This window comes from Manis pentadactyla, chromosome 11, assembly GCF_030020395.1.
Source record: "Manis pentadactyla isolate mManPen7 chromosome 11, mManPen7.hap1, whole genome shotgun sequence".
Classification (NCBI taxonomy): Eukaryota; Metazoa; Chordata; class Mammalia; order Pholidota; family Manidae; genus Manis; species Manis pentadactyla.
Window position 1 is genome coordinate 79878336 of NC_080029.1, and position 72089 is coordinate 79950424.

General features: G+C 40.9%; 2 protein-coding genes and 3 non-coding genes across 5 annotated transcripts; 4 read left to right on the forward strand and 1 right to left on the reverse strand.

Moving 5' to 3' along the window:
* The first annotated feature begins 3808 nt into the window (after positions 1-3808).
* TRNAT-UGU (transfer RNA threonine (anticodon UGU)) lies at positions 3809-3881 on the forward strand. Its single transcript has one exon. It is a non-coding gene; the product is annotated as a tRNA-Thr (tRNA).
* Positions 3882-4169: 288 nt separating this feature from the next.
* On the forward strand, positions 4170-4241 carry TRNAP-AGG (transfer RNA proline (anticodon AGG)). The gene has a single exon. It is a non-coding gene; the product is annotated as a tRNA-Pro (tRNA).
* A 1913-nt stretch (positions 4242-6154) lies between these two features.
* Positions 6155-6236, reverse strand: TRNAL-AAG (transfer RNA leucine (anticodon AAG)). The gene has a single exon. It is a non-coding gene; the product is annotated as a tRNA-Leu (tRNA).
* Positions 6237-23949: 17713 nt separating this feature from the next.
* On the forward strand, positions 23950-25392 carry RNASE12 (ribonuclease A family member 12 (inactive)). Its single transcript, XM_036880647.2, has one exon. The coding sequence runs from the start codon at positions 24204-24206 to the stop codon at positions 24744-24746; it is 543 nt and encodes a 180-aa protein (XP_036736542.1). The 5' UTR covers positions 23950-24203; the 3' UTR covers positions 24747-25392.
* Positions 25393-26764: 1372 nt separating this feature from the next.
* RNASE11 (ribonuclease A family member 11 (inactive)) lies at positions 26765-29980 on the forward strand. Its single transcript, XM_036880666.2, has 2 exons — positions 26765-26773; positions 29468-29980. The coding sequence occupies exons 1-2, from the start codon at positions 26765-26767 to the stop codon at positions 29978-29980; spliced, it is 522 nt and encodes a 173-aa protein (XP_036736561.2).
* Positions 29981-72089: the final 42109 nt, after the last annotated feature.

Here is a 72089-nt window from a genome sequence, read left to right on the forward strand (position 1 = left end):
GGTTAACATTCAAAATATATAAAAGAACTCACATGCCTCAACATCCAAAAAGCAAGTAACTCAATTAAAAATTGGGTGGAGGATATGAACAGACAATTCTCCAAAGAAGAAATTCAGATAGCCAACAAACACATGAAAAGATGCTCCACATCACTAATTATCAGGGAAATGCAAATAAAAACCACAATGAGATATCACCTCACACCAGTTAGGATGGCCAGGATAGAAAAGACTAAGAACAACAAATGGCTGGTGAGGATGTGGAGAAAGGGTAGCCCTCCTACACTGCTGGTGGAAATGTAAGCTAGTTCAACCATTGTGGAAAGCAATATGGAAGTCCTTAAAAAGCTAAAAATAGAAATACCATTTGACCCAGGAATTCCACTCCTACAAATTTACCCAAAGAATATAATTTCTCAGATTCAAGAAGACATATGCACCCCTATGTTTATTGCAGCACTACTTACAATAGCCAAGATATGGAAGCAACTTAAGTGTTCATCAGTAGATGAATAAGAATAAAGGATAAAGAAGTGGTAGATATACACAATGGAATACTATTCAGCCATAAGAAGAAAACAAATCCTATCGTTTGCAACAACATGGATGGAACTAGAGGGTATTATGCTCAGTGAAATAAGCCAGGCAGAGAACGACAAGTACCAAATGATTTCCCTCATTTGTGGAATATAACAACGAAGTAAAATTAAAGGAACAAAACAGCAACAGACTCACAGAATCAAAGAAGAAATTCAATTGTACATCAGACTCGATCTTTTTAAACCCAAAGCAGCCTGACTATTATATTATTTTGTAGGAACTGAGTGACAGATGGGGAAGGATTGATAACAGCAGATGAACATAAACAAAGAACACAGAATGTCCCATATTCTCCCCTTCTCCATTCCTGCTAACCGTGCGTTAGTATGGGTTTCATTTCTTTTCACCTGAAGCTTGCAGAGGCAATCAGCCCTTTGTCCCACCTCTTCCATAAAGTCAAGTGAACATTGTAAGGAAAAATACAAATTAAAAATAAGGGGTTTAATTCTTCCTGTTGAAAATAAGGGAAGAGAGTTCCCTCCCTTGGTTTTCCTTTGAACATTTATTTTAGAAAACTTGCAAGTACATTATAGTGCTTTGCATTACTGTGACGCTCAATGTGATAAACACGTGAGAACATACAGGAGCTCAATAAATAAGTAGGGGCTCAATAAATGCTGAAAGGACTATCTGATACATTCATCAAAAGGAACATATTATTTACTAATATTTAGTTTTCAGTAAGATTTTTTATTAAGGTATTATTAATATACACTATTATAAAGGTTTCACATGAAAAACAATGTGGTTACTACCTTCATCCATGTTATTGTGTCTCCCCCTTACTCCATTGCAGTCATTGCCCAACAGTATGGTAAGATGCCACAGAGTCACTATTTGCCTTCTCTGTGCTACACTGTCTTCCTCATGAACCCCCACACACACCATGTGTGCCAATCATAATACCCCTCAGTCACCTTCTCTCTCCCTCCCCATGAGCCTTCCCCCACCCCTCCCCTTTGGGAGGGAAAAGGAAGAAATACAAACAAAAAATAATTTAAAATACCCTTAAGGTCCCCGCTGGAGGCCAACTTGTTCCAGAGAAGAATTTCAGAGGGGTCAGAGCATTCTAGAATACGTGCATTTTTGCTCTTGCTTTTTGGGTCTAATGAACTAGTGGAAAGGGCTCTTGGAACCTCCTGAGTCAGACAGGCCAACCAAAGTTGGCTGAGGGCAGTGAGAAACTGGAAGAATGAGAGACTGGTGTAAAGTCCTGGGACAGTCTTCAGGGGTGGGGAAGAGGCTGAATGTAGGAAGGGTCTGTTGGTCAAAGGTTTATTCGTCCTGATAGAGTGCAGCCCCTGCCTCTGAAGCCGCCTCTGTCTGGGAGAGATTAAAAACATCAGGCCCATGGTTGTTGCCCTCTTCTCTTCTTGCAACAGTCCTTTGAGCATGTTAAATTCCTTTTAGGTTCATAACAAGCAGTCTATAGTTAAAAGAGAAGAAATCAGTCCATGTAGGGAAAAGAAGTGAGCTTGCTGTATTGTGACAGGGTGAAGGTGAGGGAATGAATTCTAGGAAAAGATAGCTGGAGCCAAGAATACAACCAGAGAGGAACAAGAGAGGAGGAGAAACACAAGAGGGATGGGATGAGAACGCTTCTGGGGAGACAGTTTCGACTGTTGCCTCAGGCCAGTGTCTCTGGAAATAAAACAATAATAAAGATGATAAAATAATGATGGTAATAATAAACACTCGTTTCCAAAACAAGGACACTGCGATTCTGCAAGGTTAAACCACAAACCCAGGTGTTTTTTAGTCACTAAATGACATATTCAGTGTCTACACACACCAACATAACACATCACCTATTATTCAAAGTTTTTTTTTATTTGATGTTCCTGCCCAGAAAAGAAGTCAGGGCACCCTGCCATTTCCTTAAGAATTATGGTGCCTGTCTTTAGGTCCATCTGATCACCTTAGAGGCTTCCTGGAGTGAAATGCCTTGAGTAGGCAAATGGGGCACTGAGATCTGATTCTTGATTCTTACACACAGAGCGGCCGGTTCAAAGACATGTGGTTCTCTCGGGGCATGAGGATACTGCCTGGAGTGCTGAACACCAGGGGAGGATTGTGGGGAGCAGCTCTTGTCAAGCTGCAGAAGATGCTATTTCCTTCATCACCCTGGGCAGTTGTACAAGTTCATTCACTTGAGGACAATGTTGTGAGGCCTCCTCATGTCTCATCCCTGAACCAAGAATATCTGCCATAAATGCCTTACTTTGCCTATCTAAATAGAGAATTTCTCTTTCTTAAATATGTGTAAGGTCAGTGACACCATATTTTTTTTTTTACATTTTCACAATGAAAATTAAAGGACATAATGAATCATAAGCTTATAGACTTCTTACAAACCTGGTTATCTTAAGACAAATGAAAAAGTGGAAAATACTGGATATGAGAACAGACCTCTGTGCAGAGGGTCTAAATCTAAACAGAATTGGTTCTTCTTGGTGTTGCACAAATCAGTGGGGTTTTTTCCCCAATGATCTCATCTATGATTATATTTACAGTAAGAAATTGGTACAAGGTCTCTCTTAGTTAAGTAAAATCTTAGTTCCTGTTTACTAGCTTACATAAACAAGATTTCTGAAAGGTAAAACACAATACTTAAAATAATTTTTTTTAAATTTTCATACCAAAGATGTGTGTAAATCTGTTCATGTCTTGAAGGAAGAATTAAATTCTTGTTCTCCGGCACCCATTTTTTCCTACTTGCTCCTACCTCTGGACCTTTGAGAAATTAATTCATTAATTCCAAAATACAGACTTAAGGGCTTGGGGCTCTGGATTCAAAATGGACAACCGTGGATCGCTTCTCACCTTCCACCCCGGATTATAAGACCATATTAAGTGAAAGGAGTGCATAGAATCTCCTTTCGCATCAGTCATTCTCTATATGCGCCTCTTATTTCTCTGGTGGATCTCCCGTGTGCCCAAATATCTGAAATTCTTTTATGTGCATCCTTTTTGGTCACCAGAGGCACAGGAGGCAATTTCTCAGCACAGAATCAAAATGAAGGAAGAGAAGACAGTCTGTTAGTGGATCTACTCAAAACAGTCTTTTCGATGGATTGATAAAAAGGCTCAATTTTATAGGAGAATTTCCGGGACTTTTGCTCAGGTGGAAATTGTATTTAATACTTTGTGATGCTAAGCTTATATATGCATCTATAAGGTGAGATATAGGAAGGCACCAGGTAATAAGGGCTCCATAGCTCAGGGGTTAGAGCACTGGTCTTGTAAACCAGGGGTCGCGAGTTCAAATCTCGCTGGGGCCTTGTGTTGACTTTTTTTCGGCCGGACAAGTGTGCCAGCGCTGCTGCACTAGGCGGATCTCTTTTATCCTCAGCATCGTATGAGGCGACATCCAAGCAAAACCTAATACTGCTTCCGCGCTCATCTCCCGGTCTGGATCCACCACAGTAACGGAGAAGTGACTCAGCCGGCGTAAGGCTCTGGCTTTCTGGGTAAACAAACTCTCTTTCCTGCCAACGGCAGGATCTCAAATGCAGCTCTTTACCTGACGTGATGAGCCTCAAGGAAAAACCTAATGTTCTCAGCACAGTGGCTCGTTGGTCTAGGGGTATGATTCTCGCTTAGGGTGCGAGAGGTCCCGGGTTCAAATCCCGGACGAGCCCTTTTTTCCGTCTAATAACTTTAAAAAATATCTTTGCAACCAAAGTCTCCCTAGTGATGTGAAATAGCAGAGACAGGCCGAAGAGTTATCTTTTGAATTCTATCTGACGAAGTGTTTCCCCACTGTTCCTGCCTGGCAGGTGGTCAGGGCAGGCGGGACAGCAGATAATTCCCTGGAGCTCTCAGTGCATCCCCTTGGGAAATGGAGATGGTAACAAGCTCCCCTCCTGCCTCCCACAGTAGCCTTCTAACTCATCTTCCTGCTCCTCTGTACTCCTTACAGAGCAGCCAGAGTTATTCTGTTAAACTATGAGTAAAACAGTATTCCCCTCCATTCAAAAGCATGCAATACTTTCTCACACTTAGAGTAAAATCTGTAATCTTGCTCTTGCATGTTTCTCTCTGATCTCAACTCCTACTCCCTTCTTCTCATTCTGTTCTTACTGTTACTCAAATACATGGACCTTGCTTCTTATTTGGACTTTTCACTTGCTGTTTCCTCTTCCTGGAATATTATTTCCTCAGATAACTGTATAACTTCCTCTCTCACTCCTTGTGTGCTCAACTGCCACCTCTTTAAAGACATCTTCCCTCACCTCCCTTTCCCAAATAGTGCCCTGTTGTCACTACTCCCTACACTACTTTATTTTTCTTCACAGCACTTATAACTACTTGACATTATTATACACATTTATTTGTTTTAAATTCTCTTTCCTCCCATACAGACATAAATTCCAGAAGGCCAAAGATTTTGTTACACTCACTACTATACCCTCAACATGTAGCACTGTATATGATATGAGGCAGGTGATGAATGAATGTATATCAGCATATTCCTGGACACACCTGATAGCCTCCAGAAGTCACAATTAAACAGCATTTCTTCCTGGCTTCTCCAGACTCAGACTGGAATCTTACCAAAGGATAAAAGCCATGGCTATGAGCTTACATCGCAAATAGAAAATCTCAGCTGATTTTTTTCTCTCTACTTTAGCCCAAGTACCCAATTCAGGCTTCTCCTGAACAAGAAACTACCAAACTGCTTATCTGTGGCACCAGAATTACAGGCAGCTGTACTGGTAATAACACTTTCACATTATACACTTTTTTCCTGTAGCTTTCTGTAGACAATATTTGATCTTTCACTATCTAATCTTTAGTGGAATTTCAGCCCAGATGGGAGAAAAGAAAGGGTAGGTCCTGTGGTATAAAATGTGGCAAAATATGAGTTTAAGTAATGAAAATATTTTTGACTGCCAGATTCTGTTCTAAGCACCTTACGTGTATGAACTGATTTTTGTAATACCTCCATGAAATATATGCTATTATTATCTCCATTTTACACATAAGGAAATTGAGGCACAGGGAAGATAAGCAACTTGCCTCAGTCCACCATAGCTAGTAATGTGCGAACTGGAACTCTGGTATTCTAACAGCAGAGCCCGCCAACCAGCCCCTCACCAGCCTCCCCACAAAACTGCAGTGCCTCCCTTATACTTAATTTGTTTTCTGCCAGATGATGTCTTTCAGTGTTTCAGGACCGTTTTGTAATTGTAAGGCTTACTCTTCCAGTTCCGTGAGCTTCCCTGCAGGCAGGCGTCATGTTTTATTCATCTTTTCTGTGCTCCTCAACAGTAGAACAGTGCCAATAACAAGGCAAGTGCTCAAAATACTCTCTTCGGCTGAGTGAAGAAAGGAAAACCAAACCTTACGGGTTTATGGTATTCAAGGCCTAGCACTTTACCTCTGGGAAACAATGGAATTAAACGCATCATTATGATCTTGCTATGGTGCTGTCTTTCAACTAAAAACCTTGAATTATGAAAGACTATGAAATATGAGAAATGGCATAAGCTTGTTGACGTGGTCGCACCAGTGCAAGCCGTGGCTGGCACAAACGATTTCAAAAATGAGATGGCAGCGGTGGGATTCGAACCCACGCCCCCGAAGAGACTGGAGCCTTAATCCAGCGCCTTAGACCGCTCGGCCACGCTACCTGGGCAAGCGGTGCCTCCCAGCATAGTCTTTACTGTGTATTCTCTCCCCCTGACACCCAACACGTTCCCAGTCCCTTCCGCCTTACCCTGCGGTTCATATATTTATAGTTTTATGGAGTATTTCGTATCTCTTTTTTTTCTCTGGTTTTTTTTTTTCTTTCTTCTTTTAAGCCAAGGTACCCAAGGTTAGTAGACAGAACTGTAATACACGTCCTGTCCTGTCCCGGGAGGCAGGACAACCTTTGCTAGGTGTAACGTGTACTCAGCACCCGCCCTGGGCCGGGCACAGCTGGTCCCTGGGAGAGGCGGGGCTCTCTCCTGTTCCAGGGGACCCTCTTCATCCCATGTAGAACGCCACGCGGCGAGAGCTTTCGCTACGCCAAGGATGATGAGCCTGGGATCATTCGGCGAGAGGGCTTCTCGTCGGCCTGGAGGAGACGGGAAGGTTTCCGCGAGGTGTGCTCCATCGAGTCCAAGGCAGGGCCAGGAGACGTACCGGCCTGGCAGAGCGCAGGAACCGTCAGTAAAATGCCGAGGCCAAAAGAAGCCTCCGGCCCAGTCCCTGCTCTCTGCCGGCCGCGGGCAGCGTGGTCAGTCTCCGTTAAGGAGACGCCCTGCCCAGGGAGGCACATCCCCTTCTCTCCCCCGCAGCCACGGATAACTCTTCAGCCCGGGACTGCCCCTGATGCGATTGCCTCCCACATTCCCGCAACCTCTTGGGCACACTCGAAAGCTGAAATGTACAGGGAAGTTTTTCTCGTTGATGTCTGAAATTTTTTCCGAAAAAAAATCAGTGGTCTAGGGGCGAAGGAGTCTGCAGTGATTATATTCATCCATTAGGCGTCACCCCATGCATACGGTTATTAAAAAAAAAACTTTTTTGCCAACTGTGGACGTGGCTAAAATTTCTTTCCTAGCACTTAGAAAAACAAGTGCTCTGGCTGGTGGCTCATTGGTCTAGGGGTATGAGTCTTGCTTAGGGTGCGAGATATCCTGGGTTCAAAATCCCGAATAAGCCCTGTTGTACTTTCATCTGTTGCTTGTCTTCCTCTTACTCCCAATGAAACTTCCAAGGAATTGATGTTAAAAACCATCGTACTAGGCAATCACCTTCTGGAGCGAATATTACAGGTAAAAACCATTTTGTCCTCCATTATTTCAGATTTATGTGATTAATATTTAGACAAATCCTCATGTTATTATTTCATGAGGATAAGTCTCAGCTGTTATTACATATAGTTTGTATAGACTGTATTACACATAATTCATATAATTCCGCAAAATCATTTTTAAAATCATCACTTTTCTTCTGCATTTTCTTGTTATTATTCAGGAACTGTTATTCATTCTGGACTTGGAGAGGGCTATCAAACATAAGGGTGCATATATCCTTTTAAGTGAGAGATTTTGTTTTCTTTGGGTAAATTCCTAGGAGTGGAGTCATATGGTTTTTCTACTTTTACTTTTTTGAAGAACTTCCATACTGCTTTCCACAGTGGCTGCACCAACTGACATTCCCATCAATGTGTAAGAGGGTTCTCTTTTATCCACATCCTCGCCAACACTTGTTATTTCTTGTCTTTTGGATAGTGGCAGTCCTCACTGGTGTGAGGTGATAGCTCATTGTGGTTTTGATTTGCATTTCCCTGATGAGAAAACATAGGCAAAAATCTCTTGAACATAAGTATGAGCAATTTTTCTCTGGACACATATCCCTAGGCAAGGGAAACAAAAGCAAAAATGAAAAATGAACAAGTGGGACTATATCAAACAAAACACTTCTGTACAGCAAAAGACACCATCAACAGAATAAAAAGGCATCCTACACTATGGGAGAATATATTTGTAAATGATTTATCTGAACGGGGTTAACATCCAAAATATATAAAGAACTCTTATGCTTAAACAAACAAAAAAGATAGAGGGGCGGAAGATGGCGGCGTGAGTAGAGCAGCGGAAATCTCCTCCCAAAACAACATATATCTATGAAAATATAACAAAGACAACCCTTCCTAGAATAAAGACCAGAGGACACAGGACAGTATCCAGACCACATCCACACCTGAGAGAACCCAGCGCCTCGCGAAGGGGGTAAGATACAAGCCCCGGCCCCGCGGGAGCCGAGCGCCCCTCCCCCCAGCTCCCGGCGGGAGAAGAATAGGCAGAGCGGGAGGGAGACGGAGCCCAGGACTGCCGAGCATCCAGCCCGCGCCATCCGGGCCAGAGTGCAGGGCCCTCGATACTGGGAAAACAGGGCAGCAAGAACAGTGAGCAGGCACTGGAGGCTGGGCGACAGAGGACATAAGAAAAGCGCGCGACCATTTTTTTTTTTTTTTTTGCTTTTTTGCTGCTTTGTTTTGGCGAGCGCTTTTTGGAAGTCTTAAAGGGACAGGGACCCCAATACTAGGGAAACAGGGCAGAAAGACCGGTGAGCAGAGGCCTGAGGCTGGCACCGGAGAATAAAGAAAAACGAACGACCACCTTTTTTTTTTAATTAAAAAAAATTTTTTTTTTCTTTTTCTTGTTTTTTTTGTGGTCGTTGCTTTGTTTTGGCGGGTGCTTTTTGGAAGTCTTAAAGGGGCAGGGCGGGTCACTTAATCCAGAGGTAGGGAATCCGGGATCTCTGGGCACCCTAACCCCTGGGCTGCAGGGAGCAGGGAGGCCCCTTACGGAGATAAATAGCCTCCCAGCAGCTCCTGCTCCAACGCGACTCCACCATTTTGGAGTAGCTGCCCGAGCCAGGCCACGCCCACAGCAATAGCGGAGATTAACTCCATAGCTGCCGGGCAGGAAGCAGAAACCCTGTCTGCGCGCAGTTGCGCAGCACAAGCCACTAGAGGCCGCTGTTCTCCCAGGAGAGGAGGGCCACAAACCAACAAGAAAGGAAGTCCTTCCAGCCGTCACTCGTCCCAGTTCTGCAGACTATTCCTATCACCATGAAAAGGCAAAGCTACAGGCAGACAAAGATTACAGAGACAACACCAGAGAAGGAGACAGACCTAACCAGTCTTCCTGACAAAGAATTCAAAATAAGAATCATAAACATGCTGACAGAGATGCAGAGAAATACGCAAGAAAAATGGGATGAAGTCCGGAAAGAGATCACAGATGCCAGAAAGGAGATCGCAGAAATGAAACAAACTCTGGAAGGGTTTATAAGCAGAATGGATAGAATGCAAGAGGCCATTGATGGAATTGAAATCAGAGAACAGGAACGCATAGAAGCTGACATAGAGAGAGACAAAAGGATCTCCAGGAATGAAACAATATTAAGAGAACTGTGTGACCAATCTAAAAGGAACAATATCCGTATTATAGGGGTCCCAGAAGAAGAAGAGAGAGGCAAAGAGATGGAAAGTATCTTAGAAGAAATAATTGCTGAAAACTTCCCCACACTGGGGGAGGAAGTAATCAAACAGACCACAGAAATACACAGAACCCCCAACAGAAAGGATCCAAGAAGGGCAACACCAAGACACATAATAATTAAAATGGCAAAGATCAAGGACAAGGAAAGAGTGTTAAAGGCAGCTAGAGAGAAAAAGGTCACCTATAAAGGGAAACCCATCAGGCTAACGTCAGATTTCTCAACAGAAACCCTACAGGCCAGAAGAGAATGGCATGATATATTTAATACAATGAAACAGAAGGGCCTTGAACCAAGGATACTGTATCCAGCACGACTATCATTCAAATATGACGGTGGGATTAAACAATTCCCAGACAAACAAAAGCTGAGGGAATTTGCTTTCCACAAACCACCTCTACAGAACATCTTACAGGGACTGCTCTAGATGGGAGCACTCCTAGAAGGAGCACAGCACAAAACACCCAACATATGAAGAATCAAGGAGGAGGAACAAGAAGGGAGAGAAGAAAAGAATCTCCAGACAGTGTATATAACAGCTCAATAAGCGAGCTAAGTTAGGCAGTAAGATACTAAAGAGGCTAACCTTGAACCTTTGGTAACCACGAATTTAAAGCCTGCAATGGCAATAAGTACATATCTTTCAATAGTCACCCTAAATGTTAATGGGTTGAATGCACCAATCAAAAGACACAGAGTAACAGAATGGATAAAAAAGCAAGACCCATCTATATGCTGCTTACAAGAAACTCACCTCAAACCCAAAGACATGTACAGACTAAAAGTCAAGGGATGGAAAAACATATTTCAAGCAAACAACAGTGAGAAGAAAGCAGGGGTTGCAGTACTAATATCAGACAAAATAGACTTCAAAACAAAGAAAGTAACAAGAGATAAAGAAGGACACTACATAATGATAAAGGGCTCAGTCAAACAAGAGGATATAACCATTCTAAATATATATGCACCCAACACAGGAGCACCAGCATATGTGAAACAAATACTAACAGAACTAAAGGGGGATATAGACTGCAATGAATTCATTCTAGGAGACTTCAACACACCACTCACCCCAAAGGATAGATCCACTGGGCAGAAAATAAGTAAGGACACGGAAGCACTGAACAACACAGTAGAGCAGATGGACCTAATAGACATCTATAGAACTCTACATCCAAAAGCAGCGGGATATACATTCTTCTCAAGTGCACATGGAACATTCTCCAGAATAGACCACATACTAGGCCACAAAAAGAGCCTCAGAAAATTCCAAAAGATTGAAATCCTACCAACCAACTTTTCAGACCACAAAGGCATAAAACTAGAAATAAACTGTACAAAGAAAGCAAAGAGGCTCACAAACACATGGAGGCTTAACAACACGCTCCTAAATAATCAATGGATCAATGACCAAATCAAAATGGAGATCCAGCAATATATGGAAACAAATGACAACAACAACACTAAGCCCCAGCTTCTGTGGGACACAGCAAAAGCAGTCTTAAGAGGAAAGTATATAGCAATCCAAGCATATTTAAAAAAGGAAGAGCAATCCCAAATGAATGGTCTAATGTCACAATTATCGAAATTGGAAAAAGAAGAACAGATGAGGCCTAAGGTCAGCAGAAGGAGGGACATAATAAAGATCAGAGAAGAAATAAATAAAATTGAGAAGAATAAAACAATAGCAAAAATCAATGAAACCAAGAGCTGGTTCTTCGAGAAAATAAACAAAATAGATAAGCCTCTAGCCAGACTTATTAAGAAGAAAAGAGAGTCAACACAAATCAACAGTATCAGAAACGAGAAAGGAAAAATCACGACGGACCCCACGGAAATGCAAAGAATTATTGGAGAATACTATGAAAACCTATATGCTAACAAGCTGGGAAACCTAGGAGAAATGGACAACTTCCTAGAAAAATATAACCTTCCAAGACTGACCCAGGAAGAAACAGAAAATCTAAACAGACCAATTACCAGCAACGAAATTGAAGAGGTAATCAAAAAATTACCAAAGAACAAAACCCCCGGGCCAGATGGATTTACCTCGGAATTTTATCAGATATACAGGGAAGACATAATACCCATTCTCTTTAAAGTTTTCCAAAAAATAGAGGAGGAGGGGATACTCCCAAACTCATTCTATGAAGCTAACATCACCCTAATACCAAAACCAGGCAAAGACCCCACCAAAAAAGAAAACTACAGACCAATATCCCTGATGAACGTAGATGCAAAAATACTCAACAAAATATTAGCAAACCGAATTCAAAAATACATCAAAAGGATCATACACCATGACCAAGTGGGATTCATTCCAGGGATGCAAGGATGGTACAACATTCGAAAGTCCATCAACATCATCCACCACATCAACAAAAAGAAAGACAAAAACCACATGATCATCTCCATAGATGCTGAAAAAGCATTTGACAAAGTTCAACATCCATTCATGTTAAAAACTCTCAGCAAAATGGGAATAGAGGGCAAGTACCTCAACATAATAAAGGCCATCTATGATAAACCCACAGCCAACATTATATTGAACAGCGAGAAGCTGAAAGCATTTCCTCTGAGATCGGGAACTAGACAGGGATGCCCACTCTCTCCACTGTTATTTAACATAGTACTGGAGGTCCTAGCCACGGCAATCAGACAAAATAAAGAAATACAAGGAATCCAGATTGGTAAAGAAGAAGTTAAACTGTCACTATTTGCAGATGACATGATACTGTACATAAAAAACCCTAAAGACTCCACCCCAAAACTACTAGAACTGATATCGGAATACAGCAAAGTTGCAGGATACAAAATCAACACACAGAAATCTGTGGCTTTCCTATATACTAACAATGAACCAACAGAAAGAGATATCAGGAAAACAACTCCATTCACAATTGCATCAAAAAAAATAAAATACCTAGGAATAAACCTAACCAAAGAAGTGAAAGACTTATACACTGAAAACTACAAGTCACTTTTAAGAGAAATTAAAGGGGACACTAACAGATGGAAACTCATCCCATGCTCATGGCTAGGAAGAATTAATATCGTCAAAATGGCCAGCCTGCCCAAAGCAATATACAGATTTGATGCAATCCCTATGAAACTACCAGCAACATTCTTCAATGAACTGGAACAAATAATTCAAAAATTCATATGGAAACACCAAAGACCCCGAATAGCCAAAGTAATCCTGAGAAAGAAGAATAAAGTAGGGGGGATCTCACTCCCCAACTTCAAGCTCTACTATAAAGCCATAGTAATCAAGACAATTTGGTACTGGCACAAGAGCAGAGCCACAGACCAATGGAACAGACTAGAGAATCCAGACATTAACCCAGACATATATGGTCAATTAATATTTGATAAAGGAGCCATGGACATACAATGGCGAAATGACAGTCTCTTCAACAGGTGGTGCTGGCAAAACTGGACAGCTACATGTAGGAGAATGAAACTGGACCATTGTCTAACCCCATATACAAAAGTAAACTCAAAATGGATCAAAGACTTGAATGTAAGTCATGAAACCATTAAACTCTTGGAAGAAAACATAGGCAAAAACCTCTTAGACATAAACATGAGTGACCTCTTCTTGAACATATCTCCCCGGGCAAGGAAAACAACAGCAAAAATGAGTAAGTGGGACTATATTAAGCTGAAAAGCTTCTGTACAGCAAAAGACACCATCAATAGAACAAGAAGGATCCCTACAGTATGGGAGAATATATTTGAAAATGACAAATCCGATAAAGGCTTGACGTCCAGAATATATAAGGAGCTCTCACGCCTCAACAAACAAAAAACAAATAACCCAATTAAAAAATGGGCAGAGGAACTGAACAGACAGTTCTCCAAAAAAGAAATACAGATGGCCAACAGACACATGAAAAGATGCTCCACATCGCTAATTATCAGAGAAATGCAAATTAAAACTACAATGAGGTATCACCTCACACCAGTAAGGATGGCTGCCATCCAAAAGACAAACAACAACAAATGTTGGCGAGGCTGTGGAGAAAGGGGAACCCTCCTACACTGCTGGTGGGAATGTAAGTTAGTTCAACCATTGTGGAAAGCAGTATGGAGGTACATCAAAATGCTCAAAACAGACTTACCATTTGACCCAGGAATTCCACTCCTAGGAATTTACCCTAAGAACGCAGCAATCAAGTTTGAGAAAGACAGATGCACCCCTATGTTTATTGCAGCACTATTTACAATAGCCAAGAATTGGAAGCAACCTAAATGTCCATCAATAGATGAATGGATAAAGAAGATGTGGTACATATACACAATGGAATACTACTCAGCCATAAGAAAAGGGGAAATCCAATCATTTGCAGCAACATGGATGGAGCTGGAGGGTATTTTGCTCAGTGAAACAAGCCAAGCGGAGAAAGAGAAATACCGAATGATTTCACTTATCTGTGGAATATAAGAACAAAGGAAAAACTGAAGGAACAAAACAGCAGCAGAATCACAGAACTCAAGAATGGACTAACAGGTACCAAAGGGAAAGGGACTGGGGAGGATGGGTGGGTAGGGAGGGATAAGGGGGGGAGAAGTAGGGGGGTATTAAGATTAACATGCATGGGGGGGGTAGGAGAAAAGGGAGGGCTGTACAACACAGAGAAGGCAAGTAGTGATTCTACAACATTTTGCTATGCTGATGGACAGTGACTGTAAAGGGGTTTATAGGGGAGACCTGGTATAGGGGAGAGCCTAGTAAGCATAATATTCGTCATGTAAGTGTAGATTAGTGATAGCAAAAAAAAAAAAAAAAAAAAAAAAAAAAAAGGGCAGTTCCTGTGTGGTAACCTCCAACGAGTTCTACACAAGGGTATAAAGGGCATATAAAAGTGTAGGCAAAGGGTCTGTTTGTGTTTATACAGAGGATCAAAGCGTAATTGGGCTACCCCGAAAATGAACTAAGATACGATATGAAAAAGAACTTCCAACATCTGCACTCTCTGGAAGACTCATGCCAGAAGATGATCATCAAAAAACCCCAACAAAGATCCACGCACTGCTACAGCTGTAGATGCACTCATCCCACCAGTTCCTGGACTTGCCATGGGAATGAGGAAGGAGATATCTAAGCTGGCCTGTGCATACAGTAAAACAACAAAATTGGACTGGATCTATACTGTTGGAACTCAACCAAGAATTTGGAGAAGTTCAAATTGTAGCGCTCCAAAGTCTTACAACTACAAACTATTTATTGTTAAAAGAACATATGGCATGTGAACAGTCCCCAGGAATGGGTTGTTTTAATTTGTCTGATTTCTCTCAGACTGTTCAAGTTCATTTGGACAATATCCACCATATCATAGATAAGTTTTCACAAATGCCTAAGGTGCCTAACTGGTTTTCTTGGTTTCACTGCAGATGGCTGGTAATTACAGATATGCTTTGGTTATATAACTATACTCCTATTATGTTAATGTGTGTGTGCAATTTAAGTAGTAGCTTAAAACCTATGCATGCTGAAGTTACTCTACAAGAAGATATATCAAAGAAATAATCAATCTTCCCATGTTTTCTTCCGCCTGCTACTTCTATAGCTTTTCTTCTTCCTTCCTAATTACAACCCTTAAATAGAATTCGTGCCTCATATCAAATTTACCGAGTATCATAATTCTTCCAAGTGGTAAAGATACCTCAAGACAAATGCTGGGCATAGAAGCCACAGGGCATAAATATGCAAAGAAGTAAAAAGCTAACTTTTTCAAACAATAAGGCTTCTCTCTCACTTACCAACTTCACATTTCCCTGTATGGCCCCGGAAGATGACTGGTTAGCCAGAGACGGGTAAGATTCCCCAAGGGAGGAACAACCTAAGACAGGCACAGTCGCAGGGGGGCCATCAGGTGAGAAATTGGGGATCAACAGAGGTGAGGCTTAGATCCTCACCCCCCCGTTCTGAGAGAAATCTTCTGCATACGTGTATGTTTTATTGCCCTGGTCTAGCTTGGATTAACGCATAGTCTACAGGCACACACCTGATCATCTACATGTGCTCTCTTACAACACTAAACTATGTTTTCTACCTTTATCTTGTATCTACCTACCACTTCAGCATTTTATTAAAAATAATAATAATAAATAGAGAAATGTGGTATCCACATATAAATCAAGTATAAAAACCAAATGAATATTCATATTTGAACTGACTGTTTAGAGTTCATAATGCATGAGCAAAACCGAAAGTTTCTGTGATGACTGCCCTTGTACTGTTCACTATGTAACTTATTCATTATGTAAGAATTTGTTCTACATGTAAAAACTTGTTTGTTATGCCTCAGAAGATTGGAGACTGACAAAAATTAGGCTTGGGGTGGAATAATGATTGTGCATTGAGCATTGACTCCCCTATACAGAATTTTATTGTCGTTAACAACCATTTGATCAATAAATATGAGAGATGCCCTCACAAAAAAAAAAAAAAAGGACAGACTTCCAATGGTAAAATAAATTAGTAACCGGGATGTAATGTATAGCATAAGGAATATAGTCAAGATATTGTAACAGCCTGGTAGGGTGATAGCTGGAACCTAGAATTATGTATATAAATGTTCTACCACTGTGTTGTACACTTGAAACTCATGTAATGTAATACTGTGTGTCAACTACCCTTCAATAAAAAATAATTATTAAAAAAACAAACAAACAAACAAACAAACAAAAAACCCACAAATAACACAATTAACAGTCATTTTCCCAAAGAAGAAATACAGATGACCAATGGAGACAAGAAAAGAGGTTCCACATTGCTCCCAGCCACTTATAAAGGAAGTCAGTGAGACCCATGGAATTAAGCCCGGGGGGTATAGAACTAGTTAGCTACAGAGCTGAGGTCAGGACAGGAATCCACCTTCCACGATTCCCAAACCAGTAGCTGGGTGCTTCTGAAAAGGGAGTTATTTGTTGTTGCTGTTGGTGTTGTAGAATACATCTGGATTTCTTAGGGCCTCAGTGATTATTTGGGATCAGGGGACAGTCATTCATCTTCTTTCAAGGACTCTTACTGACTTTCAGAGAGCCTGAAATATGGCAGGGACGACAGCAGAGCCTGGGAGTGGTGTGAAACATCTGGATGTCCTTGGAGGTGCTGTAGGGGAAGGTTGGGTAATGGTCCTTCTTCAGGGAAGATTCAAAGGATATGTTGAGGGCTCAGCCTGGGACACACATGAGAAGCCAGATATGCTATGATCAAAGCATTCTCAGAAGTGGAAAACTGAAAGGACAGAGGCCTACCAAGTAGCTGTTAGTAAGACCTGTTCAGGGCAACCCCCACCTCAGCCTGGCCTCTCCTGAGCTATCACCTGATGGCAGTCATTTCAGAATACATGTAAAGTCACAAAAAAGAAATGGCTTGGTTTGCCCTCAAGGGAGAACAGGCCATCCCATGTTCACAGTCTGGGGCTGTAACTGCAAGAGTGAGATTGATCATCTCAGATCTGATTCTGAACAAACTCCCCGAGGGCAGGAGCAGCTTGTTCTTGGGCATAGGCAAGCTCCAGTCTGTCCACCTTAACTGGGCAAAGAGACAGGGGAGGTAGTGGGAGGGCAGCGGGAAGAGTGCCCAGAGGCTTGTGAAGGTATTGCATGACTGCAGTGAACAGCTTGCTTAGGAAACAACTCTAAGTTGCTAAAGGCAGCCAATGAACCCTTCTGGCAGAGGGATGGTTCATGCCCCATCTCCTTTACAATAGTGCTCTCCATTAGGGAGGTGCCCCTTTGACTGGAATGCCAACTCCTTAGGCCATTTCACAAGGCTATTCCACCACATTCCTGAGTCACAGCCCCACCTCCCTACTTTAGGGCCTGGTACCCAGGGTTCAGCTCCCCTGCTCCCCATTGCTCACCCTGACTCCAGGCCAGGAAGCAGAGACTACGTCCCTATTCCCTGGGTGTGGGGGGAAATAGAAGTGGTAGTCAGAGAATTGTCATCTTAAGGGAATAGCTGTTGGGTCACTTCAATTTAACTCAGAATCTTAGCTCTTAGTGACAACAGAAAGGGACCTTACAGATAGGCAAATTCTTCCTTTATCCTTTTCTACCACATCCATTTTAAAGATGAAGGAACTAGGACTCTGAGATGTGACATGGCTTTCCCCAGACCACATAGCTAGTTAGTGGCAGAAGAGCAAGATAAAGTCTTTTACCCTTTCATCCACTCCACACACGCTTTCTGATCCTCTGGGCAGTGGGCTAGAACAAGTACACTGTTCTGGCTCTCCGGGAGCACACAGCAGGCAGGAGAGAAGGCTCACTATGCCCCTTGCTGCACTACACAGTTGTGGCTAAAGCCAAGTTACATACAGAAAGCATGCAGGAGGGCAGGAGGGCAGGAGGGCTTCTTAAGGAGACTCAAGGAGAAGTGTTAATTTAAAGAAGGATTCCTGGAGGAGCTGATAAAGTCCCATGCTCTTTGCACTGCACTTAGAAATATTTCTTGATACATGGGCTTTCTTTGGCTGCCTAAGAGTTTGTGGGAACTAGCATAGATTTGCTCATGGGCAAGGCCCACTTTCAAGATTAGAAAGGAGCTCAAAATATCATGTGAGTGTTCTCCACAGTCAGGAAGAATGGAATGGGAAGGGAAAATGGTTTGGCAGGGCTCCTCTGAAAACGAACAGGGAAGAAAGAAATCAGATTCCAACTCACAAGTGCTTCCAGCCTTTTAGTCTTGTGAGAGGGGCTAGAAGGTGGCTTGTGAGTGACTGAGAAGTAGAAGAGGGCTAGGAATGGTGTGGGGAGGGAGCACTTTCTGCTTTCAGCAACGTTCCTGAATCCACTCTACTCCACCCCTCACCGCCAGGCATCCCTTGCTTTGGACCCATAGACATGTTTGTGCTTCTCCTGCCCTGCCTGACCCTGGAACCTCTCTCCCTGGTGGCACCCGGACCTCTCCAGCTCATCCCTAGGATTCTCTATGAACTGGTTTCCAGAGTTGCTTCAAGAAAACAGGTAATTGAAGACCATAACTGCAAAATACAGCTCAAGCCCTCTTCCTCCAATGGTGTGTTTGGGAGGCAGGTCCTCCCAGTGTTCAGGGAGGGGCACTCTGAGGAGTCGCTTCAGTCATGCGACGTGAGGTGGGTGTACACCCTCTGCCTGGTGGCAGCTTTGAACCAGGGCTGGTTTCACACTGGGGTATCATCATGTAAAAGTTGCTTTGTTGTAGGGTGGGTGGCAACTCTTGAGGAATTATTCTGCTGTTTATCAGGTTGGGGCTCATTGATCTGGTGGTGATCCTGTGCAGTATAATCACCAGAGATGGGCCACTGATTATAAATGCAGATTCCTGGGCCTCACCTCCAGAGCCTGATTCAACAGTTTTGGGATAAGGCCCCTGTTTCTGTATTTTTAATCAGTAGCCAAGAGACTCTGATAGATTTCACTAAGAGGCCACTTCCCCACCATTTTTTGTTTTTAATCTCTGGGAGCTGGGCAGTAGCCCTTTAAGGAGAGGTTAAGGGCTGGTGGTGAGATTATTAGCCCCACCCCCAGTATACTCTGCACCCTCCTTCCATTCCCATCTTTTGATATGGGCAATCCATGTTTCTTCATTTTATGTAAAGCACTGAGAAGAATCTTCAAGAAGAGAGTCCCAGTCCCCTCTCATAGCATGATCACTGTCTCCTCTGCCCTCCTCCGTAGAAATTCTGAGACCACCACTATAGATAGCCAGGGGGCCCAGGAATTGAAGAAGAGGAGATATAAAGCAGGGGATGGTAAGGGGAAGAAGCAAACCCCATATCACAAGGACCACAGTAAGGGACAGTTCTAAAGGGGATCCCGGTGAAGGGCCTGCTGACGACTGCTGGAAATAGTGGATATGTTAATCAGTGTTAAGAATTTTTTTCTCTTCTGTAATGAAAACTTTTCAGAAAATCTGTTAAACCCTGCATCCTTGTGTTTAGTGTGTATTAGAGAATATGGGGTGGGACCTGTATCTAGGCTTTGGGAGGCAGATGAAGCAGGCCAGGACGTCTGGGGGGTCAGCTTGAGACTGGAGATAAAATTACTTCTCAGGGAGCTTCTAAAACATGTTAGAGAGGGACCTAGCATTCTCAGAGCAGTGAAGAATGGGGCTTGGATTATTGTTACCTGGATATGAAAGGGAGGGCAGTCCCCCAAACCTAAAAACCTGGAGATATTCAAGTTACATCCTAGTTTTTCATCTCTGGCTCCCTGCAGCCTTTCCCAAACTTCTGTTCCACAGAACCCTGCTCCTTAGAATGTTAATAGTGGCACCCCTTGAATGAAGCTCGACACTCAAATCAATTTGTAAAATTCTGAATTAAATGAAATTAGTCAAGCTTCTTTAGTGCTCAGCTTCCCAGAATCTCATGCTTTGTGAATCTTGTGACTCTCCAAGGGAAGGAATATAATTAACAATATTTCTAAAACTTCTAATAATTAAATTTTTTTCTTAAAACACACTCATTAACATTTCCAGAACAATGCTTGCCTGAAGGCAACTAGGAAAAATGCTGCTAGTTGAGCTACAGTGTTTATTCTGCCCTTTCTCCTTAGCAATAGGAAATCAGAATTTTAGCTGGGCACATGCCCACCCAAAGAAACCCCACATTTGCCAGCGTCCCTTGCAGTTTGGATACGACTGTATGGCTAAGTTGTTGCCAGTGAGATGTACATGGAGATGCTTGTGAAGCTTTGGGATGTGTCCTTAAAAGGCAGGGCCATGCCCTATTTTGGACCTTCTTTTCCCTGCTGGCAGGAATGCAGACATGATGGCTCTGGCTGCAGCAGCCGCCTGGGCCATGGCATGGGTGCCACACACTGAGACAGAAGAAATCTAACATCTTGGAGTCCCTCACCAATCCTTAACTTACTACCCCAGGCTTTCTTTTACATGAGAAATAAACTTCCATTTTGTTCAGACTACTGTTACTTTGAGGTTTCTGTTATTAGCAGCCATTTGGGAAATGTGTAATGATAATCTCTTTAGATTTATTTTTCCCCAAACCAGTTGTATTTTAGGATATACACATAGCCTGGGAATTTACATAGAAGCCAATGCAGGGAGCAGGCACAAAGTCCCACCCAGGTTCTCAGGAAAGGACATGGACTCTACCTCTTCATAGGGAAGTGGCAAGATCCTGGAAAAAAAAATGTGAAATGAAAATATTTTTATGGCCACTTTTGTTAAATACAATCTGCTATGTTACTTAAGGTAAGCATGGCATCAGACAGTTGCAGAAGCCTTGCAAGGGTAGCCAGTCACATCCATAGGACGTGAATAATCTCCAGTTTCCTGATGGAGAACTGGAACAGGTGAAGCCCTTTGAGCATTTCCCTCTAGGTCCTCACATGCAGCCACCTCAATGTAGTCATACTTCACACATGACCACTGAATGCATCCAGAGTAAGCGTTCACTTCCTCTGCTGTCACTTTGAGGCCTCTGCCTAGTATCAGACAATCCTGGAGTTGGATAGGTCTCCAGCAATCCTGGAGGACAGCTTCCTCATTTAACAAAGTGAGTAATTAGGGAAATTGTGTTTTAAGGGTGTTTTACATCATGACACTAATTTTAGTTTCCGACAGCTATCTGCCTCCTGTAGTCCGCTTCTGTGCATTGACCTAAGGGCTCAGTTTTAGGACCTATGCAATAATCTGAAAATAAACCATTTCTCCTTCTCTTTCCTTCCTTTCCTTCTGCTTCTTCCTCCCCCTCCTTCTGTTCACGTATCTCCCGCTTTCCTTCCCTCCTTCTTTATCCTCTTTCCCTCTTTCTTCCCTCCTTCCATTCCCTCTTAAGGTGAACATAATTGATGTATCGTATTCTATTAATGGCCCATGCTAGGCCTCTTTTTTACTTTGTTCAATTTTATTTTATTTTCCCTTTTTATTCCTTATCTGTGTTTCTATTTCTTTCATCCTCTTGGGCATCTATTCTAGAGTATTTAATCCATGTTCTTCCCTCCTGTTTTGATATTGTGCATCCTTGGAAAATATGTTGTATTATTTTTAGAGTATGCAGGTTTTATATTTAAGTGAACTGGAAATGATTTTCATTCTGTTTCTTACTTTTTCCACACAACACCATGTTTGTGAGTTCTATTCATGTTGCTATTTGTAAATCTAGTGCATTATTTGAAACTGATTTAGACTAAGTTATTTTACACATCTAGCACATCTTTGCCTATCCATTCCCTCCATGAGGGACAATTCAGTGGCCTCTAGCTCTGTCTGCCACCAATCACACCATGATGAACACCTCTACATATGCTCCATCTGGAAGAACTCTGTTGGAGTCTATGCCGAGAGTGAGATTACCAGGGGATACCCCTCTTTGATTTCACCAAATACTGCCAGATTCCTTTCCAGTATCACCACACCAATTTTCACACCCACTCATATTTTTTCCAGTGCTTGAAATTAGATTTTCTGATTTCTAATAACCTGATGGCTAGAAACAAATATCTTTTTGTTATTTTAATTTCTGTTTATTTAATTACTAAAGAGGTTGAACATTGTTTATCACCCATTTTGGCTCCCTCTTCTGAAATTGGCTTTTCATAACATCTGACAATTTCTTTTCCTGTCTTTTTCTTGCTGATATGAGGGAGATCCTTATAACCAGATGTTAATCCTTAACTGGTTTTAGGCATTACAAATCTTTTCTCCCATGTTGTCAGCACTATTTAACATTAGAACCCAGTCTCAACTCCGTTTCATTAGGGTAACACTCTGAAATGTCAGGACAGGTCTAGTTACCTCAGTTGAGGATACATTTTTGTAACAAGGGTTGCCTTCCTGCCTGGAAACTTTAACATCTGTAATTCAGCTACTTGAGGTCCTGATAGGAAATAGCGAACACTGTTTATATATATAAAGACATGCATATATCTTTATATACATAATATATATATCTTTATACAGTGGAAGATTTCTACAAGATGGTATGCAAATGAAGACTTCTTAATTGGAAATTTGTCAACAACTACTTACGTACTTATGCCTTTGTGACATTTTGCAATGCATATCCAAATAGGACAGTCTGAATTCTGAAAGGGCACCCATTATCAAAATATTTGGAAAGTAAATAATAACCTCCTGGCTGTTCATTTTCAAGATCTGAAATTATGCTTTTGTTGTTGTATAGAAAGAGACACATTCTTTGAGGCCTTTCCCAGAATTCTCTGTCCATTCTAGACCATTTTCTACCCCAAATGGTTTTTTCTTACCAATCAGAAAGACACAGATATGTGCAGAGGAAACTGAAGCTGTCTCTCTAAAAAAGAAATAACTCCAGGGCAAGAAATAGTAAAATTAAGTCCATTTTCCCATTTCTATGTCAATGACCAGGAGATAAGAGCAATGAAAAGAAATCTATTGTCTCAATACCTTGAGCCACTGTCTTGTACAGTGGTAATCCATTAATTTGCCATGTAGGTTTCCCAAGTATACCATAGGTCAGTGATTCCAAAATTTTGTGGCATACTAGAATCACTGGGAAATCTTTTAATAATCCCCAAACCCAGGTCACATCCAACACCAATTAAAGCAGAATGTCTCAAGGTAGCATTTAAAACGACCCAGGTGATTCCAATGTTCAGCATAGTTTTGGAACAAGGGCCATACTCTTCAGAAGCCCAGGGCTTTATAAAGACTAATACTAAAGTCAGAGAATTTTTCTTCCCTGTCCTGAACATCAGATGGGAATGAAACTTGCTGAAACTGGAGTTCCAGTGTTAAGCATTGAGAGGGTGAATTCTTGTTACTCTTGTCATTTCCCATCTCCACCTTATCTTTTCTGCAACTCATTTATTCACTAATGAAATGGAGATAATAGCTACTTAGCTTTGCAGTGAGGGCTAACTGAAAAATTGAAAAATAAATCATACTATGTCTGGCATACATCAGGATGTTAATAAATGTTTTGAAAAGTCAATGAGGACACATTCAAGAGTTGCCTGACTCAACTCTCCATTTGAAGGTAACGTCTCTCCCTTCCCAGTGATGCCCAAACTCACCCCCTACTGGCCCCTCCCTTCCTGATCTTTCCTCTCTGGCCCTTCCCACACTCAGCTGGCTTCCTACCAGTCATTGTCAGAGAGCAGGGAGCCACAGAGGACTGCTTCTGATCCCTGGTCACAAGGATATGTTACCTGTGAGAGCTACGGCAAAAACGAAAGGTGAGAGGGACCAGCACAGAGCCAAGTAGGACTGACGGAAGGAGAGCCTGGGAGGGAATTGGGAAGAACAGTGTACTGTGCTAAAGCATGTGGTCTTGGATGGAATTAACAGAAAGGAAATACTTTAGCAATAGGAATAAACAACCAGGTAGGGGTACCTTTGAACACCTTCTGTGTGTTACCTCTGGGTTAAGCACTCTGCTGGGTTCAGGAGAAATGGAAAGTGAGATACCTGCTATCAAGAAGCTTGTGGAAGCAAAACAAACAGTACACTGAGGGTATTTAGAGAAGGGTTAAATGCCAAACTCTGAGAGCCCAAAATGTCAGAAATAACTTTCTTAGAGAACCTCATCTGCAAGCTGGACCTTACAGGGTCAGCATGATTTTAATTAGCAGGGAGAAGGAAATAAAATATCCCAAGGATGGGGGAGCAAAATCAGGGGATGGGGCAGGACCCTCTGGACTTTCTGTCTCCTCTTACTCTTATAGGAGTTAAAGCAAAAGATGCGAAGGGTCTTTTACCCCTGATGATGCTAATGGTGATCATTTTCCTGCTGCTTGTGTTCTGGGAAAACGAGCTGAATGAGGATGTAGTGTCATCAACCATAGAGCAGTTGCATGTGGACTACCCTCAGAGTGACGTGCCTATGAGATACTGCAACTACATGATCTTACAAAGAGTCATCAGGGAACCAGACAACACCTGCAAAAAGGAACACGTTTTCATCCACAAGAGGGCTCGAAATATCAATAGCATTTGCACTTCTCCCAACAGGTCAGCTTGCCAAAACCAGTCCAGCACTTTGTGCTTCCGGAGTGAGACAAAGTTCAAAATGACAGTCTGTCAGCTCATTGAAGGCACCAGATATCCTGCCTGCAGGTACTACAACTTCCACACAAAGGGGTTTGTTCTTGTCACTTGTGATGACATAGGGCCAGTTAATATCCAGAGATATGTTGAATAACTGAGACCAGCGCCCGAGTCTGAGATCCATTATTTCTCCTTTCAGTGGGTGCTGGTTCTCCCTGAGGCACACCTGAACTGCTGGGGTAAAGTCTGGCATGAATGGCTAGCCACTTGGAAATTCATTTATCCTTCTCGTATTGCTTAGCTGGAATCTTTTTATTCTGCTTCAATAAAAATTTTTTTAAATAACTGAACTAAATCACTAACTCTTCATGCATTTTAATTTCTTACCCTTTTTCTTTTGATGAAAGCCAAGCATGACTCCCAGGCAGGACTTGGGGTGAGGTGAGTGAGGCACTTACTTCACATGCAGAATTTAAGGGGCACCAAAACCCCAGTACTCTAGATAAATAATATTTTTAAAAATCAAAACTAATGCAAAAATCCCATGACATGATCTCCGTTTTCAAACTTTAAAACAAGACCCAATCTGACTGGGTTGGATTTTCGGGTGAGGTGGGTTATGTGAGCTGTCTTACTGCAGGGTCACGTCCTATTATTTAAAATTTTGGGATTTGTTTATCAGGGATTACTTTGTGTTAAATTATTTTTTTAAAGTTTGAATTAAAATAGTATTTATGTTGACTGATGAGCTTTTTGGTACCCCCTTACATTATCTGGAGCAAGTGACTTTTTCATTTTACCCCAACCCTGGACTTGATCCAAGGGGTAGAAGCAATTGGGGCTGTCTCTTTGGTAAAGTCTTCTCCAGAGGTGGCACATACAAGTCAGGCTGCATCTGGCCCCATTCAGCAGCTCCATCTGTGCCTTGAAAGAAAGGGAAAAGGAGATCAGAAGGAGTCTGACTGGTCAGAAACCATTTTCCTTAAAGACTGTGGAGAGAAATGGAGAAGGATTTCCCAAGGAGGAACTGGGACTCTCAGAGCTCAGTGTCTCTCCTCGAGCATCCCCAGAGGGAGCAGAGAGGACTTTGATCCAGACTGCTCACTCCTTTCCCCTTTTGGAGCTTCAGCTGAACTGGGTTTTAGCTATGGGAAGAGTATCTTTAGAGTTAGAGAGTGAAGAAAGAGAAAAAGAGGATCCTAGTTCTGGGAATTTGATTAAGTTCTGTTCCTCTCTGAACATCATTTTCCTCATCTGTCAAGAGAGGGGCTTGAACTAGGAAATCTTTGAGGTTCTTTCCAGGTCTATCACTGCACAGTTCTATTTCTTAGGTAGTATAGGAAGTGGTCTTGTTGGCGGGGAGGGTTAAGTATTATGGAGTGGTAAGGAATAAGGAGTAATTGACAAGTAAGGGCCAGATTATAGGGTCACTAATTCCAAGCTATGACATTTCATTCCTGAAGTGAGAGCCAGAAAGTCCCACAGGGAGCTGGAGAGAGCACAGGCAGGGCGCAGGCAGGGCACAGGCAGAGCACAGGCTTTCAAAGGTCCTTTCTGTTCTGTTCTTTTCAGTTGACAGACTTCAACTATTGCAGTATTTATTTGGACTTAATCCAAGGTCAGATCAAAAAAAGAAGCTACACAAATGATTTCCCTCTGAACAAACAGCAGCAGACTCACAGACTCCAAGGAGGGACTAGCAGTTAACAAAGGGAAGAGGTTGGGGAGGGTGGGTGGGGAGGGAGGGAGAAGGGGATTAAGGGGCATTATGACTGGCACACATGATGTGGGGGGGTCACGGGGAAGGCAGTATAGCATGGAGAAGACAAGTAGTGACTCTACAACATCTTACTATGCTGATGGACAATGACTGTAATGGGGTGGGGGGGGACTTGATAATATGGGTGAATGTTGTAACCACAATGTTGCTCATGTGAAACCTTCATAAGATTGTATAACTTAGTTTAAAAAATCCCTTCTGAATATAAAACATGACAGAGTACAAAAAGATTTATTATACAATTCAAAGCGGTTAACCTAAGTACTATGTCTCAACATTTGTATAATAAATGCATATTTAACAAAAGAAAGAAGAAGAAGGTATACCTATGCTAGTTGATAACTCTCTTTTGTAAGCATCAAGTCCTAACTGGCTGATTAGATTTATGGAAGATGACAAAGGTGAGTAGATGACACTTTGCAACCTTGTAGGTAGGCAAGGCTTCCCATCTAGGTGGCCCTTTTGCAACTGAGTTTCACCACCCTGTGGGAGTTCCACGGTCCCTGTTGTCTTCATGGACGTTCGGATGTCACCTAGGGAGCAAAGCCCTCAGTCTGAATAATTGCGGAGCAGAGACACATAGACCCTAGCATATGACATGTTGAGTCCTGGAAACAACATCACCTTCTGGCCAAAGCTTTCAAGTAGCTGAGATGTGTCCTTTAAGACCCTGTTTCTGTGTTCTGGATTCTGACTCCCTTTCCACCTTCCTCTCTAGGCTACCCTGTCTACTCCTTCCCAGTGTTTTTTCTTCCCTTTCTCCTTAACCTCCCTCTTTTTAATTAAAAATAGAAATGGCTAATAAATGTATTCCTATTAAAGAATAAGTACATGAAGCTTTAATTAAAGTGTAAGTAGATGAGACCTTACTCTATCCCCATTCAAGAGTATTTTCATTCAATAGGGATAAAAGGAGTTTTGGACATTGGTAATTTGGGTTTGTTTTTTTTTAATGGGCACATAGGAGCCCCAAACAAACCCAGATAGCTGCGAATTGGGAATCTCTGCTTGTTACCATTTTTCTCCTCATTGTCTATTTTCTTTTTATCACTTCACTGTTGATGTCCATTGCAGAGGATGTCTAGGAAACAATCTCAATCTTTCCTCCCTCCTCCCTTCAACCTGCACCAAGTCTGCTCGACACACATATGAACACATCCACAGAGTTCTTAAGAATCTATCAATCAATTATTAATCAATCCAATTATTATGGCTTATCTATTCTCAGTACTGGTTCTTTGCTCCCATATGAGACATTTCAAAATAAAATAAAATAAAAAATACAAGCCCTTGTGTATTAATGCCAAATGAGTGGTATAAGAAGTGGGTGATAAGAAGTTGAGGTAAGTGAGAAATGGACTTGGTAGACTTAAGAAGTGAGAAAAATGTGTCAAAGAGTGGGGTCTGAATTGGGCTTTGAAGGCTACCAAGAGGCAGAGAAAGAGTAGGCATTCAAGACATGAGCAAAAATGGAGGGACAGACTGGGGTGTACTGAGAGAAGAATGAGTTACATTGATATGACTACAGCAGGTTTTCATACCAAAGTAATGGGAGTTAAGCCTCGAGTAGCAGGTTGGGTATAGATCAGTTAGAACTTTGACTAAGTGGCCTCAGTGGATTAGATTAGCTCATGTAGGCAGCAAGCAATATTTCAATGAGGAAGGTTTCTGAAATAATGTCATTGCAAGTAATGCCTTTAGAAAAATAGCGTATTGAAGATATTGGAGGGCAAGGAATGGCGATCAGGCGGTAAAGTGCGATAAGGCAGGAGATATAAGTATAAGGGAAGGGGGCCTCTTAGAGGTGGGAGAGAAAAAAGGAAAAAATGAGATCCTTTTAGAGCAAGAGAAACAATTATCACCCTAAATAACCATTCTTTCTGCGATTCTCATTATTCCACACTAGTCAAGCCATGTTATGCTGTTAAAAAACACAGCTGAGAAACTGTCATACATATAGATACAGTTCAGCGTTTGACTCTGTTCCGAATAGAAAGAAGCTGAAAGTTGGGGTGGGAAGATGGGTGAAAGACGGGAAGGGAAAAAAGAAGCAGCAGAAACTATGTTCCAGGCCCAAGCAATTTTCAGCCCTAAGAAGAGGGAGGAAAGACTAACACACCTGGAAAATAAGAAAAGAACTTAGGAAGTGGAGTGCAATGTAATCTATGCTGTAGGGTTTCAAACAAGCAAAAAAATAAAAGGAAGAAGGAGAAGGAGGAGGAAGGGAAGAGGGAGGGGAAGAAGGAGAAGGAGAAGGAGAAGGAGAGGCAGTCTGGGCTCAGAGGAAGACTTCCCAGCAAGAGAGCCACGGTGCTGCCTGGTCCCGGGGAGTCTCACAGCCAAGTAAATGGACACTTCTTCCAGCTCGCCGAGTGTCCACGGTGCCACGTTGTCCCCACCTTTGAACTCATACAATCCTACCTGCCCCTTTCTTGCCCCTCCTTCCCTCAGTTAGACCCAATAACAGAAATCCCCAGGAAATTTCATTTCTTGCCCTGCAACAAGCTGGAGTGAGTCTTTCTCTGCAAGACCATCTTGCCAAAGGATCTGGTAAAGATGGAAATCCCATGATTGAGAATCAGTGGGAAAAAGAAATGAGAGATGGGGAAAATAACTGTTTTTTCTCAAAGTGGCTCCCATGTCCCAGGTACTCTGTGGGGCTATTGGAGGCACAACAATACTGAGGAATGTGTTGGGTAAGGATTCTGTGACCCACTGTGGGGACTACAGACCCCCCTATCCAGTGAGATTACAGACAAGGGGGAAAGGCAGAGAACAACTACTTCGTTCTGGGATCTTTAAACATTATCTTATATAATTCTCACATTTCCTTTTTTTTCACATGGAGAAACTGAAGTTAGTTAAACGAGGTAGAGGAAATTGCTTGTTAGTGGATAAGCAGGAATTTGAAGCTGGATCCTCAGACTCCACAGCTGATTGTCATTTCCCACCATCCTACTTCCATTAGCAGATGTAGAAATATAACAGATACTTACATGTAGAGGTCAAGCTGGGAATAACTCTCATAAGGCAAAGACAGCTGTCTCCTTAATATTCTCCTTATTTTTATCTTTTACTTTTAATTTTTACTGCAGAAAGAATACACTAGATCTGAGAGGGGGACCTTCTGTCTGCTGCTATTCAGCCTGGGGTTGGGTCTTACAGGAGTTTCAGAAAGTGCCATGGAGAAAATTCAAGAATTTTCAGAGGAAGAGATAAAATATGACGTGGCAAAAAATGACCAAGAAAAACAGAGCATTGAAATATTAATGAACTTGACTCTGTTATATAAAAATACCAGCCTCAGCATGTCCAAGGGTATTCTGTCTTCCTCAGTATTGACATTCAGAAGATTACATTACTGCTTCCCCAAGGAAGATGGTCCAGGTAGCGACAAAGAATATTGCAGTGGTTCAGCAGTCTGGAAAAAAGCTTCAGAAGCTAATGGGTCATGCAAGTTGAGCAATAACTTCATCCCTGGCTCCATGGAAGTGATCCGTGGGATCCCCAAGACCCCCAGCTGCAAGTATGGACAGAATCCTGGCATAAGGTGCTCTGAGAGCCCCGAACTGGAGACCACTATGTGCGAGCTCACTATGGGCAAATAATTCCCCAGGTGCAAATGTCACAATGTCACCCCATTAAAGAAAATATTGCGCCTGCTGGAGCCAACATGGCGGCATGAGTAGGACAGTGGGAATCTCCTCCCAAAAACATATATACTTTTGAAAATACAACAAACACAACTAGCCCTAAAAGAGAGACCAGAAGACGCAGGACAGTGGCCAGACTGCAGCTACACCAGCGAGAACCCAGCGACCGGTGAAAGGGGTAAGATACAAGCCCCGGCCCGGCGGGACCCGAGCGCCCATCCCCCCAGCTCCCGGCGGGAGAAGAATAGGCAGAGCGGGAGGGAGACGGAGCCCAGGGCTGCCGAACACCCAGCCCCAGCCATCCGGGCCAGAGCGCAGACACAGTACATGCCCAGGGGGCCCTGGATACTGGGGGAACAGGGAGTAAGACCTCTGAGCGGGTGCCGAAGCTGATGCCCCTGTGACAAAGAAAAGCGGGGGCTTTTTGAAAGTCTTAAAGGGACAGGGACTTAACAGCTTGACGGAAACAACCCAGGTCACAGTACAGCAGCTGGAAATTACAGGGAAAACCGGGTGCACTAACCCCCTGGGCAACAGCTCTGAGACCCCTCACGGAGGCAAACAGTCAAGCAGCCCCCCCATCCATTACCCCACCGGGCGCTGCGAAAGCAGAGAAGCAGCCTGAGACAAATTCCGCCCACAGAAAGGGAAATTTCTCCCTTCCGGCCAGGCAAGACACAAAGACCCACTCTACACGCAATTACCCAACACAAGCCACTAGGGGTCGCAGTTGTCCCAGTAAAGAAAGGCCAGTAGCAAGTGAAAATTTTGGCCCTCCCAGCTGACAGTCAATAGCACCTGTCAACATGAAAAGGCAAAAAAATATGATCCAGACAAGACTAACCCAGACAGCTTCGGCATCTGCTACATCTTCCCCTGAGAAGGAATCTGGGGAGATAGATTTAGCTAGTCTTCCTGAAAAAGAATTCAAAACAAAAGTCATAACCATGCTGGATGGACTTGCAGAGAAATATGCAAGAACTAAGGAAGGAGAATTCAGAAATAAAACAAGCTCTGGAAGGACTTCAAAACAGAATGGACAAGATGCAAGAGACCATTAATGGACTAGAAAACAGAGAACAGGAACGCAGAGAAGCTGATGCAGAGAGAGATAAAAGGATCTCCAGGAATGAAAGAATTTTAAGAGAGCTGAGTGATCAATCTAAAAGGAATAATATAAGAATCATAGGTATTCCAGAAGAAGTAGAGAGAGAAAAGGGGATAGAAAATGTCTTTGAAGAAATAATTGCTAAAAATTTCCCCAAACTAGGGGAAGAAATGGCCTCTCAGACCACAGAGGTACACAGAACTCCCATGACAAGGGATCCAAGGAGGGCAACACCAAGACACATAATAATTAAAATGGCAAAGATCAAAGACAAGGACAAAGTATTACAAGCAGCCAGAGAGAAAAAAAAGGTTACCTACAAAGGAAAACCCATCAGGCTATCATCAGACTTCTCAACAGAAACCCTACAGGCCAGAAGAGAATGGCATGATATACTTAATGCAATGAAACAGAAGAGCCTCGAACCAAGACTACTGTATCCAGCACGAATATCATTTAAATATGAAGGAAGGATTAAACAATTCCCAGACAAGCAAAAGTTGAGGGAATTTGCCTCCCACAAACCACCTCTACAGGGCATCCTACAGGGACTGCTCTAGATGGGAGCACTCCTAAAAAGAGCACACAACAAAACACCCAACATATGAAGAAGGGAGGAGGAGGAATAAGAAGGGAGAGAAATAAAGAATCATCAGACTGTGTTTATAATAGCTCAACAAGTGAGTTAAGTTAGACAGTAAGATAGTAAAGAAGCTAACCCTAAACCTTTGGTAACCACAAACTTAAATCCTGCAATGGCAATAAATTCATACCTTTCAATAATCACCCTAAATGTAAATGGACTGAATGCACCAATCAAAAGACACAGAGTAATAGAATGGATAAAAAAGCAAGATCCATCCATATGCTGCTTACAAGAGACTCACCTCAAACCCAAAGACGCGCACAGACTTAAAGTCAAGGGATGGAAAAAGATATTTCAAGCAAACAACAGAGAGAAGAAAGCAGGTGTTGCAATTCTGGTATCAGACAAAACAGACTTCAAAATAAAGAAAGTAACAAAAGACAAAGAAGGACATTACATAATGATAAAGGGCTCAGTCCATCAAGAGGATATAACAATTATAAATATATATGCACCCAATACAGGAGCACCAACATACCTGAAACAAATATTAACAGAACTAAGGGAGGAAATAGAATGCAATGCATTCATTCTAGGAGACTTCAACACACCACTGACTCCAAAGGACAGATCCACCAGACAGAAAATAAGTAAGGACACAGAGGCACTGAACAACACACTAGAACAGATGGACCTAATAGACATCTACAGAACTCTACATCCAAGAGCAACAGGATACACGTTCTTCTCAAGTGCACATGGAACATTCTCCAGAATAGACCACATACTAGGCCACAAAAAGAGCCTCAGTAAATTCCAAAAGATTGAAATCCTACCAACCAACTTTTCAGACCACAAAGGCATTAAACTAGAAATAAACTGTTCAAAGAAAGCAAAAAGGCTCACAAACACATGGAGGCTAAACAACACGCTCCTAAATAATCAATGGATCAATGACCAAATCAAAATGGAGATCCAGCAATATATGGAAACAAATGACAACAAAAACACTAAGCCCCAACTTCTGTGGGACGCAGCAAAAGCAGTCTTAAGAAGAAAGTATATAGCACTCCAAGCATATTTAAAAAAGGAAGAGCAATCCCAAATGAACGGTCTAATGTCCAAACTATCAAAATTGGAAAAAGAAGAACAAATGAGGCCTAAGGTCAGCAGAAGGAGGGACATAATAAAGATCAGAGAAGAAATAAATAAAATTGAGAAGAATAAAACAATAGCAAAAATCAATGAAACCAAGAGCTGGTTCTTCGAGAAGATAAACAAAATAGATAAGCCTCTAGCCAGACTTATTAAGAGGAAAAGAGAGACAACACACATCAACAGAATCAGAAACGAGAAAAGAAAAATCATGACTGACCCCACAGAAATACAAAGAATTATTAGAGAGTACTATGAAAACCTATATGCTAACAAGCTGGGAAACCTAGGAGAAATGGACGACTTCCTAGAAAAATACAACCTTCCAAGACTGACCCAAAAAGAAACAGAAAATCTAAACAGACCAATTACCAGCAACGAAATTGAAGCGGTAATCAAAAAACTACCAAAGAACAAAACCCCCGGACCAGATGGATTTACCTCGGAATTTTATCAGACATACAGGGAAGACATAATACCCATTCTCCTTAAAGTTTTCCAAGAAATAGAAGAGGAGGGGATACTCCCAAACTAATTCTATGAAGCTAACATCACCCTAATACCAAAACCAGGCAAAGACACCACCAAAAAAGAAAACTACAGACCAATATCCCTGATGAACGTAGACGCAAAAATACTCAACAAAATTTTAGCAAACCGAATTCAAAAATACATCAAAACCATCGCACACCATGACCAAGTGGGATTCATCCCAGGGATGCAAGGATGGCACAACATTCGAAAGTCCATCAATATCATCCACCACATCAACAAAAAGAAAGACAAAAACCACATGATCATCTCCATAGATGCTGAAAAAGCATTTGACAAAGTTCAACATCCATTCATGATAAAAACTCTCAGCAAAATGGGAATAGAGGGCAAGTACCTCAACGTAATAAAGGCCATCTATGAAAAACCCACAGCCAACATTATATTGAATAGCGAGAAGCTGAAAGCATTTCCGCTGAGATCGGGAACTAGACAGGGATGCCCACTCTCCCCACTGTTATTTAACATTGTACTAGAGGTCCTAGCCACGGCAATCAGACAAAACAAAAAAATACAAGGAATCCAGATTGGCAAAGAAGAAGTCAAACTGTCACTATTTGCAGATGACATGATACTGTACATAAAAAACCCTAAAGACTCCACCCCAGAACTACTAGAACTGATATCGGAATACAGCAAAGTTGCAGGATACAAAATCAACACACAGAAATCTGTGGCTTTCCTATATACCAACAATGAACCAACAGAAAGAGAAATCAGGAAAACAACTCCATTCACAATTGCATCAAAAAAAATAAAATACCTAGGAATAAACCTAACCAAAGAAGTGAAAGACTTATATTCTGAAAACTACAAGTCACTCTTAAAAGAAATTAAAGGGGACACTAACAGATGGAAACTCATCCCATGCTCATGGCTAGGAAGAATTAATATCGTCAAAATGGCCATCCTGCCCAAAGCAATATACAGATTTGATGCAATCCCTATGAAACTAGCAGCAACATTCTTCAATGAACTGGAACAAATAATTCAAAAATTCATATGGAAACACCAAAGACCCCGAATAGCCAAAGCAATCCTGAGAAAGAAGAATAAAGTAGGGGGGATCTCACTCCCCAACTTCAAGCTCTATTATAAAGCCATAGTAATCAAGACAATTTGGTACTGGCACAAGAACAGAGCCACAGACCAATGGAACAGACTAGACAATCCAGACATTAACTCAGACATATATGGTCAATTAATATTTGATAAAGGAGCCATGGACATACAATGGCGAAATGACAGTCTCTTCAACAGATGGTGCTGGCAAAACTGGACAGCTACATGTAGGAGAATGAAACTGGACCATCGTCTAACCCCATATACAAAAGTAAACTCAAAATGGATCAAAGACCTGAATGTAAGTCATGAAACCATTAAACTCTTGGAAGAAAACATAGGCACAAACCTCTTAGATATAAACATGAGTGACCTCTTCTTGAACATATCTCCCCGGGCAAGGAAAACAACAGCAAAAATGAACAAGTGGGACTATATTAAGCTGAAAAGCTTCTGTACAGCAAAAGACACCATCAATAGAACAAAAAGGAGCCCTACAGTATGGGAGAATATCTTTGAAAATGACACATCCGATAAAGGCTTGACGTCCAGAATATATAAAGAGCTCACACGCCTCAACAAACAAAAAACAAATAACCCAATTAAAAAATGGGCAAAGGAACTGAACAGACGGTTCTCCAAAAAAGAAATACAGATGGCCAACAGACACATGAAAAGATGCTCCACATCGCTAATTATCAGAGAAATGCAAATTAAATCTACAATGAGGTATCACCTCACACCAGTAAGGATGGCTGCCATCCAAAAGACAAACAACAACAAATGTTGGCGAGGCTGTGGAGAAAGGGGAACCCTCCTACACTGCTGGTGGGAATGTAAACTTGTTCAACCATTGTGGAAAGCAGTATGGAGGTACATCAAAATGCTCAAAACAGACATACCATTTGACCCAGGAATTGCACTCCTAGGAATTTACCCTAAGAATGCAGCAATCAAGTATGAGAAAGACCAATGTACCCCTATGTTTATCGCAGCACTATTTACAATAGCCAAGAATTGGAAGCAACCTAAATGTCCATCGATAGATGAATGGATAAAGAAGATGTGGTACATATACACAATGGAATACTACTCAGCCATAAGAAAAGGGCAAATCCAACCATTTGCAGCAACATGGATGGAGCTGGAGGGTATTTTGCTCAGTGAAACAAGCCAAGCAGAGAAAGAGAAATACCAAATGATTTCACTCATCTGTGGAATATAAGAACAAAGGAAAAACTGAAGGAACAAAACAGCAGCAGAATCACAGAACTCAAGAATGGACTAACAGGTACCAAAGGGAAAGGGACTGGGGAGGATGGGTGGGTAGGGAGGGATAAGGGGGGGAGAAGTAGGGGGGTATTAAGATTAGCATCCATAGCTGGGTGGGAGAAAGGGGAGGGCTGTACAACACAGAGAAGACAAGTAGTGATTCTACAACAGGTTGCTACGCTGATGGACAGTGACTGTAAAGGAGTATATAGGGGGGACCTGGTATAGGGGAGAGCCTAGTAAACAAAGTATTCGTCATTTAAGGGTAGATTAATGATTTAAAAAAAATGCAGTTCCTATGTGGTGACCTCTAATGAGTTCTACACAATGATATAAAGGACATATAAAAGTGTAGGCAAAGGGTCTGTTTGTGTTTATACAGAGGATCAAAGCCTAATTTGGCTACCCCGAAAATGAACTAAGATACGATATGAAAAAGAACTTCCAACATCAGCACTCTCGGGAAGACTCATGACAGAAGATGATCAGAAAAAAAAAAAAAACTCCAACAATGATCCACGCACTGTCACAGGTGTAGATGCACTCATCCCACCAGTTCCTGGACTTGCCATGGGAAAGATGAAGGAGATATCTAAGCTGGCCTGTGCATGCAGTAAAACAAAAATTGGACTGGATCTATACTGTTGGAACTCAACCAAGAATTAGGAGAAGTGCAAATTGTAGCACTCCAAAATCTTACAACCACAGACTATTTATCGTTAAAAGAACATATGGGATATGAACAGTCCCCAGGAATGGGGTGTTCTAGTTTATCTGAATTCTCTCAGACTGTTTAAGTTCACTCGGACAATATCCACCATATCATAGATAAGTTTTCACAAATGCCTAAGGTGCCTAACTGGTTTTCTTGGTTTCACTGGAGATGGCTGGTAATTACAGGTATGCTTTGGTTAGGTAACTATATTCCTATTATGTTAATGTGTGTGCACAATTCAATTAGTCGTTTAAAACCTATCCATGCTGAAGTTACTCTACAAGAAGATATGTCAAAGAAATAATCAATCTTCCCAGGTTTTCTTCTGCCTGCTACTTCTGTAGCTTTTCTTCTTCCTACCTAATCACAAACTTTAAATAGAACTCGTGCCACATGTCGAATTTACTGAGTATCATAATTCTTCCAAGTGGTAAAGACACCTCAAGACAAATGCTGGGCATAGAAGCCACAGGGCATAAATATGCAAAGAAGTAAAAAGCTAACCTTTTCAAACGATAAGGCTTCTCTCTCACTTACCAACTTAAAATTTCCCTGTATGGCCCCGGAAGATGACTGGTTAGCCAGAGACAGGTAAGATTCCTCAAGGGAGGAACAACCTAAGACAGGCACAGTCGCAGGGGGCCATCTGGTGAGAAAATGGGGAGCAGCAGAGGTGAGGCTTAGAACCTCCCCCCTCATGTTCTGAGAGAAATCTTCTGCATACATGGTTGTTTATTGCCCTCGTCTAGCGCGGATTAACACATAGTCTACAGGCACACACCTGATCATCTACATTTTGCTCTCTTACAACACTAAACTATGTTTTCTACCTTTATCTCGTATCTACCTACCACTTCAGCATTTTATTAAAAATAATAATAATAGAGAAATGTGGTATCCACATATAAATCAGGTTTAAAAATCAAATGAATATTCATATTTGAACTGACTGTTTATAGTTCATAATGCATTAACAAAACCAAAAGCTTCTGTGATGACTGCCCTTGCACTGTTCACCATGTAACTTATTCACTATGTAAGAATTTGTACTCCATGTAAGAATTTGTTCGTTATGCATCAGAAGATTGGAGACTGACGAAAATTGGGCTTGGGGTGGATTAATGATTGTGCATTGAGTATTGACCCCCCTATACAGAGATTTGTTGTGGTTAACAACTATTTGATCAATAAATATGAGAGATGCCCTCACAATATATAAATATATATATATATATATGTGTATATATATATATATATATATATATATATATATAAACACACTTCCAATTGTAAAATAAATAAGTAACCGGGATGTAATGTATAGCATAAGGAATATAGTCAAAATATTGTAACAACTTGGTATGGTGATACCTGGTACCTAGAAATATCATGTATATAAATGTTGAGTCGCTGTGTTGTACACCTGAAACTAATGTAATGCAATGCTGTTGTCAACTAACCTTCAATAAAAAAAAAAAAATATTGCGGTGCTGACAGGTCATTCTCTGATAAGCTGGTTAGTTATTGGCTCTAAATTGTAAATCTACCAGGGCTTTGAGACTAGAGTCTGTCTAAAGGACACATTTATTCTCATTATTGTTTACTGCTTTCTATTATCCATGTCTACCCTTTCAGCACTACAGTAAACTCTTTATTATCTATACTAACTGGAGGAATGAAAAATCTAGAATTGTGGATAATTCAATTAAAATTTACTGAGTGCAGTAAATTTATTATTACAGGACAATTAAAATTATCCTGGAGTACAGATACTTTCTTTCACACACACACATATACACACACACACACTGAACCAAACCAAACTGCTTCCTAGTTCAGCTATAAAGCCAAGAAGCAGAGGCCACCCAACTTGGCAGAATTAAGAAGAGATGACCCAAATCAATACAAATAATTGGGAGTCAATATTATGCCCTGAGACTACTCAAAGAAATAGTGAGTAAGCATGAGGGATATTATTATCACTGCTTGTCTTCAAAGAGGTGCATGTGCTGATGCATGCACGCAAGTGTGGGCACACACCAGTGCAGCCTGGGGTCTGCCTGTCTTCCAGAAGAACCAGAGAAAAAGATCCTTTGTCTTAGCTGTTGCCCTCAGTCAACAGCTCTACCCCTATGCAATCTCCATTCTTCCAGCCTTACCCCTATCCATTTCACAGACTGCTACAGAAGGAAGAAATAAGGGACTTACTGCAATTTTTACCCCGGCATAGTCTTGATTCCCTGGCACTGTGAGAGAGGAACAGCAAGTGCCAGAGGAAGAGAGGAGGTAGAAATATGGGAAATGGGATGTCTATGCCAAGTGATGAGCAGGATTAGTTTTCAATCTTGTTATTTCATGATACTGCAGTGAATTTTTTCCACTACCAATTATTTATTTGTGCTTTAACACTGTACAGAAAATACAGGCAGTTATCTTGTCCACTAAGTGCACCTACATGCCCAATTCCTCATCTTACGCCCTCCCTCCAACCTGACACCACTCTTTTTCATTGTCCTAATTCTAAATAAATTCACATAAAATTAATGTGACATTACTGTAACACTTTTGCATCACTCTTCATATATCAATTTTCATGTTTTTCACATTTGGTGTAGAATTCTCATTATATGGAAACTGAAGTTTTCAACAATCAACCAATATGCAGCATTAGGGCAGATGTTTTACTTTTTTTTTTTTTTGAGGGCATCTCTCATATTTATTGATCAAATGGTTGTTAACAACAATAAATTCTGTATAGGGGAGTCAATGCTCAATGCACAATCATTAACCCACCCCAAGCCTAATTTTCATCAGTCTCCAATCTTCTGAGGCATAACAAACAAGTTCTTACATGGAGAACAAATTCTTACATAGTGAATAAGTTACATAGTGAACAGTACATCACAGAAACTTTCGGTTTTACTCATGCATTATGAACTATAAACAGTCAGTTCAAATATGAATACTCATTTGATTTTTATACTTGATTTATATGTGGATACCACATTTCTCTATTATTATTATTTCTAATAAAATGCTGAAGTGGTAGGTAGATACAAGATAAAGGTAGAAAACATAGTTTAGTGTTGTAAGAGAGCAAATGTAGATGATCAGGTGTGTGCCTGTAGACTATGTGTTAATCCAAGCTAGACAAGGGCAGAAGATTTCTCTCAGAACAGGGGGGGTGAGGTTCTAAGCCTCACCTCTGTTGATCCCCAATTTCTCACCTGATGGCCCCCCTGCGACTGTGCCTGTCTTAGGTTGTTCCTCCCTTGAGGAATCTTACCCGTCTCTGGCTAACCAGTCATCTTCCGGAGCCAAACAGGGAAATGTAAAGTTGGTAAGTGAGAGGGAAGCCTTATTGTTTGAAAAGGTTAGCTTTTTACTTCTTTGCATATTAATGCCCTGTGGCTTCTATGCCCAGCATTTGTCTTGAGGTATCTTTACCACTTGGAAGAATTATGATACTCAGTAAATTTGATATGAGACACGAATTCTATTTAAGGGTTGTAATTAGGAAGGAAGAAGAAAAGCTATAGAAGTAGCAGGCGAAAGTAAACATGGGAAGATTGATTATTTCTTTGACATATCTTCTTGTAGAGTAACTTCAGCATGTATAGGTTTTAAGCTACTACTTAAATTGGGCACACACACTAACATAATAGGAGTATAGTTACATAACCAAAGCATACCTGTAATTACCAGCCATCTCCAGTGAAACCAAGAAAACCAGTTAGGCACCTTAGGCATTTGTGAAAACTTATCTATGATATGGTGGATATTGTCCAACTGAACTTGAACAGTCTGAGAGAAATCAGACAAATTAAAACACCCCATTCCTGGGGAATGTTCATATCCCTTATGTTCTTTTAACAGTAAATAGTCTGTAGTTGTAAGATTTTGGAGCGCTACAATTTGCACTTCTCCTAATTCTTGGTTGAGTTCCAACAGTATAGATCCAGTCAAATTTGTTGTTTTACTGTATGCACAGGCCAGCTTAGATATCTCCTTCTTCATTCCCATGGCAAGTCCAGGAACTGGTGGGATGAGTGCATCTACAGCTGTAGCACAGCGTGAATCTTTGTTGGGGTTTTTTGATGATCATCTTCTGGCATGAGTCTTCCAGAGAGTGCTGATGTTGGAAGTTCTTTTTCATATCGTATCTTAGTTGATTTTTGGGGTAGCCAAATTAGGCTTTGATCCTCTGTATAAACACAAACAGGCCCTTTGCCTACACTTTTATATGCCCTTAATACCCTTGTGTAGAACTCATTGGAGGTCACCAAACAGGAACTGCCTTTTTTAATATTTTTTTTGGTATCATTAATCTACACTTACATGATGAATATTATGTTTACTAGGCTCTCCCCTATACCAGGTCCCCCCTATAAACCCCTTTACTGTCACTGTCCATTAGCATAGCAAATGTGGTAGAATCACTACTTGCCTTCTCTGTGTTGTACAGCCCTCCCCTTTCTCCCACCCCCCATGTATGCTAATCTTAATACCCCCCTTCTTCTTCCCTCCCCTTATCCCTCCCTACCCACCCATCCTCCCCAGTCCCTTTCCCTTTGGTACCTGTTAGTCCATTCTTGAGTTCTGTGATTCTGCTGCTGTTTTGTTCCTTCAGTTTTTCCTTTGTACTTATATTCCACAGATGAGTGAAATCATTTGGTATTTCTCTTTCTCCGCTTGGCTTGTTTCACTGAGCATAATACCCTCCAGCTCCATCCATGTTGCTGCAAATGATTGGATTTGCCCTTTTCTTATGGCTGAGTAGTATTCCATTGTGTATATGTACCACATCTTCTTTATCCATTCATCTATCGATGGACATTTAGGTTGCTTCCAATTCTTGGCTATTGTAAATAGTGATGCAATAAACATAGGGGTGCCTTAATTGGTCTTTCTCAAACTTGATTGCTGCATTCTTAGGGTAAATTCCTAGGAGTGCAATTCCTGGGTCAAATGGTAAGTCTGTTTTGAGCATTTTGATGTACCTCCATACAGCTTTCCACAATGGTTGAACTAATTTACATTCCCACCAGCAGTGTAGGAGGGTTCGCCTTTCTCCACAGCCTTGCCAACATTTGTTGTTGTTTGTGTTTTGGATGGCAGCCATCCTTACTAGTGTGAGGTGATACCTCATTGTAGTTTTAATTTGCATTTCTCTGATAATTAGTGATGTGGAGCATCTTTTCATGTGTCTGTTGGCCATCTTTATTTCTTTTTTTGGAGAACTGTCTGTTCAGTTCCTCTGCCCATTTTTTAATTAGGTTATTTGTTTTTTGTTTGTTGAGGCATGTGAGCTTTTTATATATTCTAGACGTCAAGCCTTTATCAGATCTGTCATTTTCAAATATATTCTCCCATACTGTATTGTTCCTTTTTGTTCTATTGATGGTGTCTTTTGCTGTACAGAAGCTTTTCAGCTTAATATAGTCCCACTTGTTCATTTTTGCTGTTGTTTTCCTTTCTCGGGGAGATATGTTCAAGAAGAGGTCACTCATGTTTATGTCTAGGAGGTTTTTGCCTGTGTTTTTTTCCAAGAGTTTAATGGTTTCATGACTTACATTCAAGTCTTTGATCCATTTGGAGTTTACTTTTGTATATGGGGTTATAAAATGATCCAGTTTCATTCTTCTACATGTAGCTGTCCAGTTTTGCCAGCTCTATCTGCTAAAGAGACTGTCATTTCGCCATTGTATGTCCATGGCTCCTTTATCAAATATTAATTGACCATATATGTCTGGGTTAATGTCTGGATTCTCTAGTCTGTTCCATTGGTCTGTGGCTCTGCTCTTGTGCCAGTACCAAATTGTCTTGATTACTATGGCTTTATAGTAGAGCTTGAAGTTGGAGAGTGAGATCCCCCCTACTTCATTCTTCTTTCTCAGGATTGCTTTGGCTATTTGGGGTCTTTGGTGTTTCCATATGAATTTTTGAATTATTTGTTCCAGTTCATTGAAGAATGTTGCTGCTAGTTTCATAGGGATTGCATCAAATCTGTATATTGCTTTGGGCAGGATGGCCATTTTGACGATATTAATTCTTCCTAGCCATGAGCATGGGATGAGTTTCCATCTGTTAGTGTCCCCTTTAATTTCTCTTAAGAGTGACTTGTAGTTTTCAGAGTATAAGTCTTTCACTTCTTTGGTTAGGTTTATTCCTAGGTATTTTATTTTTTTTGATGCAATTGTGAATGGAGTTGTTTTTCTGATTTCTCTTTCTGTTGGTTCATTGTTAGTGTATAGGAAAGCCACAGATTTCTGTGTGTTGATTTTGTATCCTGCAACTTTGCTGTATTCCGATATCAGTTCTAGTAGTTCTGGGGTGGAGTCTTTAGGGTATTTTATGTACAGTATCATGTCATCTGCAAATAGTGACAGTTTGACTTCTTCTTTACCAATCTGGATTCCTTGTATTTTTTTGTTTTGTCTGATTGCCGTGGCTAGGACCTCCAGTACTATGTTAAATAACAGTGGGGAGAGTGGGCATCCCTGTCTAGTTCCCGATCTCAGAGGAAATGCTTTCGGCTTTTCGCTGTTCAATATAATGTTGGCTGTGGGTTTTTCATATGTGGCCTTTATTATGTTGAGGTACTTGCCCTCTATTCCCATTTCGCTGAGAGTTTTTATCATGAATGGATGTTGAACTTTGTCAAATGCTTTTTCAGCATCTATGGAGATGATCATGTGGTTTTTGTCTTTCTTTTTGTTGATGTGGTGGATGATGTTGATGGACTTTCGAATGTTGTACCATCCTTGCATCCCTGGGATGAATCCCACTTGGTCATGGTGTATGATGCTTTTGATGTATTTTTAAATTCGGTTTGCTAATATTTTGTTGAGTATTTTTACATCTACGTTCATCAGGGATATTGTTATGTAGTTTTCTATTTTGGTTGGGTCTTTGCCTGGTTTTGATATTAGGGTGATGTTAGCTTCATAGAATGAGTTTGGGAGTATCCCCTCCTCCTCTATTTTTTGGAAAACTTTAAGGAGAATGGGTATTATATCTTCCCTGTATGTCTGATAAAATTACGAACTAAATCCATCTGGTCTGGGGGTTTTGTTCTTTGGTAGTTTTTTGATTACCACTTCAATTTCGTTGCTCGTAATTGGTCTGTTTAGATTTTCTGTTTCTTTCTGGGTCATTCTTGGAAGGTTGTATTTTTCTAGGAAGTTGTCCATTTCTCCTAGGTTTCCCAGCTTGTTAGCATATAGGTTTTCATAGTGTTCTCTAATAATTCTTTGTATTTCTGTGGGGTCCGTCGTGTTTTTTCCTTTCTCGTTTCTGATACTGTTGATTTGTGTTGACTCTCTTTTCCTCTTAATAAGTCTGGCTAGAGGCTTATCTATTTTGTTTATTTTCTCGAAGAACCAGCTCTTGATTTCATTGATTTTTGCTATTGTTTTATTCTTCTCAATTTTATTTATTTCTTCTCTGATCTTTATTATGTCAATCCTTCTGCCGACCTTAGGCCTCATTTGTTCTTCTTTTTCCAATTTCAATAATTGTGACATTAGACCATTCATTTGGGATTGTTCTTCCTTCTTTAAATATGCCTGGATTGCTATATACTTTCCTCTTAAGACTGCTTTTGCTGTGTCCCACAGAAGTTGGGGCTTAGTGTCGTTGTTGTCATTTGTTTCCATATATTGCTGGATCTCCATTTTGATTTGTTCATTGATCCATTGATTATTTAGGAGCGTATTGTTAAGCCCCCATGTGTTTGTGAGCCTTTTTGCTTTCTTTGTACAGTTTATTTCTAGTTTTATGCCTTGTGGTCTGAAAAGTTGGTTGGTAGGATTTCAATCTTTTGGAATTTACTGAGGCTCTTTTTGTGGCCTAGTATGTGGTCTATTCTGGAGAATGTTCCATGTGCACTTGTGAAGAATGTGTACCCTGTTGCTTTTGGATGTAGAGTTCTGTAGATGTCTATTAGGTCCATCTGCTCTACTGTGTTGTTCAGTGCTTCCGTGTCCTTATTTATTTTCTGCCCAGTGGATCTATCCTTTGGGGTGAGTGGTGTGTTGAAGTCTCCTAGAATGAATGCATTGCAGTCTACTTCCCCCTTTAGTTCTGTTAGTATTTGTTTCACATATGCTGTTGCTCCTGTGTTGGGTGCATATATATTTAGAATGGTTATAACCTCTTGTTGGACTGAGCCCTTTATCATTATGTAGTGTCCTTCTTTATCTCTTGTTACTTTCTTTGTTTTGAAGTCTATTTTGTCTGATATTAGTACTGCAACCCCTGCTTTCTTCTCGCTGTTGTTTGCCTGAAATATGTTTTTCCATCCCTTGACTTTTAGTCTGTACATGTCTTTGGGTTTGAGGTGAGTTTCTTGTAAGCATTATATAGATGGGTCTTGCTTTTTTATCCATTCTATTACTCTGTGTCTTTTGATTGGTGAATTCAGTCCATTAACATTTAGGGTGACTATTGAAAGATATGTACTTATTGCCATTGCAGGCTTTAAATTCGTGGTTACCAAAGGTTCAAGGTTAGCCTCTTTAGTATCTTACTGCCTAACTTAGCTTGCTTATTGAGCTGTTATATACACTGTCTGGAGATTCTTTTCTTCTCTCCCTTCTTGTTCCTCCTCCTCGATTCTTCATATGTTGGGTGTTTTGTGCTGTGCTCTTTCTAGGAGTGCTCCCATCTAGAGCAGTCCCTGTAAGATGTCCTGTAGAGGTGGTTTGTGGGAAGCAAATTCCCTCAGCTTTTGTTTGTCTGGGAATTGTTTAATCCCACCATCATATTTAAATGATAGTCGTGCTGGATACAGTATCCTTGGTTCAAGGCCCTTCTGTTTCATTGCATTAAATATATCATGCCATTCTCTTCTGGTCTGTAGGGATTCTGTTGAGAAGTCTGACATTAGCCTGATGGGTTTTCCTTTATAGGTGACCTTTTTCTCTCTAGCTGCCTTTAAAACTCTTTCCTTGTCCTTGATCTTTGCCATTTTAATTATTATGTGTCTTGGTGTTGTCCTCCTTGGATCCTTTCTGTTGGGGGTTCTGTGTATTTCCGTGGTCTGTTCGATTATTTCCTCCCCCAGTTTGGGGAAGTTTTCAGCAATTATTTCTTCGAACATACTTTCCATCCCTTTTCCTCTCTCTTCTTCTTCTGGTACCCCTATAATATGGATATTGTTCCTTTTGGATTGGTCACACAGTTCTCCTAATATTGTTTCATTCCTGGAGATCCTTTTATCTCTCTCTATGTCAGCTTCTATGCATTCCTGTTCTCTGGTTTCAATTCCATCAATGGCCTCTTGCATCCTAACCATTCTGCTTATAAACCCTTCCAGAGTTTGTTTCATTTCTGTGATCTCCTTTCTGGCATCTGTGATCTCCCTCCAGACTTCATCCCATTTCTCTTGCATATTTCTCTGCATCTCTGTCAGCATGTTTATGATTTTTATTTTGAATTCTTTGTCAGGAAGACTGGTTAGGTCTGTCTCCTTCTCTGGTGTTGTCTCTGTGATCTTTGTCTGCCTGTAGTTTTGCCTTTTCATGGTGATAGGGATAGTTTGCAGAGCTGGGACAAGTGACCGCTGAAAGAACTTCCCTTCTTGTTGGTTTGTGGCCCTCCTCTCCTGGGAGAACAGCGACCTCTAGTGGCTTGTGCTGGGTAGCTGTGCGCAGACAGGGCTTCTGCTTCCTGCCCGGCTGCTATGAAGTTTATCTCCGCTGTTGCTGTGGGTGTGACCTGGCTCGGGCACTGCTCCATAATGGTGGAGTCACGTTGGAGGGGGAGTGGCCGGGAGGCTATTTATCTCCGTAAGGGGCCTCCATGCTCCGTGCAGCCCAGGGGATTAGGGTGCCCAGAGATCCCCGGATTCCCTACCTCTGGATTAAGTGACCCGCCCTGCCCCTTTAAGACTTCCAAAAAGCACCCGCCAAAACAAAACAATGACCACAAAGAAAAAAAAATTTTTTAAATTAAAAAAATAAAAACTGCCCACTCGTTTTTCTTTATTCTCCTGCACCAGCCTCAGGTATCTGCTCACCGGTCTTGCTGCCCTGTTTCCCTAGTATTGGGGTCCCTATCCCTTTCAGACTTCCAAAAAGCTCTCGCCAAAACAGAACAGAAAAAGAAAAGAAAATGGCCGCTCACTTTTCTAATGTCCTCCGGCGCCAGGCCTCCGATACCCTCTCACCAATCTTGCTGCCCTATTTCCCCAGTATCCAGGGCCCTGCGCATGCACTGTGTCTGTGCTCTGGTCCGGATGGCTGGGGCTGGGTGTTCGGCAGTCCTGGGCTCCGTCTCCCTCCCGCTCTGCCTATTCTTCTCCCGCTGGGAGCAGGGGGGAGGGGCGCTCGGTTCTCGCCGGGCCGGGGCTAGTATCTTAACCCCTTTATGAGGCACTGGGTTCTCGCAGGTGTGGATGTGGTCTGGATGTTGTCCTGTGTCCTCTGGTCTTTATTCTAGGAAGAGTTGTCTTCGTTATATTTTCATAGATATATGTGGTTTTGGGAGGAGATTTCTGCTGTTCTACTCATGCTGCCATTTTGGCTCCACCTCAGATGTTTTTCTTTTAACTGGGTTTTTCTTGTCAGTGTGGTGGCTGCTTAAATAAACAATCAATTTAAAAAAATGGTCTCTGACCATTTCCCCTATTTTCCCAACATAAAGTGCACTCAATTTCCTTTAACCAACAATTCTGAAGAGAAACAAGTCCCAGGCTTCAACTGTGGGGGATGGCGTTGAAGTAAGGAGAGCCTTTGCAGCATCAGGTAAACCCTCATGTTCTACAGACTAATCATGCTCTTGCCACGAATTCATTTCACCTCACTGGGGTTCAATTTCCAGTGTGGAGGTTGGAGTAGAGCTGGGTGCTCAGGCTCAGGTCCCCGTGGGGGTCACTCTGGTTGGGCTTTCAGGCTGCCCACCCAAAGCTCCCCTCTTGCAAAGAGGTACAGTGAGGCAGGCGCAGGGCTGCCCAGCCAGACTTCCCTTCTCAAATTCTCTGAGCAGAAGTGATGTGTGGCACTTGTAGGTCCGGGTCTTACGACACTGGACTGGCTTCTTCTGTGATTTCTTTCCTACCAACAGCTAGGTCCCCAAAATAGGCATGAGCGTTACTCAGCTTTAATCAGGCAGATGACAACAGTGTCCTGGAATGGCCTGACCAACAGAAGGGAAGGAAGCCTCGTGCCTATGTATGTGAGGCAATGGTCTTGCCAACCTGGACTGTTCAACTTGGGACTGTTCTACGAGAAAGAAAAAAAATGCATATTTTAAAATCTACTATATTTCAACATTTGTTCCATCACCTTAGCCTTATCCTAACAAATTTCATAATTCTAGGGGCTGTTATTAAGTACAAATTCCTGGGCCCTAATCAAGGAGGTTTGGGTTCTGTAGACCAGAATCAGGACTATAGCACATGGGGTTTTTTTGTTTTTGTTTTTGTTTTATGGTATCATTAATCTACAATTACATGAGGAACATTATGTTTACTAGACTCCCCCATCACCAAGTCCCCCCCACATACCCCATTAGTCACTGTCCATCAACGTAGTAAGATGCTGTAGAATCACTTGTCTTCTCTGTGTTGCACAGCCCTCCCTGTGCCCCACCTCGCACATTATACATGCTAATCATAAGGCCCCTTTTCTTCCTCCCTCCCTTCTCCCTCCCTTCAGACCCATCCTCCCCAGTCCCTTTCCCTTTGGTAACTGTTAGTCCATTCTTGGGTTCTGTGATTCTGCTGCTGTTTTGTTCCTTCAGTTTTTCCTTTGTTCTTATACTCCACAGATGAGTGAAATCATTTGTACTTGTCTTTCTCTGCCTGGCTTATTTCACTGAGCATAATACCCTCTAGTTCCATCCATGTTGTTGCAAATGGTAGGATTTGTTTTTTCTTATGGCTGAATAATATTCTATTGTGTATATGTACCACATCTTCTTTATCCATTCTTCTACTGATGGACACTTAGGTTGCTTCCATTTCTTGTCTATTGTAAATAGTGCAGCGATAAACATAGGGGTGCATCTGTCTTTTTCAAACTGGAGTGCTGCATTCTTAGGGTAAATTCCTAGAAGTGGAATTCCTGGGTCAAACGGTATTTCTATTTTGAGCATTTTGAGGAACCTCCATACTGCTTTCCACAATGGTTGAACTAATTTACGTTCCCACCAGCAGTGTAGGAGGGTTCCCCTTTCTCTACAACCTCGCCAACATTTGTTGTTGTTTGTCTTTTGGATGGTAGCCATCCTTAGTGGTGTGAGATGATATCTCATTGTGGTTTTAATTTGTATTTCTCTGATGACAAGTGATGTGGAGCATCTTTTCATGTGTCTGTTGGCCATCTGTAATTCTTCTTTAGAGAACTGTCTATTCAGCTCCTCTGCACATTTTTTAATTGGATTATTTGCTTTTTGTTTGTTGAGGTGTGTGAGCTCTTTACATATTTTGGATGTCAACCCTTTGTCGGATCTGTCATTCATGAATATATTCTCCCATACTGTAGGAAGCCTTTTTGTTCTATTGATGGTGTCCTTTGCTGTACAGATGCTTTTCACTTTGATATAGTCCCACTTGTTAATTTTTGCTTTTGTTTCCCTTGCCTGGGATGGTATATTCATGAAGAAGTCACTCATGTTTATGTCCATGAGATTTTTGCCTATGATTTTTTCTAAGAGTTTTATGGTTTCATGACTTACGTTCAGGTGTTTGATCCATTTCAAATTTACTTTTGCGTATGGGGTTAGACAATGATCCAGTTTCATTCTCTTACATGTAGCTGTCCAGTTTTGCCAACACCAGCTTTTGAAGAGACTGTCATTTCCCCATTGTATGTCCATGGCTCCTTTTTCGTATATTAATTGATCATATATGTTTGGGTTAATGTCTGGAGTCTCTAATCTGTTCCACTGGTCTGTGGCTCTGTTCTTGTGCCAGTACTAAATTGTCTTGATTACTGTGACTTTGTAGTAGAGCTTGAAGTTGGGAAGCAAGATCCTCCCCACTTCATTCTTCCTTCTCAGGATTGCTTTGGCTATTCGGGGTCTTTGGTGGTTCCATAAGAATTTTTGAACTATTTGTTCCAGGTTGTTGAAGAATGCTGTTGGTAATATCATAGGGATTGCAATGAATCTGTAGATTGCTTTGGACAGGGTGGCCATTTTGACGATATTAATTCTTCCTAACCAAGAGCATGGGATGAATTTCCATTTGGTAGTGTCGTCTTTAATTTCTCTTCAGAGTGTCTCGTAGTTTTGGTCGTATAGGTCTTTCACTTCCTTAGTTAGGTTTATTCCTAGATATTTTATTCTTTTTGATGCAGTTGTGAATGGAATTTTTTTCCTGATTTCTCTTTCTATTAGTTCATTGTTAGTGTATAGGAAAGCCTCAGATTTCTGTGTATTAATTTTGTATCCTGAAACTTTGCTATGTTCTGATATTAGTTCTAGTAGTTTTGTAGTGACGTCTTTAGGGTTTTTTATGTACAATATCATGTCATCTGCAAATAGTGACAGTTTGACTTCTTCTTTGCCAATCTGGATTCCTTGTATTTCTTTGTTTTGTCTAATTGCCATGGCTAGGACCTCCAGTACTATACTGAATAACAGTAGGGAGAGTGGGCATCTCTATCTTGTTCCTGATATTAGAGGAAAAGTTTTCAACTTCTGTCTGTTCAGAACGATGTTGGCTGTGGGTTTTTCATATGTGGGCTTTATTATGTTGAGGTACTTGCCCTCTATACCCATTTTGTTGAGAGATTTTATCATGAATGGATATTAAATTTTGTCGAATGATTTTTCAGCATCTATGGAGATGATCATGTGATTTTTGTCCTTCTTTTTGTTGATGTGGTGGATGATGTTAATGGATTTTCGAATGTTGTACCATCCTTGCATCCCTGGGATGAATCCCACTTGGTCGTGGTGTATGATCCTCTTGATGTATTTTTGAATTCGGTTTGCTAATATTTTCTTGAGTATTTTTGCATCTACATTCATCAGGGATATTGGGCTGTAATTTTCTTTTTTGGTGGGGTCTTTTCCTGGTTTTGGTATTAGGATGATGCTGGCTTCATAGAATGAGTCAGGAAGTATTCCCTCCTCTTCTAGTTTTTGGAAAACTTTAAGGAAAATGTTTATTATGTCTTCTCTGTATGTCTGATGAAACTCCATGGTAAATCCATCTGGCCCGGGAGTTTTGCTCTTGGGTAGTTTTTTGATTACTGCTTCAATTTCATTGCTGGTAATTGGTCTGTTTAGATTTTCTGTTTTTTCCTTGGTCAGTCTTGGAAGGTTGTATTTTTCTAGGAAGTTTCCCATTTCTTATAGGTTTTCCAGCTTGTTAGCATATAGGTTTTTTGTAGTATTCTCTAATAGTTCTTTGTATTTCTGTGGGGTCCATCATGATTTTTCCTTTCTCATTTCTGATTCTGTTGATGTGTGTAGATTCTCTTTTCTCTTAATAAGTCTGGCTAGGGGCCTGTCTATTTTGTTTATTTTCTCAAAGAACCAGATCTTGGTGTCATTGATTTTTTCTATTGTTTTATTCTTCTCAATTTTATTCATTTCTTCTCTGATCTTTATTATGTCCCTCCTTCTACTGACCTTAGGCCTCATTTGTTCTTCTTTTTCCAATTTCGATAATTGTGTCTTTAGACTATTCATTTGGAGTTGTTCTTCCTTTTCTAAATATGCCTGGATTGCTATACACTTTCCTCTTAGAACTGCTTTCACTGCGTCCCACAGAAGTTGGGGCTTTGTGTTGTTGTCATTTGTTTCCATTTTTTGCTTGATCTCTATTTTGATTTGGTCATTGATCCATTGATTATTTAGGAACATGTTGTTAAGCCTCCACTTGTTTGTGAGCCTTTTTGTTTACTTTGTACAATTTAGTTCTAGTTTTATACCTCTGTGGTCTGAGAAGTTGGTTGGTAGAATTCCAATCTTTTTGAATTTACTGAGGCTCTTTTTGTGGCCTAGTATGTGGTTTATTTTGGAGAATGTTCCATGTGCACTTGAGAAGAATGTGTATCCTGTTGCTTTTTGGTGTAGAGTTCTATAGATTTCTATTAGGTCCATCTGTTCTAGTATGTTGTTCAGTGCCTCTGTGTCCTTACTTATTTTCTGTCTGGTGGATCTGTCCTTTGGAGTGTGTGGTGTGTTGAAATCTCCCAAAATGAATGCATTGCATTCTATTTCCTCCTTTAATTCTGTTAGTATTTGTTTCACATATGCTGGTGCTCCTGTGTTGGGTGCATATATATTTATACTGATTATATCCTCTTGTTGGACCCTTTAATCATTATGTAATGTCCTTCTTTTTCTCTTGTTACTTTCTTTGTTTTGAAGTCTATTTCATCTGATACTAGTATTGCTACACCTGCTTTTTTCTCCCTGTTGTTTGCATGATATATCTTTTTCCATACCTTGACTTTTAGTATGTGCATGTCTTTGGGTTTGAGGTGAGTCTCTTGTAAGCAGCATATAGATGGGTCTTGCTTTTTTATCCATTCTATTACTCTGTGTCTTTTGATTGGTGCATTCAGTCCATTTATATTTAGGGTGATTATTGAAAGACATGTACTTATTGCCATTGCAGGCTTTAGGTTCATGGTTACCCAAGGTTCAAGGTTAGCTTCTTTAGTATCTTACTGTCTAACTTAACTTGCTTATTGAGCTATTATAAACACAGACTGATGTTCCTTTATTTCTCTCCCTTCTTATTCCTCCTCCTCCATTCTTTATATGTTAGGTGTTTTATCTTGTGCTCTTTTGTGTTTCCTTTGACTGCTTTTGTGGGTGGTTGCTTTTATTTTTGCCTTTAGTTAGAATTTGATTGTTCTGCTTTCTTTGCTGTGATTTTATTTTTTCTGGTGACATCTATTTGGCCTTAGGAGTGCTTTCATCTAGAGTAGTCCCTCTAAAATACCATGTAGAGGTGTTTGTGTGAGGCAAATTCCCTCAACTTTTGCTTGTCTGGAAATTGTTTAATCCCTCCTTCATATTTAAATGATAGTCATGCTGGATACACTATTTTTGGTTTGAGGCCCTTCTGTTTCATTGCATTAAGTATGTCATGCCATTCTCTTCTGGCCTGTAAGGTTTCTGTTGAGAAGTCTGATGATAGTCTGATGGGTTTTCCTTTGTAGGTGACCTTTTTTCTCTCTCTGGCTGCCTTTAATACTGTGTCCTTGTCCTTGATCTTTGCCATTTTAATTTTTACGTGTCTTAGTGTTGTCCTCCTTGGGTTCCTTGTGTTGGGAGTTCTATGTGCTTCCATGGTTTGTGCACATACTGTTCCGTTTCCCTAGTATCCAGTACACCATGCACTGTGTGTCTGTGCTCCTGGTGCAGAGGATTATGGGTGGGTATTTCCTCCCCCGGTTTGCATAAGTTTTCAGCAATTATTTCTTCAAATACACTTTCTATCCCTTTTTCTCTCTCTCTTCTTCTTCTTCTGGTACCCCTATAATGCTACTATTGTTCAATTTGGATTAGTCACAGATTTCTCTTAATATTCTTTCATTCCTGGAGATCCTTTTATCTCTCTTTTCATCAGCTTCTCTGCATTCCTGTTCTCTGATTTCTGTTCCATTAATGACCCCTTGCACCTCGTCCATTCTGCTTTTAAGTCCTTCCAGAGATTGTTTTATTTCTGTATTCTCCCTCTTTAGCTCTTGCATATTTCTCGCAAGTCCATCAGCATGCTTATGACCTTTATTTTGAATTCTTTTTCAGGAAGATTGGTTAAGTCTATCCCCTCTGGTTCCCTCTCAGGGGAGGCTGTCTGTGTGATTATGTTCTGAATCAAATTCTTCTGCCTTTTCATGGTGATAGAGGTAGTCGTGGGTAGTTGGTGCATGTGTCAGCTGGGAGAACAAAGTCTCTTCCCGCTTGCTCCTTGCCTTCCTCTCCTGGGAGAATGGCAACCCCTAATGGCTTGTGCTGGGCAGCTGTACACAGATGGTGTCTCTGATTCTTGCCCAGGCAGCTGAGGAGAAGGCTCTGCATGACTGCTGTGGGAATGGCCGGCCTCAGGCTGCTGCTCCGCTATTGCGGGGCCACACCGGAGGGGGAATGGGCAGGAGACTGTTTATCACTCTGAGGGCCCTCAGAGCTGTGCTGCTGCCCAGGGGGTTAGGGTGCCTGGAGTTCCCTGGGATTCCCAGCTCCTGGGCTGAGTGTGCCAGGACGCTTCCGTCCAGCTGTGAGGCTCCTGTCCCTTTAAGACTTTCAAAAAGCACTTGCTTCTCTTTTGTCCCAGATGCCCTGGCTGCAGGAACCCACTCGCAGGTTTTACTGTTCCTTTTCCCTAGTATCTAGCATACCATGTACTGTGTGTCTATGCTCCTGGTGCGGAGACTAGGGCTGGCTATTTAGCAGTCCTGGGCTCCCTCTCCCTCCCTGCTCTGACTCTTCTCCTCCCACCGGGGAGCTGGGGTAGAGGTGGCACTTGGGTCCCGCCAGGCCGCAGCTTGTATCTTACCCCTTCATGAGGTGCTGGGTTCTCGCAGATGTAGATGTAGCCTGGCTCTTGTCGTGTTTCTTCTTGTCTCTCTTTTAAGAATAGTTGTATTTGTTGTATTTTCAAAAATATATATGGTTTTGGGAAGAGATTTCTGCTGCTCTACTCACGCCATCATCTTGGCTTCGCCTACTTATGGGTTTTATTACAAGAGTGTTAGGCTTGCTTTTGTGCTCCAAAGTTTGAACACCATTACCATTATACTAGACAAATGCAAGCTCTTTCTAGAAAAGGAACATTCTGATTTTAGTCCTAAGATGACCATTGCCTATGTGTCCAGAGCTTTTGAAGACAGCAATGGGGCAAATCAAGTCAGTTTGATTCAAAGCGCATCCCCCTCCTATGCAGGGCCCTAGAATAAGCTGGCTATGCTTCCCCTGGACCTCCCCAGCCATGTGACACATCTGGGAACAAACATATCTGCCCTGTAATATGGGCTCAAGGTTCCAAAGTAGTGGCCGAGAGGTTGGAAGAGGCATCACACTCATGAAATGCATCCTTTTTCCTGCAGCAGCCAGAGGAGTGGCAAGTTTTTGGATAAGAGGACTGTTTTAGATCCTAGACTTTCATGTTTATAAAGTATGTTAAACTTTTTCAAGACCACATGTAATAATTACCTCAGGAGGACTAAAAGATAAAAACAATAATTAATAACAACCCTTGATCCCTTCTAATGTGTTTAGATTTATCCTCAGATAAATCTTTTTTTTTCCTCAGATAAATTTTTTTATCCTCAGAACAACCTCCAAGAGGAGGATTGCTATTATTTCTTCTTCAGTGGTGAAGAAACCAAGGCACAAGGATTTAAGTAATATACAAGTCATACACGCCTTAGGGCTTGTCTTGCATAGGGTCAAAGAGCGGGTGGCAGGGGCTGGCAGAGCCCTGGGCTCGGCTGCTCATGGGAGCCTTCCTTGTCCGCCCTGCTCAGGCTGTTCCAAGAACTCTGTGTTCACCTTCATCGGAGTGTGGGCTGACCTCTCAGACCTGTCACATGAAATGCCCCTTCTAAGGGCTCTCCTGGGCACAGGAGGCAGGGCCAGTTGGAGGGGGATAAGATGAGGGAGAAAGACTAGAAGGATGGGCTCCTGAAACATGCCCACACAATGACCATCCTTACTTCCCCCTTTCTGGCACTTTCCCTTCTGTCCCTTTCTCCCTTCCTCATCCAATGTCCATGTTCTTGTCTCTTGACCAGACTGTGCCCCCAACACACATCTCCCTTTTGCATCCTGCCATGGTTTCTGCTATTTTCCTTTCAGGCTTTGAACCATTTAACTTTATGTGTTCTTCTCTATGTGTCTTGCATTCAAACTCACTGTTCAGGTGTCCAGTGACAAGTTAGACAGATTTCTGGAGCCAGGCCACACATAATACTTCTACTCAAAGGCCAGTATTCAGTCTGTCCTGCTTCAGCCCCTGTGCAGCAACCTGTTGATCCAGGGCTCATGGAGCACATGGCACTGAGCTGCCCAGGTAGAAAGGACAAGAACAGCATGAATTTCTGGGCTCACCCTAGGTACACATCAAGCTCTTTAAGTAGGGGGTGGGGGTGGGGGTGCCTCTGAGCAGCTCCCTAGTCTACTAAATTCCCTCTCATCTTCCCTTAGAAAACTCCAGAATTGCTCAGCTATCTTTATAAAAATCATACTCATTGTAACCATTTTTGTGAACTGCTCCCTCTTGTGCCATTGACCAGGCAATAAGATGATGGCTATGAATGTCACTTAGCATGTGGCAAATTATATTGATGTAAATTTGTTTTTATCACAGCTCAAAAATCTATTCCTCATATGTTTGTATGGTGTAGTTTCATTCTTCATGTCAGACAGTCACCTGTCCATACATTATGGAAGTTAAGAGGCATATTCATGTTGGCCCAGTGTGGCTGAATAGGCATCTGGACCTAGTGAAGAGAAATGTAATGTGCTTACAGTGAGATGGTGTATTATGGGGGCAGATTAATAACAGAGTGGTTAGTGAGTAGAAGATACTTACAGGCAAGGCACTGAGAGACTTCCATGTGTAGGCACTGTACCAGTGACCACGGTGAAAAACGTAAATAAAAGAAATGTACCCTTGTGATATGAGGTATCAGATACAGGACAATAATATAGTATCTTGAAAGGAACATATCTCTCTTGTCTGAAATGATCAGTGCAGGCAGCTGTAAAAGAAGAACTAAAATCTTAAACTTGATGAATGATTCATTAAAAATAGGTAAGATTTGAGTGGAAGAGAACGGTACTAGGAATGGACCCCAAGCTCAGAGGGGTCCTGTGGATTTTTTTCTATTAGAAAAAATCACTTTGTTTAATATACTAAAGAGTTTAATAAAAATATTCACTGATAAAAAGATCCCCATCATTAGCTGAATAAGTTGTTTCGCTGGTCCTTTGCAATAAAGGCAGGTGTGCCTGCTTGGGTCTCCCATCCTTCCAGATGGCCACGATGTTGGAGGCCGCCAGAGCAGTGAGGCAGTAAAGGTGAGGCTGGCCACCACTGTGTACCATGGCCTTGATCTCTGTCTGGCCGAGCACCCAGGGCTGGGGCCACTCGAGGATCTGCACAGGGGCCTGCAGGGCTGCGGACAGTGGAGGCCACTGTGACAGGATGTGTCTGACATCGTCGACGCACACATTGCCCTCCTCATTCCCACAGAGCAAAGCCCCCTCTCATCAGGACAGGTGCTAACAGAGAAGTGGGCCAGTGCCAGAGTCCAGCTCCAGCAGGTCCAGGAGTCCCCAAAGGATGGATAGCATCGGTGAATGAGTGAGGACACAGACGCTAGCAAAGATGCTAAGCTGGCCTTTAATGAAAAATAGCAGCCTGTTTATATACTCTTTGATTATATAAAGCAAAGTACAGATATTGATCATTTAACTGACACACAGCATGGTTACATGAGTTTGGAAAATGAGATTAAATCACTTGGCATGTCTTAGCAGTCAACTTGTTTCTAAGTAAGCCTTGTTCTTAGTTATTGTGGTCAGAAAATCTTACAAAGGTTAGGTAGGTGCCAGACTCTTGGTTTCTTTACAGATGACTATCTAAAGTTCACTATTCTATTGTCTTTATGTAGAGCCCTCATATTTTCATAGTTATACCCTCATTCTTCATCTTCGGTAGGAAAGAAAAAGGCCCTCTTCAAAGGGACACGATGACCTTTTGGCGGGTAGGGGAAAATTTTATGGAGCGTGCCTCGGAACCATTCACAGTAAAACTTACAACGGAGATCTTTCTGATCTGGAGGCAGGCAATGCCCTGTTCTCATTTGTGTTATAGTTTGCAGGGCTGTTCTTTGGCAGGCTAGCCAGAGTACCATTTGTTCTCTGTACCCATCTATCACTATAATCATTGAATATGCCATTTGGAGGCCACGTAGGGGTGGGAGAAGGGGACCTCAACTCAGGCAAATCGTCCATATTCTTCCATATCTTTTCCCCCCATAAATTTGGATCTAATACTCATAGGGTTTTACTCTCCCATCATCAGGGGTAGTCACAGGGGCAGGAGTGGTTTTTTCCAACTTCCTTTACGGCAAGCACCTAAAATTTTCAGGGAGAGTTGGATGTGGCCTCTTACCAGAAGGGGCAGCTTGACTTGAAACTGAAATAAGCAAATTTATAAGGAGGGACATTTTGAGCAGGAGGGATATCGGGGTTGCTCCTCTGGGAAGGCCGCTGTGCAGTCCCTTCCATCTGACTGCCCAGACTGCGTCATCAGCTGATGGTTCAGACTGGCTCCCAACAGGCCAGCATGGTGAATGCTGACCACTGCCACTGCACCAGGACCACCACAGCTACTGTGGACTGGCCAGCCCCGCCCACCCACGTCTGACCACCACAGCTCCAGGCTGAGGGTGGTTCTTGTTATATAAATGAGCCAAAGATGGTCCCTTTATATGGACTGTATGTTATTTATAGCAGGTGGGACCCATACGTTCAAGAGCTCACCAGTGTCAAATTCAAATTTTTACCCATCCAATTGTTTTAAATATAGGCCAAGTAAGTAGATTTTTAGCCATATAGAGCCTGCCTGCTTTGCATAGCCCATAAAACTGCACCCAACATCTGCTAGCTGTAGTTAAAATAAACCCTGTAGCTATAAAAAACCACAAGCTGCTGCCTTTCAGACCTCTATGGCCCAGAGACTTCCCTTCGTTCTGCTGAGTGACACCATCTGGACACATAAGCCCCCTCTCTTAATCCCCTCGCCCGGGAGTTCACTTGCCCCCACTTCTGGGTGAGGCCCCCACCCAATCATCTCTGGGGGTCTCCTGCTCTGAGGGGCTTCACCCATGTGCAAACCTGCCAAGGATCACCAAGATCAGCCTACCATGTGTTGCTGCCTTTGTTGGACCCCAAAATCCTCAAACTCACTACAGTGTAGATGGTGATTCCTGTTCCAACTCCCCAACCTCTGTTGGCCCAAGATGGTTTTCTCTCTCTGGCAAAGACTTCCAAGTTGGAAATTCTAAGCCTGTGGCAAATGATTAGCAAATCATCACCTGGGAATTGTTACATGACTTCATATTTTAACTCTTTAAATAGTTTGAGGTGTAATTGCTGCACAATAAACTGCACATATTTAAATTGTTTCATTTCATAAGTTTTGATATAAGTGTATGCCCATTAAATCACGACCTAAATCAAAATAGTGAACATACCCAATACCTAAAAATTGTCATGTTATTCTTCTCTCCCACCTGTCTCCACCCCAAATCTTCAAGCAATCACTGATTTTTCTTTTCACTACAGATTAATTTCTGTTTTCTAGAATTTTATACAAAGGGAATCATACAGTATGTGCCATTTTTTGTCTAGCTTCTTTCACTCTGTTATTTTGAGATTCATCTATGCTATTGTATCTATCAATAGTTCATTGCTTTATGTGGCTGAGTGGTATTTCATTAAATGGATATACCACTTACCTGATGATGGAAATTTGGGTTGATTCTAGTTTTTGGAGACTACAAATAAAGCTTTGAAAGTTCATGCTTTTCTCTTGAGTAAAACCTAGAAAGGGAGTGGTTGAATCGTATGAAAGATGTATGTTAGTTAACCTTTCTAAAAAAACTGCCAAATTGTTTGCAGTTTTGGTTGTATCATTTTACATTCTCACTAGCAGTATATGAGAAATCCAGTTCATCAATATCCTTACCAACACTTGGTAAGATCAGTCATTTTAACTTTAGCAATTCTAATACTATGTAGCAGTATCTCATTGTGGTTTTAAGTTGCATTTCCCTAATCACTAATGATAGCAAGCATCTTTTTCATGTGCTTATTTGCTGCCCATATATCTTCTATATTGAAGAGTCATTAGAATATTGTGCCTATTTTTTAATTGGATTATTTGTATTTTTTTGAAATTATATTGATACACAATAGTGATTCAACAATTATATGCCTAACTAAATTATGTACATATTATGTATATAAATTATATACATTGCTAAACTATACATTATAAACTACATGATAAGTATAGTTGCCATCTTGTAACATACAAAGATATTATTGACTATATTCTCTATACTGTACTTTCCTTCCATTTTTTAACTAGATTATTTGTATTTTTATGGTTGTATTTTCTGGATACAAGCTTTGCATCTAGGACAGATGTTCAGTGCTTCTTGGTTTTCTCCTCAATACTGTTTTAAGAGCATCCCACAAATTTCTCTGTGCTATGTTACTGTTTTCAACAACATTTAGGTCAAAATATTTTCTAATTTCCCTTTGGATTTCATGTTTGTCCTATGGGTTTTTTAGAATTGTGTTATTTAGTTTCCAAATATTTTGAGATTCCTGAGGGGTCTTTCTTTTATTCACTTCTAATGCAATACTATTGTCAGAGAATATATTTTGTTTAGCTTAAATCCTTTGAAATTCAAGACTAGTTTAAAGGCAGAAAATATGGTATATCCTGGTAAATGTTCCAGGTGCACTTGAAAAGAACATACATACTGCTATTGCATGGAGTGTTCTATAAATGTCAGTTTGGGTAAGTTGGTTGATAATTTTGTTCAGGTCGTCAATATTCTTGCTGGTTTTCTACCTACTTGATCTATCAGTTTTATTGAGAAATGGAAATTGAAATCTCAGACTATAATTATGGATTTGTTCATTTCTCCTTACAGTTCTTTCTGTGCTTCATGTAATTTGAAGCCCCATTTTTAGTGATATAAACCTTTAGGATTATTATGATCTGTTGATTAATTGATTCCCTTATCATTTGGAAATGACTCTTATCATTTGGAAATTACCCAAATTACCATTTGGTAATACTTTTTGTTCTGAAATCTAATTTGTCTGATATTGGTATAGCCACTCTAGCTTTCTTTGACTAGCATTAGCATGGTGTGTGTTTTCACATCCTTTACTGTTAACCTTTTTGTGCCTTCATATAATGCTCATTTCATGTAGACAGTGTATAGTTGAGTCGGGTTTTTTAAATCCTGTAAATCACTGACATTTAATTGGTGTGCTGAGACCATTTACATTTAATAAGACTACTTATTTGGTTAGTTTGAGTGTAATGCCTTGATATTTATTTTGTTTGTCCCTTCTATTCTTTGTTCCCTTTTTCTGATTTTTCGAGCTTTCATTTGGGTTCATAATTCTTTTTATGATCCACTTTTATCTCCTTTGTTGACTTGTTCGCTGTAGCTGTTTTGTTGATCCAGTGGTTGCATCTGGATTTATAGTACATATCTTCAATTTATTGTAGCCTACTTTCAATTGATATTGCTACTTCATTTATAGTATAAGAACCTCATAATATATTTCTATCTCTCTCTTCTCAGATTTTATGCTTCTGTTGTCATTCATGCATTTTACTTTGAAATATGATATAAATCCCACTATACATTATTACTATTTTTGTTTAAAGTCAATTATACATTAAGTAAATTTAAATAATAAGAAAAAAATTATATTTATTTTCCCAATTTGCAATGTTCTCCATTTGTTTGTGTAAATGCAGATTTCCATCTGGTATCATTTTCCCTCTGTCTGTTTGGCTTTCCCTTAACATTCCTTGTAGTGTGAGTTTGCTGGAGATAATTATTTAAGCTTTGCAATCTGAGAATGTTTCTGTTTTGCCTTAGATTTTAAAGATATTTTTGCCAGGTGTATAATTTCTACATAGACAGTTTTCTTCCTTTGAGTACTTTAATAGTGTTCTCCCACTGTATTCTTACTAGTTTTGTTTCAGACAATCTAATGTCACCTCATCTTTGTTTTTCTAGTCACAGTGTGTCTCTTTTTCTGAGGCTGTTTCTATGGTTTTCTCTTCATTATGTGCTATAGTTTTTTTCATATATTTGTGCTTGAGGTTTGTTGAGCTCTTCCGGATTTGTGAATTATACTTTTCATCAGGTTTTGAAAGTTTGGGGCCATTATTTCTTCCAATGTTTATCCCATTCTTCTTCTCTTCTTCAGGGACTCAGTTTTTCCATCTGAGGTCACCTGAATTCCTTCTACAACTTGTTATGCTCTTTTCACTGTTTGTTTTGTTTTGTTTTTCTGTGTTTCATTTATATAGTTTCTATTGCCTCCAAATTTGCTAATCTCTCTTCTGCAGTGTCTCATCTGCCATTAATCTCATCCAGTTTATTTTTCATCTCAGACATTGTAGTTCTTATCTTTAACAGTTTGGCGTTTTTTCACCTTATTGTCCATGAATCTACTTAACTTTTTACAAATACAGAATATAGTTATAATAATGATTCTTTTGTCCTTATTCTGTGCCTGCTCTGGGTCATTTCAATTGACTAATTATTCTCCTCATTATGGTTTGTGTTTTCTTGCTTCTTTTCATGCTTAGTAACCTTTGATTGGATGTGAGATATTGTGAATTTTGCCTTGTTAGATTACCTTATATGGGTACTTTTGCATTCCTATAAATCTTGAACTTTTTTCTGGGATACAAATTAACTATTTGGAACCAGCTACATCTTTTCATTTGTTAGGCAGGTCCAGAGCAGTAACAGCCTAAGGCTAATTATTCCCCACTACTGTGGCAAAACCTTCTGAGTACTCTACCTAATGCCCCATAAATTTTTGTTGCTGTTGCTGGGCTCTCCCAGCTTCACTCCATGAATTTTGACTGGCTAGAGGGAGTAGGCGCTATTCCCTCTGATCTTTCTAGCAAGATCTTTCCCCAGCCTCAGGTGAATTTCTCCCACACTCTGATAAACAACTCCGCTGAGTACTTGATGGGAGCCTTTGGCAGATCTCCAAGTTCTGTCTCCAGGCAACTCTCTCCTCTCTGGCACTTTGTCCTATGGACTCACGCTTCCTTATTCTCCTCATTTCCTTCGTTCTATCTCCTCGACTCAGGTAGTTCTCAAGCTCTTCCTAAATTCACCCTCCCCCCTTCACTTTTGCCTGAAATCTCTCTCAAGACATTAAGCTGAGAGAATTGTAGGATTCTCAATGTTTCTCAATCATCAGCGTGTTTTGTTTCTTGATGTTCAGTGTCTCAAAAATGATTTTTCCAGTCTTTTGTCAGTTTTTTTAATTGTTTCAGTGGGAGGGTAAATCAGGTGCATATTGCGCCATCTTGACTAGAAATGATACTAGTCCTTTTTAATTTTTTCATTTTAAAACCAAGTCTAAAGTATTTTTGTCTAAACAGGCTCCCTACTAATTTATGGAGCTAAATGTCCTCTCCTTGCCTTTCTAGTGGGAAAGTAAATATATCATAGCAGAGTTGCGGTCATGATGAGCATCTGCAGTTTCAGTGATGCAAAAGTTAAGAACACATGGTTGAGTGTAGATTTTACAGGAAATAAGAATACTTCATTAAGGCATAAACTGGCATTTTGTTTTTATTGCATTAGAATATTGGAAAAGGAAGAGAAATTCCTTATTTCTTTACCACAGGGGGTTGTCGTACTTTGGGGTCTTGATGGCTCAAAGGGATGGTAATGGCTTTTGTGTGAAATTTAAAAAAAATTTTAGCCACCTGGAAGGTGAGAAAAAAACAACAGCAGGTTCAGGATTGACAATGTGTAACAGAAAGAGGAACTGTGATGATGCCATCCGACACCCACGTACAAAGAGCTGAACTTTCTGCATCACGAGGACAGATTCAGATACTGTGATTCTTCTAATTATGTAAGAAAGGTGGAAGACACCTAAAATAAATAAGGCAAATTTTGCTGCCACCCTTGACAGTTGGGGTTTTGGTGCAGCTATGTTAGATTTAGAGAGTAAATTCACACTTTTCTTGCACCTGAGCGTGAGAAGCCACTTCATACTGCCCATGTTTTGAAAGCATTTTTTCCAAGATGTTGGTTTTTGAAATTTATTTTTTGTGTCTTTTGCCATTGGAGATTATTATTATTTGTTTTTGGTGAGCTTTTCTGTGTATCCATGTGTATGGGTATGTAATTCAGTCCTGGTGTGTGTCAGCAAGTCTTTCAATAATTTTCTTTATGCCTGTTTTGTTTAATAAAGACACCCCTTACTAGCTCCAAAATTGTGGAAATATTCTATTATTGGAAGTCCACTGATATCAAAATGTGGCATTCTGAGAAATGGTCCCTTATTATTTAAGAACATGGCCAAACCCAATCTTACAAATCCACTTAAGTAATATTCCTTTAGAGTTACTTATCTTAAATTTGAAAAATAGGCAACTTCAAAGACAAAAATGTTTAAAATCAACCATTCAGAAGTAAGTTTGTTAAGGTTTTGTTTTGGTCTTCTCTCCTCCAGCATGTAATCTATATTTCCATTAATCAGGATCACATTGTAGATATAGTTTAGTGTTTTGATTTTCCCCCAGCCATTTATAATGGACATTTGCTACTTTCATATTTGGTCTCCATTCTTTTTTTGTGTTGTAGGCAATTTCTTCTGTTAGCAATTGGAATTCGGCTGGGGTTTTCATGTGTGGTTTTGCCTTTACTTCTCAAAGAAGGACAAGAACTTCAGATTGGCCAATCAGAAGACCCCACATCCCTGGATTCATTCCTGTGACAGATACAAGGCCAATCAGAAAGTTATTTTCTGTGTTGGATTCCAACTGTGACCCTAGATAATATGAGCAATAAAGGTGACAATGATTTTCCCTGCCATTACATGGAGAGATCTGCATGGGAATGAAGTTAGCATAGAAAGCAGAGTGGGGAGAGAGACAGGGAGAAAACAGGCGTCTAGTGAAGAACTTCATTTCTTAACCCTGCTGTGCCTCCGGGATTTGTCTTCTATAAGTCATTGTCATTTCTCCTGTGGATGAGATCACTTGTTTGGTCCCTCTGTCACTTGTCACCATATATTCCCACTACTATTATTATATTAAAAACATTGGATGACTCTAAAATGTCATTGATTAGTGTATGTGGAAATTCTGGAAAATAATTCAGTCTAAGAATATATAATTCTATGAACCCAGAATCCTGACTATCTCAAATGTTAGCTCTTATTGTAATAGTTATTATTGTTGTAGTGCTTTTGTCATTTCTATGAACATTTCGGAGTTGACTTATCCTTTCCCTTAATTTGGGCTTATTTATATTTTCAAATTTCAAGTTTTGGCCTCTGTTAAGTAAAACTTGCTGTCCACATTTCCATATAAATTATTTCCACTTAGAATTGTTGTTAAAAGTTAAAAGTTAAAACTTGTGGGGTGGATATCAGCTTTTCAAAGCTTTTTATTACTTTATATATTTTGTTTAATGTTATAAAAAATTTTTCACTTTAGGTATTTTATTCTTTTTGATGCTATTGTGAATGGAATTGTCTTCCTGATTTCTCTTTCTGTTAGTTTATTGTTAGTGTATAGGAGAGCCACAGATTTCTGTGTGTTAATTTTGGATCCGGCAACTTTGCTGAATTCCGATATTAGCTCTAGTAGTTTCGGAGTGGAGTCTTTAGGGTTTTTTATGTACAATATCATGTCATCTGCAAATAGTGACAGTTTAACTTCTTCTTTACCAATCTGGATTCCGTGTATTTCTTTGTTTTGTCTAATTGCCGTGGCTAGGACCTCCAGTACTATGGTGAATAACAGTGGGGAGAGTGGGCATCCCTGTCTTGTTCCCGATCTCAGAGGAAAAACTTCCAGCTTCTCGCTGTTCAGTATGATGTTGGCTGTGGGTTTATCATATATGGCCTTTATTATGTTGAGGTACTTGCCCTCTATTCCCATTTTGTTGAGAGTTTTTATCATGAATGGATGTTGAATTTTGTCGAATGCTTTTTCAGCATCTATGGAGATGATCATGTGGTTTTTGTCTTTCTTTTTGTTGAAGTGGTGGATGATGTTGACGGATTTTCGAATGTTGTACCATCCTTGCATCCCTGGGATGAATCCCACTTGGTCATGGTGTATGATACTTTTGATGTATTTTTGAATTCGGTTTGCTAATATTTTGTTGAGTATTTTTGCATCTACGTTCATAAGGGATATTGGTGTGTAATTTTCTTTTTTGGTGGGGTCTTTTCCTGGTTTTGGTATTAGGGTGATGTTGGCTTCATAGAATGAGTTTGGGAGTATTCCCTCCTCTTCTGTTTTTTGGAAAACTTTAAGGAGAATGGGTATTATGTCTTCTCTGTATGTCTGATAAAATTCCAAGGTAAATCCATATGGTCCAGGGGTTTTGTTCTTTGGTAGTTTTTTGATTACCACTTCAATTTCTTTGCTGGTAACTGGTCTGTTTAGATTTTCTGTTTCTTTCTGGCTCAGTCTTGGAAGGTTGTATTTTTCTAGGAAGTCGTCCATTTCTCCTAGGTTTCCCAGCTTGTTAGCATATAGGTTTTCATAGTACTCTCTAATAATTCTTTGTATTTCTGTGGGGTCAGTCATGATTTTTCTTTTCTCGTTTCTGATTCTGTTGATGTGTGTTGACTCTCTTTTCCTCTTAATAAGTCTGGCTAGAGGCTTATCTATTTTGTTTATCTTCTCTTGATTTCATTGATTTTTGCTATTGTTTTATTCTTCTCAATTTTATTTATTTCTTCTCTGATCTTTGTTATGTCCCTCCTTCTGCCGACCTTAGGCCTCATTTGTTCTTCTTTTTCCAATTTCGATAATTGTGACATTAGACCATTCATTTGGGATTGTTCTTCCTTCTTTAAATATGCTTGGATTGCTATATACTTTCCTCTTAAGACTGCTTTTGCTGTGTCCCACAGAAGTTGGGGCTTAGTGTCGTTGTTGTCATTTGTTTCCATATATTGCTGGATCTCCATTTTGATTTGGTCATTGATCCATTGATTATTTAGGAGCGTATTGTTAAGCCCCCATGTGTTTGTGAGCCTTTTTGCTTTCTTTGTACAGTTTATTTCTAGCTTTATGCCTTTGTGGTCTGAAAAGTTGGTTGGTAGGATTTCAATCTTTTGGAATTTACTGAGGCTATTTTTGTGGCCTAGTATGTGGTCTATTCTGGAGAATGTTCCATGTACACTTGAGAAGAATGTGTATCCTGTTGCTTTTGGATGTAGAGTTCTATAGATGTCTATTAGGTCCATCTGTTCTAGTGTGTTATTCAGTGCCTCTGTGTCCTTACTTATTTTCTGTCTGGTGGATCTGTCCTTTGGAGTGAGTGGTGTGTTGAAGTCTCCCCAAATGAATGCATTGCATTCTATTTCCTCCTTTAATTCTGATAGCATTTGTTTCACATATGTTGGTGCTCCTGTGTTGGGTGCGTATATATTTATAATGGTTATATCCTCTTGTTGGACTGAGCCCTTTATCATTATGTAATGTCCTTCTTTATCTTTTGTTACTTTCTTTATATTGAAATCTATTTTGTCTGGTATTGCAACACCTGCTTTTTTTTCTCTGTTGTTTGCATGAAATATCTTTTTCCATCCCTTGACTTTAAGTCTGTGCATGTCTCTGGGATTGAGGTGAGTCTCTTGTAAGCAGCATATGGATGGGTCTTGCTTTTTTATCCATCCTATCACTCTGTGTCTTTTGATTGGTGCATTCAGTCCATTTACATTTAGGGTGATTATTGAAAAATATGTACTTATTGCCATTGCAGGCTTTAGATTTGTGGTTACCAAAGGTTCAAGGTTAGCTTCTTTACTATCTTACTGTCTAACTTAACTAACTTATTGAGCTTTTATAAACATGGTCTGATGATTCTTTATTTCTCTCCCTTCTTATTCCTCCTCCTCCCTTCTTCATATGTTGGGTGTTTTGTTCTGTGCTCTTTTTAGGAGTGCTCCCTCTAAGAGCAGTCCCTCTAAGATGCCCTGTAGAGGTGGTTTGTGGGAGGCAAATTCCCTCAACTTTTGCTTGTCTGGGAATTGTTTAATCCCACCGTCATATTTAAATGATAGTCGTGCTGGATACACTATTGTTGGTTCGAGGCCCTTCTGTTTCATTGCATTAAGTATATCATGCCATTCTCTTCTGGCCTGTAAGGTTTCTTTTGAGAAATCTGATGATAGCCTGATGGGTTTTCCTTTGTAGGTGACCTTTTTTTTGTTCTCTCTGGCTGCCTTTAATACTCTGTCCTTGTCTTTGATCTTTGCCATTTTAATTATTATGTGTCTTGGTGTTGCCCTCCTTGGATCCTTTGTCATGGGAGTTCTGTGTGCCTCTGTGGTCTGAGAGGCTATTTCCTCCCCTAGTTTGGGGAAGTTTTCAGCAATTATTTCTTCAAAGACACTTTCTATCCACTTCTCTCTCTCTTCTTCTTCTGGTACCCCTATAATGCGCATATTGTTCCATTTTGATTGGTCACACAGTTCTCTTAATATTCTTTCATTCCTGGAGATCCTTTTATCTCTCTCTGCATCAGCTTCTCTGCGTTCCTGTTCTCTGTTTTCTAGTCCATTAATGGTCTCTTGCATCTCGTCCATTCTGCTTTAAAGTCCTTCCAGAGGTTGTTTTATTTCTGTATTCTCCCTGCTTAGTTTTTCTCTGCAAGTCCATCAGCATGGTTATGACTTTTGTTTTGAATTCTTTTTCAGGAAGATTGTTTAAATCGATCTCCCCAGGTTCCTTCTCAGGGGAAGATGTAGAAGATGTCGAAGATGTCTGGGTTAAGTCTTTCTGGATCAAATTTTTCTGCCTTTTCATGTCGATAGGTGCAGTGGTATGCTATTGACTCGTCTGTCGGCTGGGAGAGCCAAGACTCTTTCCACTTGCTCCTGACCTTTCTTTACTGGGACAACTGCGACCCCTAGTGGCTTATGTTGGGCAATTGCGTGTAGACTGGGTCTCTGTATCTTGCCTGGCCGGTATGGAGGAAGTTCCCTTGCTGTGGGCGTGGCCAGCCTCAGGCTACTGCTCTGCTATGGCAGGGCCCTGGAGGGGTAATGGATGAGGGGCTGTTTGGCTATTTACCTCCATGAGGGGTCTCAGAGCTGTTGCCCAGGGGATTAGTGCACCTGGAGTTCCCTGGAATTTCCAACTGCTGGACTGTGACCTGGGATGCTTCTGTCCAGCTGTGGGGTCCCTGTCCCTTTAAGATTTTCAAAAAGCACTTGCTCTTCTTTGTCCCAGGGGAGCCGGCTGCGGGACCCGCTCACAGGTCTTACTGTTCTGCTTCCCTGGTTTCCAGCACCCCACGTATGCACTGTGTGTCTGCGCTCTGGTGCAGATGGCTAGGGCTGGGTGTTTAGCAGTCCTGGGCTCTTTCTTCCTCCCCGTTCCAACTCCTCCCCTCCCACCAGAAGCTGGGGTAAGGGGTCTTGGGTCCCGCTGGGCCGGGGCTTGTATCTTACCCCTTTCAACAGGCGCTGGATTCTCACAGGTGTGGATGTAGTCTGCCTGTTGTCCTGTGTCTTCTGGTCTCTCTTTTAGGGATAGTTGTATTTGTTGTATTTTCAAAAATATATATGTTTTTGGGAGGAGATCCCCACTGTCCTACTCACGCCGCCATCTTGGCTCTGCCCCCAAAATTTTTCACTCTAATGAGAAATGCATGACTGGCTACCTTATCACACACTCACCAACATTGAATTTGTTAGATATTACAGTTGACCCTTGAACAACACAGGTTTGAACTAACTGCATGGGTCCACTTATAACAAGTTCTTTTCGATAAATATACTGGAAAGGTTTTTGGAAATTTATGACAATTTGAAAAAATATTTTCCTTTCTCTAGTTTCCTTTTAATTTTAAGAATACAGTATTTGAGACATATAATAAGTAAAATATGTGTTATTGACTGGTTATGTTATCCATAACGCTACCAGTCAAGAGTAGGCTATTAGTAGTTCAGTTTTGGGAGAGTCAAAAGTTATACACAGTTTTTGACTGCATGGGGGTCAGCACCCCTAACCCACACACTGTTCAAGTGTCAATTATATTACCAGTTGGAAAGATACAATTCTAGTTTTTCCTTTTGTGGCTGAGGCTATATAATTATTACATGATCATTGTCCATTGATGATTCATTGCAAGATCTGTTCAAAATTCAGCTTTTCTTCTTAAAAATGAGATTTATTTTTTAAAATACCACCTAAAAATACCTCTGAAATAAATATTTTTCTACTTATGGGGCCTATAGCTTGTCTCAATTTTTTTAAATTGTGGTTAAATATAGAGTGTTGAACTGGGATGCAAACCCTGCATTTTAGGAGAGGGCCTGGTACACACAACTTCTCTCAGGCCCTTCCCACTTGACAAATCTAAGCTGCCCTAACCTTCCCAAGCAAGTTCAAAAGCAGGGAGGAAATGTAGAATTCAAACATGTATTTGTACACCATGTTCAAAGCAGCATTATTCACACTGGCCAAAAGGTGGTAGCATATCTCATTTTTTTCCCGAAAACATTTGCTGAAAAAGCCTAACACTTTTCCCCACTGTTTTAGAATGTTTTCTTTATCATAAAGTACGTGTATACTTAGAAAAAACTGCTCATACTTTCTGGGTTAAGAATCACCTTAGCAATTTGTTTAAATCCAAATTTCTGGGCCCATTCACAGAAACTGATTACTGAGGTCTGAGGAAAAACCAAGGACTATATTCCACCAGTTGGTCAGGTGTCCTATTGTGTGACATTACCAGAAAAAAACTTAAGAAAAATTGCCTGGGCATGTTTCCACACTCTATTCTGTGTTTTGTCTCTCTCCCCATCTTTGTTGTCTGTCTCTATCGTGTCCACTTATTGTTCATTCCCATTCCTACCTTCTGCCCCCGGTAACCACTAATTTACCTTCTGTTCTGTCTCTGTACTAAACTTTTGGATAAGAAAAATGAATATGGATTGCTTTATTAGATGTTAAAATGTTTTATAAAATGATAAATAAAAGCATATTATTGGCACCTGAATAGATAAACCTATCATCAAACATAACAGATTGTTCACAAATGGAATTACTTAATATAGTAAGGAACTCTTAAATTATGGTTGAGAGATTGGGATTTTATTCCCCAAATAACTGGTGCTGGGAATATGTATAAACTGTGTATAAGAAACTAACTCTCAAGGGCAGAGCCAAGATGGCAGCATGAGTAGAGCAGTGGATATCTCCTCCCAAAACCACATGTATTTTTGAAAATACAACAAAGACAACTCTTCCTAAAAGAGAGACCAGAAGACATGGGACAACATCCAGACCACATCCACACCTGCGAGAACCCAGCGCCTTGTGAAGGGGGTAAGATACAAGCCACAGCCTGGCAGGACCCAAGCGCCCCACACCCCAGCTCCAGAGAGGAATTGGAGCGGGGAGGAACAGGGAGCCCAAGACTGCTAAATAGCCAGCCTTAGCCATCTGCACCAGAGCGCAGACACAGTACATGCGTGGGGTCCTGGATACTAGGGAAACAGGACAGTAAGACCTGTGAGAAGGTCCCTGCAGCCAGCAACCCAGGGACAAAGAAAAGTAAGTGCTTTTTGGAAGTCTTAAAGGGACAGGGACCCCAAAAAAGGATGGAAGTGTCCTGGGACACTTAGTCCAGCAGAGGGAACTCCAGGCACCCTAAACCCCTGGATAGCAGGGCAGCTCAGAGGCCCCTCACGGAGATAAACAGCCTCCCAGCCATTCCCCCTCCAACGCGGCTCCACCATATCGGAGTAGCAGCTGGAGGCAGGCCACGCCCACAGCAACAGCGGAGATAAACTACATAGCAGCCAGGCAAGAATCAGAAGCCCCGTCTGTGTGCAGCTGCCCAGCACAAGCTACTAGAGGTCACTGTTCTCCCAGGATAGGAAGGCCACAAACCAACAAGAAGGGAAGTTCTTCCAGCCATCACTCGTGCCAGCTCTGCAAACTATCTATCGCCATGAAAAGGCAAAATTTGAGGCAGACAAAGATCACAGAGACAACACCTGAGAAGGAGACAGACCTAACCAGTCTTCCTGAAAAAGAATTCAAAATAAAAATCATAAACATGCTGATGGAGATGCAGAGAAATATACAAGAGCTAAGGGATGAAGTCTGGAAGGAGATTACAAATGTCCAGAGGGAGATTACAGACGTCTGGAAGGAGATTACAGAAGTGAAACAAACTCTGGAAGGATTTATAAGCAGAATGGATAAGATGCAAGAGGCCATTGATGGAAAAGAAACCAGAGAACAGGAACGCATAGAAGCTGACATAGAGAAAGATAAAAGGATCTCCAGGAATGAAACAATATTAAGAGAACTGTGTGACCAATCCAAAAGGAACAATATCCGTATTATAGGGGTACCAGAAGAAGAAGAGAGAAAAAGGGATAGAAAGTGTCTTTGAAGAAATAATTGCTGAAAACTTCCCCAAACTGGGGGAGGAAATAATCGAACAGACCACAGAAATACACAGAGCTCCCAACTGAAAGAACCCAAGGAGGACAACACCAAGACACATAATAATTAAAATGGCAAAGATCAAGGACAAGGAAAGAGTTTTAAAGGCAGCTAGACAGAAAAAGGTCACCTATAAAGGAAAACCTATCAGGCTAATGTCAGACTTCTCAACAGAAACCCTACAGGCCAGAAGAGAATGGCATGATATATTTAATGCAATGAAACAGAAGGGCCTTGAACCAAGGATACTGTATCCAGCATGATTATCATTTAAATATGAAGGAGGGATTAAATAATTCCCAGACAAGCAAAAGTTGAGGGAATTTGCCTCCCACAAACCACCTCTACAGGGTATTCTAGAGGGACTATTCTAGACAGAACACTCCTAAGATTAGACAG

Bases quoted from the DNA above. Each gene is read 5' to 3' on its own strand.
- RNASE12 (XM_036880647.2), top strand. From the start codon at position 24,204: ATGGGGGAGCAAAATCAGGGGATGGGGCAGGACCCTCTGGACTTTCTG.